The following is a 60,948-nucleotide window of genomic DNA, read 5'->3' as shown; positions in this document are numbered from 1 at the left end:
GGCACTGTGGGTTAAACCACAGAGCCTAGGACTTGCCGATCAGAAGGTCGGCAGTTTGAATCCCCGCAACAGGGTGAGCTCCTGTTGCTCGGTCCCTGCTCCTGCCGACCTAGCAGTTTGAAAGCACGTCAAAGTGCAAGTAGATAAATAGGTGCTGCTCCAGCGGGAAGGTAAACGGCGTTTCCGTGCACTGCTCTGGTTTGCCAGAAGTGGCTTAGTCATGCTGGCCACACACCCAGAAGCTATATGCCAGCTCCCTCGGCCAATAAAGCCAGATGAGTGCCGCAACCCCAGTCGGCCACGACTGGACCTAATGATCAGGGGTCCCTTTACCTTTATAGCCTGCCAGGACTATAAGGTGAGCAAATCAAAGCTGAGTAGCAGGAAGATGTGGCTACCAGATTTCCTATTTTGCAGCGAACCTGGCAAGCTGCCCTCTCGGGCGCTCCAGTCCCCAGGTGGGGTCCCAGCCAGAGATTAATGGGGGGGGTAAGGGGCATGTCTCCCCTGAACTTTAAAGTTATTGAAAGGGCACTATGCATGGTCATCCGTTAATGCCATTTTTTGCCTGTGAGCGGGGGGAATCCTTGTCTCCTGGATGAAAAGGCGAGGTGGAAAGTTTTGGAAAGAATGAAAGACGCTAATTTCTGCTTTGCTTGAGCAGTGGAGGGGAGGGGAGGCAGTATTTTAAGTCACATTTTTTCTTTGGGATCTGCGTTATCTACCTTCCCCATAAGCAATGGAATGTAAAGTTTTTGGGAAGAGGGGACTTTAAAGATACCTCTTTACAGTGGATTTATTTTATAACTAAGGACTTTGCCTGAAAGATAATGGAGAATAACAACCTTGAGGGATTTTGAACCACCGCTTGGAACTTTGTATTGTGAAATAAAAATAGAAAAATATTGTTAATAACTGGATTGACTGTCCATTAAGCACTCGGAAGAGAATAAACTGTGGAGTTGGATGTAATGGAACTAAGGACCGGCAGGATGGACTGCAGAAAAATTTATTAGTTTAGGGGGCAGGATGGAGAGGAAATACGGATTTGGTTGAGATTAAATCAGCCTACCCCCTTCAAGCTTGAAGTCAGAAATAAGAAGAGTGAAAGGGACAGTACTGACCAGTGTATACCATATTGAAGGCTTCTGAGACGTTCAGACAGAATAAGAAAGAGGGATTGTTTATTGAGCTGGCTGTATGTAAAATTGAGGATTAAATTTGGCGAAATGTGAGTAGTGGGTGACAATGGGAGATTGGCAGTGTGGGGGGATGTATATTATATATTTATAAAAATAATAATAATCTAGGGGTTTCATTTTTGCCCTCTGCATGCAGCACCAGCAAAGCTGAGTTGTTTATTATTGGGGCCAGATGTCAGTCAGCAATGTTCAAGACCATGTTAGGGAGGAATGTGTGCATGCTGTCTGTTTTTCTCAGGCAAAGTTACTCCAGAGGTATCGGAAGTTACCTCCAGAGGTATCGGAAGGAAATATTTCAAAATTGATGAATGGCTATTATAGATAGAGGAAAGAGGATTTACTTGGCTGTTTTGAGGACAGGTTATAACAATGTATATAAGCCACAGCAGAAATTGGCAATTGAACAGGAAAGGAAAGGCACTCTGCATATTCTTAAGGAGGGCTTGCAGTAAAGTTTTTCAGTGTGGCAGGTTTGTGTTCAGGGTACTTAACCGGCGACATCCTTTGTCAGGATACTCATTTGCCCCCTGCCTCAACACTGTGTTCCATGATCACTGACTGTACAGAGGAATCTTGCATCAGGCTGTTTATAAGTATGAGACCTTGAGGCTCCCTCCCTGCTTGTGGATGGAGGATGCTGTTGTGACTACATAAGGGTTGACGGGAGAGTGAGTTCAGTATTAGTCTGGATGGTTTTTGCACATGTTGCCGCTTGTTGCATACATGGCTATGAGGCCCAGAAATGCTTCTCAAAAGTGCTGTTTCCGGTCAAGATTTGAGCCTTCCGTGCGAGAGCATTTTGTGTCTCCTGCTTTTCTTGATCATAGTTTAGCTCAAATACAGTAGCTGCAGCAACACAACTGCAGAAAGGATATGGAGGACTTTTAACACCCTAGATGAATTCCATGATCTGAGAGGTAAGAGCAACACTATCAAAAAATGGAGAGGAGTATGAAAGCTGTTGTTTTGCAGCCGTATCCTGCAAAAACAACCACCCTTAAGACCACTATAGAAAAATGAATTGTTCCAAGTAACAACAGTCTGAATTTTAGGACAGATCTGCACTTGGTATCAAGGTTGGATTGGAGTCTTTTACTAAAGAAGTAACCAATTTCCCACTAGAACTGAAACTCAGAATTTAAATGTGGTACTGGGTACAAGAACCCAAAAGGAAGCCAGTGTAAACCAGAGGTGTCAGTCCAAATTTAACGTACCATAAATATGAGATGTACTAGATCAGTGTTAAGGATTAAGCCTGCAAGCATAAAGCTTATTTATTACTTGCAAATGGCTTAAACATCTCTTTTCCAAACCCAGCTTAAGTTATATTGTGGAACATGAAGGGTTGTCTCTAATAGTGGCCCTCTGCCGATAGAAAGCTCTTTGAGTGGTACATGATTTTGAGGCAGTCTTTGGCAAATCGCCTGCAGGCCTTCCACCACCAACTTCAACCAGAGCTAATTTTTTGGGGGGTGGGGATGGGCTTACAGAAGAGTGGAAATAGCTGAAGATTGCCTTGATCCACGCTGCATACTAGAAAGCTTTGCTGATCCTTCTGTCAGCAGAAAGACAGCAACTGGATGCAAAACTATTCCCTCAGTGACTGGGCAAAAGGTAGATGATCGCAAGAGAATTTGTAAGCAAGTCCATAAGCAGAATTGGCAAAGCTTAATGTAAGATAATAAAAAAAGGAACAGCAGCCAACCACTTAACACAAAACTTGATTTAACTTTATTTTCCCCTATAGTCAACAACGGGTCTGCATTGAGCTTGAAAGCAACAAAGTAATATAATCTCAATGACAAAGGGTCAGAAATCCAGATTGTTATTTTGTGAAAATGTTGCCACTGCATTATTGATTTAATAACCTCTTTACTCAAAAATGAATTTACAAATAAAAATTATACATCTGAGAAGAAAAGTCAGCAGTAACATTCTCACTGAGCAATAGATAATTTTTTGTTTGTTTGGAAGGTACATACTATTCTGCTTTACACCAATACATCTGGCATAAGCTGTTTACTATATTGAAATTATGTCCTGTGGCTGTCAGGTGAGCCATACCCCCAAACACATTTAACTTTATTAAAATAACTAAAGGATGTTCAAGTCTGTAAGGTTTCCTATAGTTGGAAAGTGAACGTGTTCAGTCTCCATAATTTAGTGCACTTGATAATTGTCTTTTTAATAAAATAGAAAAGACAAAGCACATAGTCAAGCAAAAAGTTTCCCATCAACTGAAGCACTAAATAAAAATATGGAGAAAAGCCAGTCATTTCCACAACCCCGTGAAAATGGAGGCAGGTTTATAAACCATCTGCCTTTCAGTAGCCACAGAAAGACTTTGGATACTTGTCAAAAAACATCTCCTAACAGGCCAAATTATGGTTTAATGAAAATATGAAGCTAAACAAGCAAAATCTGAGAACACCAGGTGCTAGGGTGCTCAGTAGCATTCATTACTGTCGTGTCTGATTTAAGATACAAATTTAGCCCTTGTATCTACCTACAAGATTTGCCCTATATAGTCCAAGAATACACCTGCATATTGGGCAGCAAGACCACCTCTTCTCAAAACAAGTTGCATAATCCAATTATATAATCTGTCCGGTGATTAGTGAAACTGCAGCTTGGTTTACAGTCCAGCACACAACATACAGCAAGAGTACATTTCATGAAGTCTTGTAAAATAAATACCTTTAAAGGAGTCCTAGTAGCTGAATATAAAAATATCCACACTCCTGAAAGTGTCAGACCAAGGCTAGTCAATTCATACATTTCACCATTCCAGTAAGATATTGCTGTTCAGCTCAACTACTTAAAAAAAATCTCGACAAGTATGCATGTGCCAAGGACCGAATTAAAGGGCTCTTTGGTGCAATCAGTCCAAATTCAATCGATTGGAAGGATAATATGTACCAGTAAAATAAAAAAAATCAAAAAAATCTGCTGCTAGACCTGGACAGCAGCTCAGTCTTGCTCCACAATACAAATCTAAAACAGCTGTTCTCAATAAGCCAAAAATTTTAAAGTCAGACATTGCCTGAAAGTTTTGTACAATAATCTGGACCAATGATGGTTCTGTACCCTCATGTTGCTGTGAAACATGACTTGAGCTAAAGGCAAAGACTGGTTATCTCAAGGACAACTGCTTCAATATTAGCAATCAGTACAGTGTATTTAAACTGTCTTCCTGTTGGGTCTCTTGCCTTTCTTTAAAATTAGTTTATTCTTAATGTAGCCACGCTTCCTTTTGGCAGTCTAAAAAGAAAAACAGAATAGTGTATTAGTTTCTTACAATGCTCTAGTGACTACATCAAGTTCTGCATTGCTCTAGAATAATTAAATATTACATTTGGGGTCAGGGCTAGGAAACTGGCAGGCCTAAGAATCTGAAATTTTTAACAGCCCCACCCTATGCATGTTTTCTCAGACACAAGTCCCACTGTACTCAGTGAAACCTACCCCCTAGTAAGTGTGTTTAAGATTATTGCCTAAATCAGGTAAAACTTAGTTGTAAATGATTTGCAGTAAATTTTCATAAGGGCTACAAAACGCTCTTCTCCATATTTTTGACATTTTACTGGTGTCACAATAACCTTTAACACTCAAAACCTTTTCAAAAACCGATCTTTAATCTTTTAAAGAAACTGGGCTGTTATCTTGTGAACTTGCCCTGAGATAGGGCAGTATCTAAATTTAATAAATAACAAATAACAATCTGGCTTCATAAATTTATTTTCTATGTACATTTAGTCGACACCCCTTAACGTAGGTTTCTGTTTAGTACTTCGTGTTAAGCGTATTTTTAAAATAAAAGTTAGACAAACACATATTCCATTTTTCCTTCTACAATTGTGCCTCCCAGAAATATTTTAAGCAATTTTAACCTTGGGTTGGATTCTACAAAATAGTTGAGCTAGTGGGAGCCATCACAGTGATGTGATAATTATATGTTAAAGCAAGGTTTGCTTGCCAAGATAGGTAACAGACTTTTCCTGGGGTCTCATATACTGACAAAAATATGGCTGTCATTTCCTTTATCACTGGGACACAACTATTCTGGCACTACATCAAAAAGTTAGACTATAAAGGCCATTATATGCAGGGTACAGTACAATTTAGATCCTTAATTCTAAAAGCAACTTTACCTTACACTCTCAACTGACCTTTTTCCTGGAAGCAAAAACTAATATAAAGACTTGCATTGCATACCGCTATAGCTTATTTTAAGCCCTACATCCTTGACTCATCCACACTTGTATCTCCAAAACTAGAAATGTGATTTGCTCATCTTAAGACTTCCAAAAATGAGGACAAGATTTTTTGCTGCAAAGGTACATGTCAACGTACAGCAAGTGCAACTAATATCTGCAACACTGAATCTGAAAATTCTCAGTACCTCATTCCAAAACATGACTCCAATGCCAGAAAAAAACACAACCCACATGGTATGATAATGCACTGATATTCCAACCTTGCAACTATTGCAAATTGTGTTCATATGTTGATCATACTATGCTTTTAAACACAACATGAACATGTCACTACCATATGATTTGTGTTATGTATGCATGATGATTTTTAAGGGTGTAAGACAGAGGTCGGCATCCTAAGGCCCATGGGCCAGTTGTGGCCCACGGCCGTTTTGTGGATTGGCGTGGAGATTCCATGCTTTTTCCTCCTGCGGTGCCATTTTTTTTCCTCGCTGTGGGGACCGACTTCCGGGTCGGAAGAGTGCTGGAAATAGTGTGTGCGCGTGCGCACGGGCGCTCCTCCATCCTGGAAATGCGCTGGAAATAGCTTGAGCGGGCATGCACCGAGAGGTCTGCCGGGGAGTGGACTGGACCGGCCTCAAAAAACGTTGCCAACCCCTTGGTGTAATAATGTGCACAGCTTACCTCTTCTGGGCAGATGCTTCTGTACACCTGCATAATGGGTACATGCAGGAAGCCAGGAGCACCAAACTGGGAGAACTCAAAGACAATTGGGAAGTAAATACTGTATAGCAGAAAACATTTGTGCATGAAAGTAGAAGCCAGAAAACACCTTTAGTGGTTTACACGGGTATGTGTGACTATGTCCTTGCCACTCAAGTATCAAGTTATTAATCAATTTACTCTTTGAGTGCTTTTCCGAATTCCAGCAATATCAATAGTTTATATAGTCAGCTTGTAACTCTATACAACTCTGCCCTTGAAGCGACCTTCCTAAAAGATTAAACATTGCCTGTCCATAAGGTTCTATTTATTTTGCAAGGAATCATGTAAAAAAGGGGGTGTTTGTTTAAAAGGATTTTATTTCCATGCCTGAACACTTTTATATTCAATAGAGTAGCACGCGCACACAAAAATGAGTCTTTAAAAATGAAAACCTGTGTAAGACAATTTCAAAAGGAGTAAGCCAGACACTCAAGCTGTCAACAAAAGCTCCAGGTTTAATTATTTTACAAAAAAAAAAAAAAAAAAGAGAAGTCATTCTGAAATTTCTAGGTATCACTTTTCAGAAAGACACTTTCACATTTTACTCAGTGAGCTGCCATAGTTACTAAAACACTACTTACGTATTTTGGATAGTACTCTGTTACACTTTGCTGGGATTTAAGAGATTCTGAGACAGCCTGCCAATTAGCACAACAATGAATTTAGTTGCCCTCACATGCTTAGTCAGTGTTAGTTAACCATGGTTACCATCAGGCAGGTCTGATATTTGATACAAACTCTCTCTGCATCTGGCTAGTAGAAAGAACTAATCATATAGTTGGTAAATTTGTGTAACACTATGAACCTCCTTAGGGATACTTCACTGGGAACCCACCTTTTTTGACAAATACTTTTGTTTTGGTAAAATGTTGGTTAGCCTAGGCTTATGATCCAGTGTCTCTCTGTTGTCTAGCTGTTTCACTTTATATATTCTAACAAGCCAATGCTCTGATGTGAAGGCTTCTTCCAAATGTTTAAACTTAATGTCCTTGTTGCCAATCTCAGCATTGCGTGTGCGATCAAATCCTGGCGGTGTCCGAAAATCCAGCTACAAAAAGTTAATGTCACACATTAGGTTGAAGATATAAAATGCAATCCTGTGAAGAGAACTCAATCCAAGTACTACTTTGAAAAATATCTCCCAGTGTTCCAAGTTCTACTTAAAATATATATGAGTTGCCATACATTTTACAATAGGATATTGTTACGGGAGCCTTAACTTCAAATCGCTACATTGCGGTATAAAACTATAACATTTAAATGTTTGGGCCTCAAATGTGGGTACAATTTACATGAAAAATCTGGAGCCCCCTGTTCCATGGCAATTGCTTGCAACAAGTTTCTTATTTTTATTTGTATACAGTGCAAAATAGAAGAAGTATAAAAGGACTATCCAAAACACTATTATCCCATTTATTTACAGATGTGTAATCTCTTCCCAGAACCAAATCTAAGAGCTGGAAATGGGAGACTGATTTAAAGGATTCCATCCAGCCTCACAATGAAAAACTGCTGATCATAAAATCAAAAATATAAGCCACCACAACAACCAAAAAGCAACAGTTAAAACACTAGAGTCAAAATAGGAGACGGCTCCCTGAATAAAATCTGCCTACAAGAATGCCTGCCTACAAAACCAGGCATAGGCAAACTCGGCCCTCCAAATGTTTTGGGACTACAATTCCCATCATCCCTGACCACTGGTCCTGTTAGCTAGGGATCATGGGAGTTGTAGTCCCAAAACATCTGGAGGGCCGAGTTTGCCTATGCCTGGTCAAAACTAATAAACGGATACTAGTGCGAGTTGGTAAAGGATCACTGTTGTGTGCTTTTATCTCCTATTACCTTCAGAACTCCGGCAGTCCCTGTTAGAGTAACACATTACAGCAGTGGTTTTCAACCAGTGTGCTGTGGCACCCTGGGGTGCTGCAGGCAACACTGGCCTCAGCCCCTCTTTCCTTTCCACCTTCCTCTGATGCCCTCTTGCGTCTCTGCCTCCCAAAGGCTTGCATGGCTGTTTGTTGCAGCAGACCTGGCTACAAGCTCCCCAGGCAAATGGTGCCTCTGGGGCTGGCCAGGGGGTGCTTCCTAGGCTCCTGTGGGGCAATGTGAGGAGGCACCTCTCTTTGGGGTGAGGGGGGCAGCTCAGAGACCGGGGCGGGGGGGGGGGGGCAGCAGTGGCTGCCCGGAGGACTCCCAAGGAGAGAGGAGAAGAGAGGAGGCCGAGGGAACACTCCACAAGGGAGGGTGTTCAAAAAGTGAGGGGCTGCTGGCTCTGCAGGCAAGGGGTGACATAACTGGGCTCCTGAGCCCCATAGGAGTGCCACAGAAAAAATGGCGCTGTGGACCCCAAAAGGTTGAAAACCTCTGCATTACTGTCATCAAGCCTGTAAGTAATGGGATGCCAGATTTCTTCTGGGAAGGTTTTGGTAAAAGGTGCTTGGTGATGAGAGCTACATTCACAAGGCAACTCTCAAGTTGTGCACCTGCTGCTACAAGATTCTGATCTCATCCAAAAGAGGTTGCAGACATCAACATCTGTCATCTGGTTCCCCTAATGGTTTGTTCAGCCGCATCCAGTACCAAACCGCCCCCAAGCACCAGTTTCGATTTTACACCACCTCCCTGGGATCAGATGACGGCAACTGAAAGGCAGAGTTGTGAGTCATACCACTGACACCCAAGCTAAGCTTCCAGATTACCCCCATCCAGACGTTTCCCTTAAATGTATTAAATTTAAAACTTATATGCCTTATTTCTTTTTCTAAGAAAACCCCAAAGTGGTCTATAGCATGTGCATTTAAAAAAATATTAATTCAAAGATTAGCTTAAAATACATGCACTGTGAAATCTACAATTTTCATTATAAAAATTAGAAACAGCAACTTTCACATAAGAAATATAACAGATAATGAATTACATTCCTTTGTCTGCCCTTTATTTAACTTTGTAATATAAGCCCATATTAACCAGCTCTTCCTAGTTACTTATAATGAAAGCTCCATGCAGATGTTAATACCCACCTGATCCTTTAACCCTGGGGTTACAAGAGCTCAGAGCATATTTGACCTCTACTGCCACTTCCTTTCCCTCTTAGCCCTTTGGCTATTTTATCATATTAGCACTAAAGTACTATAATACTATACTAATGGGTGTCCCTCACTGGATCTTGATAGAAGGCTATTTGATCCAGTAAGTCTCCCATCAACTAAACAGCGATTGAAACACTCTTCAGGTGGATACTATTCCCCTTCCCACCCATAGCCACCTGTCAATCTGCTCTTGAGGTTTGGGAGAGTCACTGAAGACCACCAAAGGAAGGTCTTATTTTGCCAAAGGAAGACTACACAACCCTATGGATTCTTTGAGTGATACACAGGTTAGTTGTTAAACTATATTCTAAAAACTAGCACTGTGTTTCGTTTTAAAAGCTTTGCTGATTTTAACTTTTATTGATAATTATATTATGCATATCGCTTAGAGATTTTCTGGCTTAAGTGGCCGACATTTCCCCCCAAAGAAACATTTAAGATAGCAAAATTTCACTAACCTGCATTTCTCCAAATCTGTAATATGACATTTTATACATGAGACAGTTTAGCAAGGTTGGAGAGCCTGCTTTATCAACTCGAAACTCTCCCTGTGGAGTAAAATAGTCGCTTTCCTTTAGGGAGAAAAAGGAAATACAATTAGTGTTATGCATGTTGCCACAATATGGGAAATAAAGTGGTGCTGTAACTGGTTTCTACTTCAAATAAACTGACTTAACTCTCACAGACTGAGCTCAATCTTGTTTTTTTCTATACTGGCTGTAACCATGATTTTTGAGGGGGGTACAGTAGCAAAATTATAAGCATTCAGAAATTGAATTATTGGATTATTCAGCTGGAAGAATATTCAGCTGTATCACCAAGAAAGACACATTTCTGAACATCCATAAGCAGTGCTTTTTTCTGGGGGGATGCAGGGATATTGCATACCCCTAAACATTTTGTGAATCTTTGTAGTTTTGTCCATTTACTGTATTTATTTTCCCCGATTTGAATGGTGATTTTCTTGAGTCAAAATGTGAATACCCCTAAACATTTTTTAAAGAAAGAAGCACCGTCTATAAGGGAAGACCACTATTTGTTCTCATTTCATCTTACTACTGATCTTATCAGGTATATTATGCTATGGTACCAATGTCTGATAAGGCCTGATTTGAAGCAATCCCTCAACATAAAATACTATTATTTATTACATAAAATACTACGACTATTAGGATGTCATCTAATTATAGCTCTACTGCGAAGTACGTAGAATCCAGAGAATATATCAGGAAAATTTCTCAATAGAAGTGTGGCGGAATTAGAAGCAAGATCTTGATAGGTTGTACCAGCAGCCTTAACATAATTACTAAAGGGTTTTTTTGGGGGGCAATTTATATTTCAACTCACCCTGATATCTTTAGGATGTTCTCCTTCAGCTATCCTCACCATCCACAAGAATTTGTTGATATCATCACCAGAGTAGCCAATTACACCTCCAAAAATTATTAACACGTAATCCACATCCAGACTCTTCATGATCTCATAAGCTGCTGTCTCATTTGAAGACATAGCTTTTCCTACCTGCAATAAAGAGAGTTATTTCTAAAACTCGCAAGTGTTCTTGTCTAAAAAGCAGTTATTAACCAACCAGTCAAGATATATCATTAGCCCCATGTTATTAGAGGCCATTTCATCCAATGTGAAATATAGAACTGAAATAATCGTAGCATCGAGTTTAACTAAAAGATACACGAGAGTCAGTGGTTGGCTTAAAATATGTATAAACACAACTTAAATATAAAATAAAGCATAACACACTATAATTATATATCTTTCAAGCCTAAAACCTCAGTCACGTTCAGTATGTGGCAACACTACAGCACATATTTTTGTAGTCACTGGCCCAGTTAAGATGTCATAAACCATGGTTTGTTGTTATATAAATCGGGCCACTTTTTATGAAGACAGCTATAGCCCCATTAGAATATACTCTTCCCCTCTGCTCCTCTCAGCAAGGAGTCCAGAGGGAGTAGTGATAATGGTCATTGTCCTTTAACACAGTTGACAGGCTGTGGATATAAACAGGATAAGGTCAGGTAGATATCTCAATGTTTATTGAGAATAAAAGTTGAAACACTTTTTTCTGTTTCAAATTCTATGTTATCAGGTATCATCATCAACCTAGAAAACGAACATTTCTCAAACATGATCTTGGAGTTAAGGCATAAAATAAAGCAACATAATGGAAAGCAATCTTCAGCATACATTAAAATGTAATTGTTTATAAATCTAGAGCCACGTGTTCTGTCACCCAGTTCTCAATATGCAGAAGTACCACTACATACCAGGGCTATGTGGCTGTTATTCCAAGTATTATTGTCAACTAGAGTAGTCCGATTTGCCATTCCTGCTATCTGATAGCCATAATCCCACCAAGACATTACTCTGGCATGTTCATCTGTGTTTTGTCTTAGCCAATAGTAGGCTTCTCTGAAGTCATCCAAAATGTTTCGGGTGCTGCAACAGAAAAACCCCCAGAAAGTTTTTATCGGAAAGCAGACTCACTTTGATTAGATCTTATTTATTCTACTCCATTTATGAATTGCTTCCTATAAAGCATCTTAAAGTGAATGAATAAAGGGTTTCAGATATTTGTAGCCTCTTTAAGTGGAGCGGGATCTGTAAGACCTGTCTTTATCTGTATGGTTGGGCTTATAGGTTTCATTGGTTGTTATACAGAGTTGTTTATTGGTTATGTAAATTGTTTTGGGTCACTTTTGTGAGGAAAAGATACAACTTTAAAAGCAAATATAATTTAAAAAGGAAAAATAAAAACATATGCAAAGCAATTTCATATATAAAAGCAATTTCCTATCAAAAAAGTACAAACTAGGATAAAAATCTCCACTTAAAAGGCTTGTTGAAAAAGGAAGTCTTCTGTATGTGCCAAAAATGCAATAGAGATGATGTCTGTCTGATACGTAACATAAGGGATTTCCAAAGGGTAGCTGCTGTCACCCAATTCTTGTATCCTTCAGAATGAACCTCCTGGTGGGAGGGCATCTGCAGGATGCTCTCACAGAGAGCAGTGACTGGTTGTGTACTGAAGTAGTAAGGTGGTTTTTTTATGCATCCTGGACCCAAGCTGTATGGGGTTTTGCACATCACTTCCAGCATCTGGAATTCTGGTAGCTAACTGGCAGCCAGTGCAATTCTTCCAGCAGTGGCATAACATGATGGTGATAAGATACCCCAGTGAGCGGTCGAGCTGCTGCATTATGCACTAGCTGCAACTAGCCAACCACCTCAGTGGCATTATAAATTTGCAGTAGTTCAAGCCAGAAGTTACGAGCCCATGGAGAACAGGGGTCAGGCCAATGTGTCACGTGGTGTGTTTTGCATTCCTAACCAGTCTCACACAGTCATTAAACTCACACTAAGATGCATACAAAAGGGGGCGCCTTACCCATCATGATTGTAAGAGGCCAGGACGACACTGGGACTGGAGTAGGCATTGCTAGTTACCCATGTACAGTGGACGGCAAACATCATCAGCAGCATGAGCATCAACATTGTCACAATGCTCTTGATATTCGGCCCAAGACCCTCTTCTGTTTTCTCCTGTTCGGATATGTGTTTCCTCACTTTACCTGCCTGAACAAAAACAAATTAGAATTTCGGGGCCTTTCAGTTTATGCCAGGCTTTTAGGGTTTATAAGCCCCATATTCAACAATAAAGCCACATTTCTAGAGCCGTCCCTCAAGAGTTGTTTTCCAAGTTATGTGCTAGACAAATGCCTATTTATTAAGGATGTCAGAAGCTGTCTTCTACTGGTTGTTTTTTTTAAAAGAACACTAGTAATTTTTTATGTACAGTGGTGCCTCACAAGACGAAAAGAATCCGTTCCGCGAGTCTCTTCGCCTTGCGGGTTTTTTGTCTTGCGAAGCAAGCCCATTAGCGGCTTAGCGGATTAGCGCTATTAGCGGATCAGCTGATAAGCGGCTTAGCGATCAGCTGTTAAGCGGCTTAGCGGCTTGGGAAAAAGGGGGGGGGGAGGAAAAAAACCCTGCAGGAACTCGCAAGACATTTTCGTTTTGCGAAGCAAGCCCATAGGAAATTCGTTTTGCGAAGCACCTCCAAAACGGAAAACCCTTTCATCTAGCAGGTTTTCCGTCTTGCGAGGCATTCGTCTTGCGGGGCACCACTGTATCTCAAACAAAAACAGTCGTCCCCCTCCCAAAGTGTGTGGTAGTGGGGTGGCATTTAACATTTAACATCTGCATGAATGAGATTGTGTTTCCTTACATTTTTCAGTTCATCTGCAAAAGTTGGAAAGCAACATCACCCCTTCTAAAAAGGGTCCAAGTCTTTTTGTAGTCGTGCTTATGTACAAAAACCTGCATCACTAGCGCAGATAGGAAGCAGCAGCTAAAAGCTACGCTGCTAACCCCCCCCACACACCTTTAGTCAAAACAAACAATGGAATGAAACCTCCAAAACAATCCCACTGTGAGACTGAAAGGAAACAATTGACAACCGAGTGTGAAAGGGAATGGAACAGAATGCCTGGAAAGGGAGAGAGATGCATCTATAAAGGGCAGAAAGGACTGTTTGATACTGAGAGCCTATTTTAAAATGTCCCCAGGGATGGAACTGAAAGCTATCTAACATTTTAATGTAGCAGCGACAGAGCAGTAGTGTGTCCACTGCTTCCCCAGAAAAAGCCAATGAAGACCGCACATGCTCAGTGAGAATGACTGATGGAAGGAGATGAAAAATTGGGGGAAGGGAGAGAAATGGTTAGTTAGAACCCCCTTGGCCAGAACAGAAGCACTACACATGCAACCATTTTGCTCTCTCTGTTTTTGCTTTTAATGTGGATTCATTTATTTTTTTTAAAATATCTAAAATCGGAAGCCATCTAGATCTTCAAGTCCCACCTTATCATAAAGATTTCCTGGGTTTCTTTTATCGTCCTCATCACTGCTGTCTTCTATTGGTGGATTCTCTCTCTTCATATCATCACCCAAATAATGCTCAAAAACGTTGGAGAAAGCAATTGCTGACAGCATACAGACTACTGGAGTCAAAGTCAACATAAGACGAACCATCACTCCAGCAAAGTAAACAGCACTGATTGCATACAGAGCCACTGTAGAGAAATAAAGACACTGAGATTTACTATAGGACATTTTAAAATCTTGATTACTATCCACTTCAGAAATAAACACAATTACTGTACACTTGAAGAAGCTTGCAGATCCTAAAATCTGCTGTGTGCACAGAATTGAACCTACCTTTGAAATATATTATATTTTATATTTCTGAACTTTAAAAAGGGATTTCAGTTGTTTATCAAAAAAATGGGAAATTAATCAGAACCAAATCAATATGTATGTTATCTTGCTAAAAGACATCTCACTTTACTAAGATCTGAAGGACAAAAGAGTAGCTTTACCAAAGCATATAAATTACTCCACAAGGTTTCTGTGAACTCCTGAAACTTGACTGCACTAAAGCTAGAAGGGAAAGAAGTTTTTAAAAGTTCTCACAAGCAGCATTTTAATAGCATTTTTACAAATTAATTTGAAGAAAATCATTTTCTTGCACTGGATCAAAATGCAGACTAATACAAACCCTACACTGGTGGAAAGCTTGTGAAAACTAAAGACAGTATAACTTCAGAAGCAGCTAACTACAGCAATGCCCATTTTTAAATTACCTGTAACTACAGTGATGGAAAGGTCCCCCACCCCCCATTTGAAACCAACCAAGTCTCACCTCTGGAATCACTGGAATTTCACCATAATATGAGTCATCAAATTGCAAACAAAATGATCTAAAATAACTGAAGAGTGTATTTGCTGATGAATAGTCTATCTGTCAAATTACCATAAATCCTATTTATCATTTTATTCTTTAATATTTTCTGCAAACCGCTTTGAGGGTTTTCCCCTTACAATCAAGCGATATATAAATTTATGAAATAATACATAAAATTACATTAGTCATTTAGTGAGAAGGTTCTATTTGTATATTCACATGTAAGCATCCAGTATAAGCTATTCTAAAAGGAAGTTCAATCAAAAGGAATCACGTTAGGAAACATTATTTCTACTTCCTGAGGAAATACATTTAACCCAACACTGAAGTAAACTAAGCAGTAACTGAAGTAAACTTAGCAGTAAACTAAGCTAATGAATCTAAGCTAATAACTAGGACATCAGCATTTCAGCTAAAGCTCATAGTTTAGTTCTGAAAAGATGGTTACTTCTTCTTACCAAAGACTCTCTCATCATTGATGTTTTTGATACAGAACCACAGCCCTGCTGGGAAAGTACACACGAGAATATGTAGATCAAAAAAGAAGGAAACCCATGTTGTAGGCTGATGTTCAGACACAGAGGCAATGATCGGGATGTGAATTTTCGCATACCTTGTTTAAAAAAAATTCAGTTCAAATTATTTTGAAGTGACGAAACTACTAAAGATAGTACAACCGAGGACTACTGAACATTCTTCAATTATTTTTGTAATGTTCTGAATACACCTTTAAATATGCAGGTTAACAATTACTTATTTATTTTTTAGCTAAAATGCATTTCATTTAACCCCAGAAACTGCCAAAAACCTATTCTCATTACAAAGCTTCACATTACAAAGTGTGTGGATCAAATGATCAGACACATCCCTGTTTAGGGGTAAGGGACACACAGCACAAGCAGTTAGTAACTGAGCCATGTGCCAGTCCCTTCTCTAACCTGGGGAACTGAGGCTGTGCTATCAGCAAGCCCTCAGGTCTGTGGCTGCTGTTGCTGAATGCCAGGCTGGCTCTCAGTAAGACCTCCCTCATCCATGATTTGGTTATGGATGAGGAGGCTGATCTGGTCCTGAAACACTGGAACCTGGGTGGGGTTGGTCTCACCTAGCTGTGCCCACCTGGGTACTCAGTGCTGCATCAGGACAGACTTGAGGGTTGGGTTGGGGAGTTGCTGTAGTCTACAGAGATTTCATCTCTCTCTCTCCACACACTCTGTGTCCAGTTGTGGGGGGAATCTGCCCAGCAGTTTGCCTGCTTAAACTGGTCTCAGAGGTGCTGCAGAGGACCCTCAGACTGCCAGCCCAATGCAAATGGCAGGCTACATTCTGGACCTTTTTCCTCAACTGGGCAGGAAGAGGGTGAAAAGGTGGGGGATACTGACATCAGTTCCTTGTCATGGTCAGATCATTTCCTGTTGAGATTTAGATTTTCAGCACCTTTCCCCCTCTGTAGAGGTAGGGGATCTATCAACGTGGTCAGCCCTCAAGAGACTGATGAATCCAATGGGTTTCTGGGGGATTTTCTGGCTGACTGAAGCCCTGACCAACATCTGGAACATCCAAATGGCTCGGGAAATTGACACAATTGCCCCTGAGTACCCTCGCCTGCTTGGGTCTTTCATATACTCCAGAGCTTAGGGTGAGGAAACAGCTGGGAGGCAGCTTAAATGAGTGGAGGAAAACTCTGGCCAGATGCAATTGAACACTGGGGTGCAAGCGGGGAACAGGTCTTCCAGGACTCACAGCTAAGCATAATTCTACTACTGATGTGCATGACATATATAGCAAATATATAAAAATAAACTCTGAAACACTTTCCCTCTTTCTTCACCTGTGATGGGAAGAAGTATAATACTTCTTTTTGTTATCTGGAACAATTCAGAAGTTTCTCAATGCACAAATACAGAGAGCAATGGTTTATTCAAATGAAACCAAGGCAGGAAACCACTGAATGAACTCACTGTAGTTTACGTAAGTCAGAGATGCTCGTATTTGGATTTAATGGGAAACTGCAGATTGTTTCAAACAGCAAATGGAAGCTTAAAGTTTTCTCATAATAGCAGACCATAGTTCAGGAGGTATGTCTGAAATGGATCAAACTGTCACCCACTCAGCATAGCCTAAATTTATGGTGCTGTTTCTATTCCTACTTACCCAGTATCCCATAGTGAATAAAATCTGCCACTCCATGGTGCAATGTAACCTGAAAATTTCAACAAAACAATTTAAGTTAGTAGATGAACATTATTATGGATTTCTAGAAAGGCTTGGATCAATATCTACTTTTCACATGTTTCAAAAGGAGAAAGACCCTCAAGAAGAACAACCGTTTTTTTGTTTTAAACTAATAGAAAATGAAGGAAATACTAAATCAGTCCTTAAAAAAAGAAAGAAAAGCAAGCTGCTTTGAAAATGCTTTAATGGGTGCAAAAAGCCAGCTCCAACACCAAATGCTGTTTCTATAGGTAAAGTTGCTGAAGTTTCTTTTGCAGCATGCAAAGGTTGTTGGGAGGCCTGAAGGGCTCACTGAATCTTGTGGATTACTCAGGGCCTATCTGAAACTCTATTTGTCAATGAAAAGCATTTCTTTTGTATGATTTACCTGTATATGTTAAGTAGATGACACTCAAGAATACAACTCCAGCAGCTAGAGATATACCCAGGAAGAACAAGGTCTGAAATTCTTGTTTTGTAAGCCGGTCTCTCATATATTGCAAGAAGGCATAGGCCTGCAGCAGTGCGAATACACCTGGTTAAAGAAAGACAACCTTGGTTTAAGTTCTCAAACAACATTTCAATCCTTACTCTAAGCTCATTAATTTTAATTATCCTTTCATGGCATAGGAAGTCAAGGGGGTGTGGATTGTAAACAGGAGACAAATATATTTACCATCCTTTAACTGCTTATATTTTGCCCTTCAGTGAGGTACGCCATTCAATACTCTGTTCCCATAAGTAAACAAAAACTCCAATTCTCTTGTGGATCCCTTTAGCTCAAATATGCCACATTTGGCTGTCATTTGGTTACCAGCCAAAATAGTGTCTGTGTGACTGATTACAATACAGAGTAACACCTTCATAGTGAGTATTTTCAATGCATTAAACTGTTATTTTATTTAGGGATTTTCTGAAGTGCACTGGATCCTAAATAATTTTATTGTAGATTGCCTTGAGGCTCTGGTGTAAGACAACGTACCATATTTTTCTGTGTATAAGACTAGGTTTTTTCCCTAAAAAATAATGTCCAAAATTTGGAGGCGTCTTATACATGGTAAGATCCTCCCCCAATTTTCTTAAACCGGAGTCCCCCAAAATAGGGGGTAACTTATACACGGGGGTGTCTTATAGACGGAAAAATACGGTAAATTTAATATATAAAATAATAATAATTTTCTTACCTGCAGCTGCCATATGTTCACTTGTTCTTATTGGCTGAAATCCAACAAAAGGTATCTGCATGGATAATATTAAGCCCACAATATAGAAAGTACTGTATGCTGTGAATGAAAAACAGCAAAAGAGGAAAAAAGGAAAATTATTATGCACACAGAGAAAGTTTTGGTTTTGTCTGTGCTTAAAATTATGAGGGAGAAGACATATTACAGAGTTAAAAGCAATACTCATAATTTTAGGACTTAAAGCAGGGGGGTATCTGTCCCCATCTGCATGTTTCCATCGGGAGGAGCATAGAAAGAGGATCATGTGCTTCAGTTTGTCGTCTGATTAAGGGAATGACTTCCAAGCACTGAACGACTGGTATATCACAAGTGGACTCTTTATTCCTACGTTTGCAATTGTTCAAGGTAAAATCTACTTGGGACAGAAACTACCTTTTGCCATTTTTATGGATGTTTATTGTTTGTTTACAGATAGTTGCCTTGGTGATATTATCTTGTGTTGATTGCAGGAAGCACAAAAGCAAAAATATTGATTGAAAATGTATTGTTACTATATTGTAACTTTTGGATAAATGTTCTCAGAATTTTTAAAAAAGCAAAAATATATGAATAAAAACCATGTATAAGCTAAAATAAAACACAAAGTCACATATTGCTGCTAAGCATTAAACATCCAATTATAAAACTGCAAAATCCTGTATAAATAAAAATGTGACAATGGATACTAATTGCAGCTTTATTTCAAATGTCATGATCTTCGCACAACACAACTCATTTCACTAAGACTCATTTATCAAAACATTTCAGTCAATAGACAATGTGCTGGGAACCACAGAAGCACACAGTGATCAATGGCATACATTTTTGCATAATTTCTCCCCTTTTTCTTTCAGTTCAGGGTTTGTATCTTCATCTAACCAAGATATTTACACACATAAACTCTAAAAATGCCAAGCCTGCCACTATTTTGAAATTCATGTCACAAAATTATTGCAACACTGCCATCCTGTGGCATTTAACAGCAATTAGTATCCATTGTCGCATTTACAGTTTTGTGTTCTTCCATTATGCTAATTACAAGAGTTTATTAATTCTGCACATCAACTCCCCCACCCGGTTACACTTTAGATGGCTGCAAAAACAAATTTATTACTGTTTGCTCATATGAAAATGCTAATAAGATTCCTAAGTCTGTGCGAAGGGAATATAGACCCATTCCATGCCATCCCAATATCCTTTGCAATTCTGACACATTTTTCACAATGATACCTTCATAAAGAATTTTCCTCCATCCTCTATAACAGGCATGTCCAACAGGTAGATCGTGATCTATCGGTAGATCACTGGTAGATCATAGGCTCCCCCCCAAAGAAGCTGAACAACTGTGGCTCCCCTAAAAGAAACTCAACATTTTACCTCCTCCCTGAAAAAACTCAGTAACTTTGACCCGAACCCCCCAAAAATGGGCCTTCCTCCTTCCTAAAAAAAGCGCAACAACTTTGACCTGAACTCCAAAAAAGGGGGTAGATCACTGCCAGGTTTTAACTCTGTGAGTAGATCGCAGTCTCTTGGGAGTTGGCCACCCCTGCTCTATAATATTGATGCTAGCAGGGGATAAAAAGGATATTCATCAGCCAGCAGGATTCCCAAACTGGTAGTGCTGGGGGGTGTTTAATTGTTGCTGCTTGTCTATAACTCTTTCCCCAACGACTTTTTCCTATTTGGCCAGAAAGCAGACTCTGAATCAGATTTCTTTTTTTGGGGGGGGGGGGAGATATCAGATGGGGAAAGGATTAGCAGCCTCCTCTTAACCTCTGCATATCTCTTGCCAAAGAGCTTTTAATTATAAAAACTTCACCTTGAAGTAATTCAGTTTTGATGAGCTTGCTTCTTTAGATACATCACAGCATGATGAAAGCAGAACAGTCGGGTCTAGACTGTATAATTAGACGGTGAGCACAGTTAGCTTGAATTGCAAATGGACATTGGACCTCCCTTTCTCAGACTTCCTGATATGGTTAGCTCACACTCACCGGCAGGCTAAGGGCCTTAGGTGTATTTCAGCAGCACAGAAATTTATTTACTGACTGCTTTACATATTTCAGTTAAAGGCTATCAGAATACAATGATACAATATTTTTGCACCATCCCTTACCAGTCCTTTGGCAGCAAACACAGCGTTGCTAGTCTTCCCTAAATACACTAAGTACTTTTGAAAATCTTCCACCACTCAAGCTTCTTTTTGAGGACACCTTTGGCAGAATAGTCTCAGAGAAGTTAGAAACTGAAGGATGGGCTGTTCTCACTAGAAGAATCTTTTGGAAATACACCGTAACAACAATGTCCATCTCTCAAGATGATCCTGATAGCTGTAACCTTTCTAAGCATAATACCAGATGTCTTAGTTATTCATTATCTCCTCATGAAACATTCAATCCTACACTCGAAAGGACTAACCTACAAGGCAGTTTCAGTGCTGCTCAATTATACAATGGCAAACCCCGTTTGCTAATAACTAACAAAACTGTCCAGCTAATTAAGTATTCTGACAAATGGGTATGTGAAAAACCATGTGAAAAAAGAAGTTGTTATGGGTCTACTTTGTTCCACTTATTTTCAATGCAAAGAAGGCAAGTGTTATCCTGTTGAACAATTCAAAAGTTGCTTTCTTATGCATATAAGCAGAAAATCAGATTTATGCTATATGTTGGCCAAGTGTTGAAGGGAAGGGGCAGCATTCAATGTAGACTATACAAGAGTAAAAGTAGAAATCCTATTTATAGCACATCACATATATGTCTTTCCAAGCAGTAGAAGAATAAATTTTACTATCCTTAACAAACAAAGGACATTACATGTGCTTATGAAGTTAAAACAGTGATATGAGAAAAGTAATACAATGTGCCTACTATTTTACCGGTTATCTTAGCGAGCAACATCCCATGGTGTCATCCTGCTTGTGTAATGGGCTTTTGCAAAAGCCTTCCCCTTGCACTATGGAACTAGCCACCCCTATACTTCCCTACGTACCTCCCCACCCCCCAACTGCTTTGGAGGGTTGGAGGACCCTACAGAAGAGACAGGTGGGAGACACCGCAGCAAGAAAAGGAAGCAGAAGTTCTCTCGTGTTCACTGGATTTCCATAACATTGGCTACTGAGCATTTTTCTATGAAATATGCATTAAAAGTGGGACCTAAAAAAGATGTTGCAGCATTAAGAGTGACTCCTACACACCCTGTTCCAGGATAGCCACTGTATTTCTCCTTCCCCTCCTCCAACAGATAATCAGTATTCTGCAGCTACTGGGCATGATCAATCCTCATTGAGTATAGAATGATAAATAGTCCTACAATTCAGTCTGGATATTTCCATTATATTGTTCATTTTCCTTGAAATGTGTTATTAATTACTAGCTAATAAACTTGAACATCGAAATTCTGCCAGCTGCTTTAGTATGGAAGTCAGCTATAGTGAAGGATCACTTAAAATTATGTTTACATTAAAATTGCTTAAAAGTAACAAGCCAAAAAACCTGTTGTCCTAAACAAAAAAGGGAAAAAGACTGAAAGACAATCAACTTTGTTCAACATGACCAAATTCTATTCTTAATGTCAATATGTCCTTGCATAGAATTAAGCCTACAATGTTGCTTCTGATTTAAACTAGTTTTCTGCATGTATATAGTACTTTACATCCTCCCAAAGTTATTTGAAACTAGATTTAAAAGCTCTAATTTGTGACAAATATTTGTCTACTACTGTTGCAAATGTTTACCTTTACTGCTAGACTGCTCTAAAATAGATCACAGGGAGCTTATTCTGTTTATGAAGGTTTTTTTCCTTTTATTCAGCACTGTAACCTTTTGCAGCTAAGCACTTGCAGAAAATCTTCTGCAATATTCCTAAACTGTTTCAAAAGTAGTCACACTGATGTCAACATCAATAACTCTGCATCAAATATGCATGAGCAGTCAGCAGGAGTTTAGTCAGCATTGTAGTTATGATGCCAAGTAGGTCAAATAGAATCTCAGTTTACATCCATTTACAAAAGCCATAAAATATGCCCAATTCATGGCAAAGAATTTACATTCCGGAAAAGTTCTGTGAACATCAAATGATCCTGAACAAGATTGCGATGCAAATTAGACCATGCCCCATTAGTCTTTTTGTTATTGTATGTGTGTCTGCAAAAAAGAAAATCATACCAGGTTTCTTTCCCACATAATTTCATTCTTTCTTGCTGCTCGCTTGTATGTGGAATGCCCGACCTGAACGTTTATGTCAGGGGCGAGATACTGAATCACATACCCTCCTCAGTCCATTTTTTGTCAGGTGACCACCAGTCAACCACCTGACATCACATAAAGTCAGGTATTCAAAATGCAAGCTGTAAGAGCAGGAAGTGTTTTATCACCAATATTAGTGCTATACTGCCCAGCATTAAGGCTGGATACAGGCCTCTGATTGCTTTTTAATAGTAAAAGGCAACACCAGTGACTTATCTCCAATTGAAGAACACATATTTACAGAATGCAATGCACTGTAGCATGTCACCTTTTAGCACAGCAGAATTGCAGTTTTTCCACTGTGCAGTTGGCCTTTTTTTAAAAGGGCTTCATTTGTGTGATAAGTGCAGAATTAACTGGGATAGAACAGAGCATATGAACTCAAGGAAAAGCCCTAGCAATGTCTAATACATGGGTAGGCAAACTAAGGCCCAGGGGCTGGATCTGGCCCAATCGCCTTCTAAATACGGCCTGCGGACGGTCCGGGAATCAGCGTGTTTTTACATGAGTAGAATGTCTGCTTTTATTTAAAATGCATCTCTGGGTTATTTGTGGGGCATAGGAATTTGTTCATTTTTTCCCTTCAAAATATAGTCCGGCCCCCGACAAGGTCTGAGGGACAGTGGACCGGCCCCCTGCTGAAAAGGTTTGCTGACCCCTGGTCTAATACATGGCATCCATCAGCTTCAGCACACCAAATTGTACAGGGAAGCAGACAAAATTAGTATAAAGCTCCTCTCACACTTGTCCTTCCTACTGGGGACAGAGGTTAGTTGCCTCCTTCCCAGGGTAGAATCAAAGCCACTTGCAGGGACAATGACTGATATCATTGCACTGGGATGATCAACTGTCATTCATTACCAGCTTCATCAGTCCCATTATAAACAGTTCTGTCACACACTGGTAATAGTAAGAAAATTGCATACATTTCTGAAAAATTGTCTTGAGATGAATGATTGCCATGTTAAATTATCTTTTTAAACTACATTTTATTTTGTTTAGACTACATTGTTCATTGTTTTGAAGTATTATTATTCTGGTTATTAGCTGCCTTAAGTGTATTTATTTGTAATAAATAAATGAATGAATGAATAAATTTGTTTCATTATGGCAGAAGTAATAAGCAATAAGCAATGCAATGCAAGATGATTTAAAAAGTAAAACAAATCTACTAATTCTAATAACCTTATTAGAATTATAATAATTCTATTTTACGATTTTGCCTATAACTAGACAAAAGTAACCACTTAAGTTAAATTCATAGTCTTTTAAATTGAAAAAGGAAGTAATGTGATTAAGAATGGGAAAACCCCCACTTTTCATTCAATCTCAGCAAATCAAAACACTCACCTATGTAGACCCTCCTACTGTATCTTTGCATCAACAGGAGCACAAACACATGCAGTGGAATAAGGTTGATGATGAAAACATAACCACCCCATGCAGAAACCTGAAAAATAAACATATCAGAACATAATGCTAATTTATACACATTATTGTTAAACCATTAAACTAGCCAGCATGAATTAAATTTTGTCTTCAAGACAAGATAATCCAGGCCACAAGGAAAAATCCACAGGACAGAAAGATTTCAGTAAAAAGCAGATCCAGGAAGCATTTTTTGCTTATTCCTCCTCACCTAGTCCTTTACACAGATTATACACATTGTAAGTGACCTTCAATGTTAGCTGTACTCAGAGTAGACCCATTCAATGGACCTAACTAAATTAAGTCCATTGATTTCATTGGATCTACTCTGGGTATGCCTTAGTTAAGATTTTACGTCATGGCTCTCAGTGAAATGTTTTCCAGAAAATTATAAATACCATCACTTTACTACTGTTAATATGAATTAACATAAAGAACTACATTTGTGAATTATATATAATACATTATAATGTATTTGTAAACTTAATAAAGGAGTAAATAAAATGGGGGACATACTATCAAGCAGGAACTCATTAATGCCAATTAAGAAGACTGTAACATTAAGCAATTTGCCAGTTAGAATTTTAGAGGCATTATTCACTTTACCAACAATGTCAAAATAAGAACTGCAATGTTTTCCTCTACAATGAAAGGATATAGTGATTAACACTAGTGAACAAACCAAGTATGAACAGATCTGTAGCATCCACACCTTATGCACCATTGATAGCTTGGTCACACATATGGCAACCAAGTACAGAGCTACCTCGGGTTACAGACACTTCAGGTTACGTGATTTCTGGTTGCGCACCGCACCAAACCCAGAAGTACCGGAGCGGGTTACTTCCGGGGTTTCGGCGCTTGCGCATGCGCAGAAGCACTAAATCACGCTTTGTGCATGCACAGAAGCGCTGAATCGTGACCTGCGCATGCGCAGACACGGCGCTGCGAGTTGCGAATGCTGCGGGTTGTGAACATGCCTCCCGCACGGATCACGTTCGCAACCCGAGGTTCCATTGTATCTGTTATCTTCCAAACGAAGCAACTTTTAAGAAAACAACAACACTTCTTTAATAATCTAGTATATATACCAAAATCGAGGGTGAAGTACTTTAAATAAAGAGCTAGTATTAGCTATAGTACTGAAACTATTACCTCCTTCCATAAATATATCTGCTTGGATCTTGAGGCCCTTCTCTGGGTTCACTTGAGGCCCTTCTCTGGGTTCGTTCCCCGTCTCCCTCAAGAGCTGAAGTGGGTGCTTACTAAGCAGAGGGCATTTTTGATGGAGGCGCTCTGAAAACAGAGCATCCTTCCCCAATGAGACTCACCTGGCACCCTCATTAAGATCAATGCAGTGCCAGGTAAAGATCTTTCTATCTTCCACACATTTTAGATTTCCCCCTTTGGAACAGCTTTCTGCAGTGAATAGTCTCGCAGCAGCACAAATCAGTTCATCTGGTCTTTAGTTCACACATCACAGTAAGGCATAAGTTTAAAATAAGCTATGTGCTGATGCATGCTGCTCTGGTACCCACAGCACACCGCTCTTGCTGACGCCATACTGCGGAATAAACAGAATCTCGCCTGTTGTGTTGTTCAAACAAATGCCTGTGGCGACCAAGATTTGCAGATCATGGTTTATTTGGAAGAACCTAACCAGGAGCCTTGGTTTGTATGACTCTGGCTTCTTTCATTCTCAGTGCAGCAGCATATGCTAAGTGCCGCAGGAACATTTTAATAGGGTGCGCAACTATGCTGCTCATTCACTCTTTGATGTGAGATGCAAACTGGGCGAGTGGCATGCTTAAAATAAATCTTCAACTAACTTCAGTCAAGATACAAAATGCAAACCAATTCTCTAAAGTGAAGAGGCATTTTCCGGTAAACAAACTTTTCAAACCTACCACCATATATATAAAGTCAGTGTTTTCAGACAAGTGCTGATAGCCTTTTTTTAATCTTTAAATGTTGCTCCAATATACTATTAATAAAAGCATTTACAGTGTACAAATGAAGAATGTGACTTGCACATTTGGGTTCTGCCAATAAATGATTTCAAAATCACATTACGTACATTAGTTTAGGATACCACTTACCATGTAAAAGTAGGATAGGCAGCAGCATATGGTCCAGAAGACTGATCCAGTTTTCACAGACTTCACCTACAAATGGTGATTTGTGTTATAACTCAGCAGAAATAAGAAAAAATGTATCATTCAAATTAAAAAACAACAATTAAGAGCAGAGGTTGAACTAAATATATTTTTAAGGTTTGCATCAGAATTAACTAAGGTACTTTACTGAGAGATTATTCATTCCATTACCACACTGATGTGCTTCAGACACAGTATTAAACAACTGTTTGGTGTTACATGTTCCCTAGGCACACGTGCACTGAAGATTTCCCAATACACAATGCACTGTGGGCTTCATGCCACAGCTGGGCATGGCTAATGCGCTTTCTTTCTTTCTTTCTTTCTCTCTCTCTCTCTCTCTCTCACACACACACACACACACACACACACACACGGGTGCAGTCCTATATGAGCTTATCTGTTATGTTTGTATTATATATACTAATATTAAAGTTGCATTATGTATTAAATTATATTGTATAGCTCAATTTTTGTAACAATAGCAAAATGTCACCAACTTTAACTATTAAACTTTTTAATGTTTGATTATTATGACTTCTACTGCACTTTTAAACATGCATGTGTTAGATCGTGTAATACAATTTTAGGGTCTAAACTACACAAACTTCTAAGTAATGATATCCTGATGATCAAATCTGCTTTGTAGGGAAAAGCCGGTTCAGGAGTTGATTTAGAATGAAGCAGCAACGGGGGAGAGGTGGAGAGGAGACCGTTCTTAATCATGCCCTCATATTACTTTGCTGCTACACCTCACCTCTCCCAAGACACCTCTGAGGGTTAACACATGTTTGGAATCCTGTGGGAGGAAATGGGACTTGGGAGAAAATAGATTAGGAGCAGAGAACAAGCAGGTGGGAAAGCAATAGACTAATGTACCATTACTATCTCTAATGTAGCCAATTATGATCTCTATTAGTGTCAACATGACCCTATCAAACCACTTTTAACAAGAACGTTACATTTAACAAAGGATAATGTTCAAAGGTTAGGAAATAAAGGTCTTGGATTGGCTTAGTTCAGGCCACTTCCATCAACATTATTTCAGAAACATGGGTTTATGAATCAGCTCAAGCTGATGCCTGTTAAATGAAACTTGCATGGCTACTGTTTATGACTGCTTTGAGCTACCCTGATAGGAGGGTGGGGGTGTATTTTAAATAAATAATAAAGTAATGCTTATGGCTGTTGAATTCTTATCATTTATACTTGCGATCCCTCTAGTTCAAAGCTTTCCAAACTGTGTGTTGCGACACGTTATTGTATCGGCTGCAGTGTGTAGGTGTGTTACGGGAACACTCCCCATGCGCCTCCTACTTTAACCTCCAGTTTGCTAGTAAAACTGAATTACTGTGTTGCGAAATGATGCATGTCTAAAAAGTGTGTCACCAACGTGAAAAGTTTGACATAATGAAGGAAGTGTTCAAGCCGTATCCAGCTAAAGACCACAAAATATTTCACCAGTTCAAAACCAGCTTACCATATAACAACACAACTTTTTCTTTTGGAAAGAGAGTAATTAGCATAAGCGAAAAAGGCCCTCAAATTTTTAAATCGTTGCTTTCTTGTGAGTACCCGATTGAAGAAATCTAAAATCAAAGCCAATTTAAAAGGCAGAAACAACAAAGACAGATTCAAAATACTAAAAGACAGCGAGATAAAAATTATGAAGCATGAGTTGTTACTTACCCACAAGTAGTATGTGAACTGCAGTGCAAAAATAGCTATCCCTTCATTGTCAAAAGATCCTGCAACTGATCGTGATATGTAACCTGGTACTATCGCAATAAAGCAAGCAGCTAGAAGCCCGGCTCCCTGGTTCCACAGTTCTCTGGTGAGCAGGAAAGTAGAAATTGATGTAAGGCCGCTAAAAACTGGTGCTAGGAACACGCATACATCTCTTATATGGACAGTTATGTTAAGCATATTTAAAATCCAATGTATAAGGCCAGCTGTCACCATCAGCCCTGGGTAGACCTAGGAGAGAGAGTGGAAAAGTGATTTACCAAATTGCAGACGAAAAATGCATTTTTCTTCTATTTGAATCAATGTTATAGAAAGACTTAAAATATATTAATGTAACCCACATGCAGAAGAGATTGTTATTTCCACAACCCATATAAAACCAAGCTATTGCCAGAGCCAAACGTCTTTTTAATACACACACACACACATTTTCATTAACATTTTCTTCGGTAACAATTGAACATACAGATATATTTTTCAGTATCTGCATTGAATTAGCTTTAATATTATAAAACAACATATAATATGGTATACAATTAAGGGTTTCAAGGATGGCTAAGGAACACAACTAAAGACACCTGCTTAATCTAGATTGCAAGCAAAAAACTCATGTTTTATGAGGGGGGGCCCAGGATTTTTCTCAACACCGCCTGTATGGATCTACTTGTATTTAAAATCCAAATGAGCATAAAGCTAATGTTCAAAAAGCACATAGGCCATTAACTAGAAAATCTGGAGCATTAAACCCTATCCAGTTAAATGAATCCAGCAGCAGCTAGGGAAAAGGGTACAAGATAAACAAGAGAAGCAATCTCAAAAGCAGCCTCTACAGGGGGGAACAAAAAGATTGGGGGTGGGGAGCAGAGAGACTATTCATGCAAATATTTTAAAGGGGGTATTTCTAAGGATCCTACCACAGATGGCCTGTATTCTTTCAGACACTTTTTTTCCCAAAAAGAACATACCTCATTAAATGTTTGTACATCTTGAATTGCCTAAAAGAAGGCCATGAGGTATGATAGCTGGCAAATAGGAACATAGGAAGCTGGGAGAGATCATCAGGAGGTTTGGGCTGAGTGTTCATCAGTATGTGGATGATATCCAGCTCTACCTCTCTTTCAAATCAGAACTGGTGAAGGTCCTGTGTGAGTGTCTGGAGGTGGTTGGAGGCTAACAGATTGAGGTTGAATCCTGACAAGACAGAAGTACTGTTTTTGGGGGACAGAAGGCAGGCAGGTGTGTAGGAGTCCTGAGGACCAGGTGTGCAGCCTGGGAGTCATCTTGGACTCACAGCTGTCCATGGAGGTGCAGGTCAATTCTGTGTCCACGGCAGCTGTTTACCAGCTCCATCTGATGCGCAGGCTGAGACCCTATCTGCCTGTGGACTGTCTTGCCAGAGTGGTGCATGTTCTAGTTATCTCTCGCTTAGACTACTACAATGCGCTCTATGTGGGGCTACCTTTGAAGGTGACCTGGAAACTACAACTAATTGAGAATGCGGCAGCTAGACTGGTGACTGGGAGTGGCTGCCGAGACCACATAACATCGGTCTTAAAAGACCTACATTGGCTCCCAGTACGTTTCCGAGCAGAATTCAAAGTCTTGGTGCTGACCTTTAGAACCCTAAACGGCCTCGGCCCAGGATACCTGAAGGAGCGTCTCCACCCCCATCGTTCAGCCTGGACACTGAGGTCCAGGTCTGAGAGCCTTCTAGCAGTTCCCTCGCTGCAAGAAGCCAAGTTACAGGGAACCAGGCAACGGGCCTTCTCGGTAGTGTCACCCGCCCTGTGGAACGCTCTCCCACCAGATGTCAAAGAGAAAAACAACTACCAGACTTTTAGAAGACATCTGAAGGCAGCCCTGTTTAGGAAAGCTTTTAATATTTAACAGACTATTGTATTTTAATATTTTGTTGGAAGTAGCCCAGAGTGGCTGGGGAAACCCAGCCAGATGTGTGGGGTATAAATAATAAATAATGATTTATTAATATTAACAACAACAACAACAACAACAACAACAACAACGTCAGGTCATTGGTTCATCTAACTTAGTACTGTCTACACAACTGGCAGCAGCTCTCCAGAGGTTCAGACAGGGGATGTTCCTAGCCCTACCTAGAGATGCTGGGGGTTGAATCTGGGACTTTCTGCATGCAAGGTGGGTGTTCTGCTGAGCTACAGCCCTTCCTCAGGGTTGCCAAAAGTAATATAGCTATCACTTATTTACTGAATTTCATTTGCTGAAACCACAGCAGAAAGCATCAAATAGTTTATTTCAGAAATAGTACTTCTGATTTTGAAAGTTTATGGTGTAAGTTATACGTATTAAGGGAAAGCACCCTAATATAAAGCTAAATTGAGTAACCCAAAACTATTACACAACCACATCAAGCAATATTGACACGGTTTGCTGCTAAAATTGGCAGAGCTATGCTTTATGATATAATAATTCAAATTAGAACAGAAAAATCAGGATTTTTAAAAAGAGGAACAAATTGATTTCATTAAATGTTTTATTGATCAAATGCGCAAGGATTCGTTTTATTGACTAGCATCTTGTAAATCTACTCAAACAGCACTTCTTAGATTGAAAAAGGAGCTAACTGGTGTTCAAGGACACATCTATATCCATCAGAGATGGTTCATGCAAAACATTTCTGCAGTACAACAGCAATTATATTCTACCACAACCCTATCGTGAAAAACATAGAAGTTGAATCTTTTGTTTGCAAGAACATTTTCTCATATGAATGTTTTTGAACTACAAGCTTTTGAATTAGTTCTGCGTACACAGCTCACTAATACCTTTCTCTTATAAAAGCTATCTATATTACAGTTCTAAAATTGAACCGTCCTAGGGACTATTCTGTCCAGAGTTAGAAATTCACCAAGTACATTATGTGACTGGCGCAGGTTCAACTGCAAATATGTGGAGATTTCTGGATGCCAGGTTGGTGATTGACATCTCCATCTGGCTGGCCCCTCCAGCTTTCTTAAGCAGGTAAGCAGAAGAGCTTATTACATTTATATCCCACCTTTTTCTCCAAGGAGCACATGGTTCACTCCCCACCTCAGTTAATCCCTATGACGACCCTGTGAGGGAGGGTAAGGGGTTGTGACTGGCCTAACGCCACCCAGTGAGCTTCATGACTGAGTAGGGATTCGAATCTGGATCTCCCAGATCCTGGTCCTGCTAGTTGGTCATGATTCAATACTGAGATAAATATAAATATGAACACTTTAAACTTAATTGAAAAACAGCTTATTTTTTACATACTTGCTGTAATTGAAATTTTAAAATCTGATATAAATGGAGTTAAAAACTCAAACATGGAATGGAAGTAACAGTATTCATTTATAAATGGACATTTTCTTAAAACTTGATTACATTTTCTGGTACTTACAGTCCCACCTACTATTCTTCCTAGTGGATACCATGCTCTTTCGTCAAACCAGTTTAGGAATTCATAAAATCCATGTGACGCAAGATGATGTGTTGATCTGTAGTTAAACCTAGAAAAAAATGGTAAAATTTAATAGGTTTCTTTAAGCAATTAAATCTACTTATTTTATGTAAATGTATTTGTCAGACAGCTTTTCAAATACATGGGACTGGATCTGAACAAATTTAGCTGAACTTTAATTTGTCACATTGATCTCAACAGGATTAATCATGATTTAAGCCTTGTAGATATCAATGTGATCCAAACGTAACTAAGTTAGCCTGGATCAAACCCATAGTTCCACTTGGTGAGTAGAAGTCTGACATTGCTAACAGCTTACTACTCTTGATCCAAGTTAGAAAGGAATGTGAAAATTGAAAATACTGTTAGGCACCCCCTCAAACTCCAAGAAGTGAGACTCCAGGAGTGCCTGCACTTTACTCAAGGTTCTGTTACCTTCCAATGAAGGTCAGCAAAGACTCTGGTGTCTTCAGGGTATATGGTTTTATTTACACATACAGGCAACCTGCCCATAGGATGGAGGGGCTCAAGCACTAACACGAGTCTAACAGATCTTGCTTCTCCATTAGGTTTCAAGCAGAACCACAAAATCCAGCATAGAGGAAGGCATATCTGTTCTCCAACTTAGTCTCCAGCTTTTCAGCTTACACAAATAACAACTCTGGCTATTGTTCTTCTACCTATCAGACAGGTGATGTGGATGGAGAAAGGCCCATCCATTTGTTTCTATGGCACAGGACAACTTCTTTGGATATGCTAAATCATGGTACTTAACAAGCCAGCCAAAGCTATTAGTTTGACAAAGGAACTGCTTTGGCAAGCTTCCTCTTAAATATTCCACTCTCACAGATACATGATCCCAACAACTGCAAGGGACCCAGGGTATCACTCACACTGACCCCCCTCTGCAATTCATAACAATATTCATTCTTATGACCGAACTGAAATCTGCATTTATAATTTCAACTTCAACTTCATCACCAAGCTACCAATCTTCAACAAACTTCAACCAGATTCTTCACCAATTCCTTAAGCTATGACCTCCCAAATAAAGGGAAGGGTTTGTTAATAAACGCACCTATTTTTTAAAAGTCGCACCCCTTCCCCCTGAATAAAGGAGTTGCTCAGTGCAGTTTACAGATACAATGCAAGCATAAAAGTAACCACAATCCCTACCTTTATAACACTACAGTGGTGCCTCGCAAGACGAAATTAATCCGTTCCGCGAGTCTCTTCGTCTTGCGGTTTTTTCGTCTTGCGAAGCACGGCTATTAGTGGCTTAGCGGCTTTAAGAAAAAGGAAACAAACTCGCAAGAACTCGCAAGATGTTTCGTCTTGCGAAGCAAGCCCATAGGGAAATTCGTCTTGCGGAACGACTCAAAAAACGGAAAACCCTTTCGTCTAGCGAGTTTTTCGTCTTGCGAGGCATTCGTCTTGTGGGGCACCACTGTAATTATTAACTAAAAATAGTAGCATAAAACAAAGAATACAATCAGTGCCATAAGCAGCAGCTGCAGAATAAAAAGTGTGTGCCAGCAGAACCCAAATAGAGTAGCCCAACCTCTTGGGACAGGGTTCCGCTTATTGGGTGCCACCCCCGAGAAAGTTCTTGCCTTAAAAGGCAATGGTACACAAAAGAGGGTCTCAACAGCTGATCTTAAAGAACAGGGCAGATTCACATAAGAGGAGACATTGCTTCGAGAAGCTTGGTTTCAAGCTACTTAGGGTTTTCTACAAAATAACCAGCATCTTGAACTGCAGTCAAAACAGAATGGAAGCCAGTGCAGCTGACAGACCACTAGCCCCAGTCAAAATGTATGCATGTATGACCAGGACTAGGAATGGACTGGCACACCAGCCAAAGCTGGACAGAAACTCTCCTGACATCTGAGCAGCTAATAACAAGACTAGATCCAGGAGTACTCCTAAACTATGAACCTGGTCTTGTAAGTTAGAATACAATCCTTTCCAGTACAGGCCGATATGCCTTCTAACCAAAAGCACCTCTCATCCAGATTTAATTTCAGTTCTTTTACTCTTATCCAGTCCAGGTGGTTGACAATCTCAAAACATTTAGGTAAAGGAAGCCATGCATACTCCTTAAAAAAAGTTATCAGTTTTAGACCCTTACGTACTAGCAGTTGCCAGGACATTGCCTGTTTAGTTCCTTCCTTATTTCAGATATGCTTTGATTTTATATAGATTTCTGTTTAAGCTTACTTTGCAGCACGATGTTATTTCTGTTCTTATATTATAATTGCCACTTGTAGAGTACTTCACAGACAGGTCCCTTTTATTTAAAATTATGTTATTTGAATGTTTTGTAACTTGCTGCCACTTACAATTTATGATATTCTTCACATATCCATATAGACATGGGTTTGTTTTGTTTTAGAAACAGAAAGCAGATTATCATTATTATCAATTAAATTTCTATTATCGCCCTTTATCCAAAAATCACAGGGCAGTTTACAAAACACGAAAACTACATACCAAAACCCTCCAATAACTCCCACCTCCACAGTTTAGAAGAAAATAGATTGTTTAATTAGCCAAAGGCCTGGGAGAAGAAGAATGTTTTTGCCTGGCCCCTAAAGATATCTAATGAAAATGTCAGGAATGCCTCCCTGAGGAGAGCACTCCCTAAGTGTGGAGCCACTACAACAAAGGTTCACACTTGTGTTTTCACCCTTCATACCTCTTGCAGAGGGGAACATGAAGAAGGGTCTCAGATGATAATTGCAGGGTCTGGGCCAGTTCACACAAGGAAAGGATGTCCTTCAGGTATTTTGGTCCTGAGCTGCTTAAGGGTTTGTAGGTCAAAATCAGCACTTTGAATTGGACCTAGAAACCAACTGGCAGCCAGTGCAGTCGGGCCAACAGTAATGTTACATGCTCAAATGGTTTGGTGAGCAACCTGGCTGAATTCTGCACCAGCTGACGCTTCTGAACCATCTTCAGAGGCAGCCCCACATATAACATATTGCAGTAATCTAACCTAGACATTACCAGAGCATAGACAACAGTAGTTAGGTTATCCCTGTCCAGAAAGGGGCCGCGGGTAGGCCACCAGTTGAAGATGATGGAAGGCACTCCACACAACTGAGGCCAACTGAGCCTTAAGCAACAGCAATGGATTGAGAAGGAACCCCAAGGTGCATATCAGCTCCTTCAGAGGGAGTATAATCCCATGAAGAGCAGGCTACCTCCAGGTTCGAAATTAGCAAGGCACCAGGCGCATTTTGCACCTAAAGATTCTCCATTTGCGAGCACCTCAAAAAGTCTGGGTGCCATGTTTTGAGCCTGGCCAACACTCAAGGATTACTGATATGTATGTGCTTTGAAGCCTCAAAATATATGTTAACGGTAGACAACATGTTAAGGAGTTTAAAAACAAAAAGTAGAGTGTTTTGAAAACTGAAGTATGGAACCAATATTTTTATTGTAAACACCAAATTAAACATGTAAACAATTTCTGCTAAAAATATGATATTAACAATGTGACACTTATTTGAATTGTGTATTAGTTCCTGCTTACCAAAATAATAAATAAAAAGTGTTGCCGACCCCCCACAATGGTGACTAGACATTCTGTTTTGGCACCCACAACCCAGTTCCCAGGAGCCACTTGGCTCCTAGTTTTTCTATCCCAGTTTCTAACACTGGCTACCTTCTATCCATCTAGAGAACCACCCACAAACATTAACTCAGTCTGGATTGAGCTTCAGTTTCTTAGTTCTCATCTTGTCCATTACAGAGCCAATACAACAGCCCTGCACAACCACTGCCACACCTGCAGTTGTAAAGGAGAAGTAGGGCTGTGTGTCATCCCCATATTGTTGACAACATACTCCAATACTCCAGATGACCCCACTCAGTGATTTCATATACATATTAAACTTGAAGCATGAGGAACAGCACACTGAAGTCTTCCCAGGGTGGAAGAACACTGCTCATGCATCACCCTCTGGAAATGACCATCCAAGTAGAACTGGAACCACCACAAAGTAGTGCCACCCACCCCTAACTTGGACAGCTGCTCTAGGATATCATAATGCATGGTATCAAAAGCTGCTGAGAGGTCAAGGCAAATTAACAAGGACAATTTTTTCCTGTCTCTCTCCCAATAGAAGTCATTGTACAGGGCGACCAAAACACTTTTTGTGCCAAAACCAGGCCTAAATTCTGATGGAAATGGATCTAGAAAATCAGTTTCCTCCAAGAGCTCCTGGATTTACTTTCAAGCAATCAAAGGCTGGTTTCCATCTGATGCAGGCGGGCAGGCAAGAAGAATCTGCATACACTTGAACAAGGGACAACAAAACTCACATACGTACAATGAGTTAAGCAGCCTTATAAGCTCATTATGTACCATGGACTGTAGCTCATATAATTTTAAAACTGCCAGCTGGAAGAATCAGAAATGTTTTAAGGGAGAAAGATAGGCCTTAAGAAATGATACCAGTCTTAATATCAATATAATTAAAAAGTGACATCAAAAATTATCCACATCTTGAAATTCTGGCCTACATTTGACTCAGATATTGTATGCTACTCTAAAGTGGCTGTAAAAATGTTTCAGAGGAGATAATGAGGCAGAACTACACAAGGCAACCCTCTTTCATCGAGATTCTGAGGCAGGTTCAGATAAGTCAAACTAACTAATGGCAGGTAAAAGTTTAAATAAGCATGTGTAGGATATTTTTCTTCCCTTTTCAAAGTGATGATCCTTCCTTCTGTGAAAAACTACACTAATAGAAAATGGCATATCATAGTGAGTTAGGGAACTGGGGCTGCCAAGACTCCGTTTATAGGCTATAGAACTGCAGGATATTGCCTTGATTTAACTAAAATTAGATTTCTACTTCATCTAAGTTTGATCTCACTAATTCAGTATATTGACAACTAAAGTTCAGCTAAAATAATTCAATGTTTTTGTTTAAATATGCAGTTAAGAGCCAAAGGTCCAAACTAGACGTCAGTCAAGTGGTCTGGCTTGCACACAAAGTCAAAACACATTATAAATATCACATCTTGTTTAGTCTTGGGATTAATGCATTTGAAAAGGTTCCACAGCAAAGTGTTACTACATGGACAGATACCGCTGTTAGATACATTGGAAACAAGTGGTATCATTCTAACTTCTAACTGGGAGTAATGGTATGTTTTCTAGTTGGTTGTAAAACAAGGCTTACACTCATCTGAACGAAACTGTGTTTAACCTGGCCTGTATCCACTGTGCAGCCTGCTACATATGTGGATCAGACATTGAATGCCTTTAGTAATATACCTTTAAGAGTTCAGAACTCCTTTCTATTCCTAATTAAAGTCTGAGCAATGATGCATGGTCTCTGAACCCACTACCAAGACAACTAAAGAAGAAACGTAATAAAACTGCCATTTCTGCTCCGAGAAATGGCAAATGTAGTCCCCCATGAAAATATTCCCTGGAAGTTTCCAGCACTACAGGAAGTTATTGTATTTCTCATGGAGTAAATCCTGTAAAAAACTTATAGCTCAGGAACTAAAATCTAGGGGGGATAAGCTTGTAGAAAGTTTTACCTTATCAGGGCAGTCTATATGGCCACAGCAAGCCACAAACCAACCTAGTTTAAATCTCATTTTTGTAGACTGAATGTGTGTGTGTGTGTGTGTGTGTGCGCGCGCGAAACTAGCTATTGGAGAACCCAGCATAAAAAAATCACAGTCAGTCTTCATTCGCATGCAAAAATTGGAAGGCTTTTGAAGAAGGAAGAGATGTTCCCCTAATTAACAGGTGATCAGATCAAGTTGGCATATATAGTAACATATGGATCATTTAAAATCTGCCCTCACTGCTATGATACTGTCACATTTTAAAAAAAAAAAATCAAAGGGAAAGGCCAGTGCCTCTTTTTCGCCTTCAACAGTATTTCCTGCATAATTACCCCACTGAAATGGACAAAATTTGGAGATTTTGAAATCATACCACATTTGCTCATTCTGGCATCATGATAAACCATGGTTTACCATAATATAGGGATGGGGAACCTGCTACCTGCCAGAATATAACTCTCATAATTCTTGACTACTACTTGCTGGCTACAGTGGATGTGTGTTAGAGTCTAACAACATCTGGATGACTAAATGTTCCCCATTACCACTAACTTAAAGGGGACAAGTGGAGCAGAGCCTAGTCTCCCCACAGGCTTGTACGATTTCCCTCCCTTTCCAATGCATCCGTGAGGAGGATTTGTGAAGCTTTCACCTCCATTTTGACCACAGTTTAACAACATTATTTTCAGAATGCATACCGTTGGTAATTTATCTATGGTTTGCTGAAACAAGCCACTTTAGTAAACCACAACTTAGTTGTCCTAAATAAGTTCCATATGTACATTACATTCTGGACAGATATCAAAAAATGTAAAGAAAATTTAAAGTTGATATTCTGAACTGGTAGGAAATAACAGAGATCCAGTGGAGGGGAAGGAATGATATGCTCACAGAAGTAGGTTCAATGGCGTTAGAAAGCACTGTTTCAAATATATTTTGCAATTTTCCTGTACACTTTAAAGAAAATAATAACCACAAATAGAAAAAAAAATGTTAGCTTTTACCATCATCACTTTGAAAGTTAAATATAAGCCACTAACGTTCTGTTGACATGGTGGAACACGTTAACAAAAATGAAGTATATTATTGAGAGAAGATCACTGGCTTCGAAACAAGCTGATCTATAAAACCTGATTTGCAAATGAAGTCTATGTAATGAAGGCTGGGTCACTTCTTATCAATAAAAGTAACAATGCACAGAAGTATTTATTGTGGTCCTGGATACTGTTTTAAAGATGATCAGATTTGATTCTGTGGTAATCTAATGTGAAACCATATAATTGGATAGCCACAGTATATTTCATTTAACATTTATACAGAATGTTAGTTTCCTAAAAGTTTAGATAGTTTTGTTGTTGTCCTTACTGCAATCAGGTAACAAATAATGATGCAGATAATGCAGCCTAAAACCAGATAGTTATATTTCATGCCTCTCAGACCCTATACCACTTTATTACTAATCAAGTATAACCTCTTTTTACTTTAAAACTGAAATTTACCTTAACTTCATAAATACTATCTTGTTCTCCTACATGCTACCTACTTGTAACTGCTCACACATTACATTTGCATCCTGAACTTGTTTGAAACATAAAAGCATAAAACATCTTATTTTCAAAGCAAGTGTCTAAAATTCTGAACTGATTTTTTTGAACATTTGTTTTACCATGAATTTTTGTTTGAAGATAATGGAGGTCATTCCTAACACATTATTTTTATCTATTTGTGAAATATGGGATTTAAGGGTGATAACAGCATAACAGCTTAGGACCACAATATCTAATGGACTGCTTTTCTTCACACCTGATGAGGCCATTCTGAACATCATGTTGCCTTCTGAGATATGGCTAGTTGAGAGGTACAAAAAGCCCTTTGCAGTTATGAAAAAGCCCTGAAATGCAGGACTTTCTGTCTTGCATCTCCTAGTATTCTATCACCTCTTGAACACTATTATTTTCCACTGGGTACTTAATTTAGGTGCTGTCTCTGTTTTTCTTTTTGCTTAGTCCTGGCTCTCAGTTTTTCTGCTCATTCATTCATAAACTGATGTTGTTTCCTTGGCCATTTCTTTATTATGTCATCTGCTTTGAGCACTTCTGTGTTTGGAGATGGAGGGAGGAAGTGAAGTAGCTGCATGTATAAACAGACACAATTGCAGCTACCGTAAGAATCACCATGAAAAATAATATGACAAATCAGTGATTATTCTATAATGCTTGACAAAAACTTTTTTGAAGGACTTACCAAAAAAAGTTTAAATAAGCTATTAGCTGGAGTTCATATGCTCAAATAATTGCACTTGCTACAACAAAGAGGAAGCACAAAGGAGTATACCATACTGAAATGAGTTTTCTGGAAGATCACTTCATTTTTGTGGCTTATAATTCTAATTAACTTACCTACTGATGTAAGGGGAAAAATCCATACAACTCAAGGAGCCCCTTTTTTCAGTAAGCGAATTGGCCCAGTGACTGAGCAGGTTAGACAGATGACCACTACAGATGAATGTACTAACCATGTAAATAATAAAAGATAAGGCAGCCAAAGTATCTTTAGAAGCACATACTGGAAAGCCCTTGTTAGAGGCTACATAATCTAAAACCAATTTCAGTAAACCAATACTACAAATGATGAAGAGGCTGTAGAAGTCATTTGTAACAGTTTTGTGGCTTGCAAAAATTATGGAATTAAGAGAGCCCTCTTTCACTGAACCAGAAACAGACCAAAGATTAAGTCTGAAAAGCGAAGTACAGTCATACCTCGGGTTAAAGACGCTTCGGGTTAAATCTTTTTAGGTGACATCCTGCGGCGACCCAGAAGTGCCAGAAAGGGTTACTTCTGGGTTTCGCCGCTCATGCATGTGCAGACACTCAAAATGATGTCACGCGCATGTGCAGAAGCGGCGAATTGCGACCCGCGCAGATGCGGGTTGTGTTCTGCTCATGATGCGAATGGGGCTCCGGAACAGATCCTGTTTGCATCCAGAGGTACCACTGTACCGTACTTTTCTGTGTATAAGACTAGGGGTTTTGTACTTTAAAATAATGTTACAACATCTGGGGGCTTCTTATACATGAATAATGCATATGCCCATTTTCTAAATTTGGGGTCCCCAAAAGTAGGGGGTGTCTTATACATGGGGGCATCTTATACACAGAAAAATATGGCATATGAAATACGTTTTTTCTAATATTTGTACAGTTTATAAATTGTGAAAAGACGATGGATGTACAACTGTATTCTGTCCAAGGCATAGAAGCCAGATCATGATGATGATGTATAACTTATTTCTACTTGTTCATTCAACCCACATGGAGTCACACAATTTAAAGGATAATCTAGCAAGTGTATCAAAAGCATACATAGATAAACATGGTTATATTTGGGAAAGTAATTATTATTATTATTATTAATAATAAAAGAAATCTCTGTTGCATTTCTGATTTTGGTAATAATCCTGGCCTTCAATAATCTATTCATTTTACTTATGCAAAACAGATGGTAAGGTTGCATAATCACATAAACACAGTGACTGTATTGTAACTGGTGAAGGACCTCAGCTTGTATAGCTTTCTACCTTCAAGAGGCTAGTGGTAAGGAACTTTGGCACAATGAGCCACTGCAACATTTGAAACAAGTCATTTACGAACTGCTATGGAATACCTAAGAGCTTCCTTGGGTGTACCCAGTGGGATTTTATACTATTTCTTCTTCAAGCATCCCCCCATGCCATGTCAGAAATATGCTTCTCAAAGAAGCCTCAACTTCTGCAGTATTGGCTCATGAACTAACTGAATGGTTCTAATTGCATGATCCCAGCACCTAGTTTTAAATTCAAGCAATGAAATTGCATTCATAAAATGATTATGTATTCAACAAAATTAGTTTTGTATTCAGCTTCCTGTCACTAAGGTTGCATATACAAATGGAACTGGACAATATAATGGCCTGGTTCACTCTTAATGTTAAGTCAAACTATGGCTTAGCATGAATGAGCAAATGTGCTGGCCACTAGAAAAAAGATTACAGCTGATTTATTCCTTCTGCAGTCCTGCTGCCACTGCTCTGCTATGAACTAAGTTAAAGTTTGGCTAAGTGTTACAACTGAAACCAGACTTGTGGTTTATACCCCGATGACAAACCACAAACTGTAAATCTTAGAACAAACCTTGTTTACAGTTCATGGTTTGTCTGGAGTGGTGTAAACCATGAGCACTGATTCAGATTCAGTGCTATGCCAAACTATGGCTTAGCTCATAGCAGCAAGGCGCCAGCAGGACAGGAGGAGGAGAAAAGCAGTCTGATCTCCCAGAATCTGCATGTTAGCCTGTTTGGATTACATATGAACTAGGTCACTGAATTTTTTTAATATTCATTTTAAAAAACCTGCTTTATTTATTTAAAGGCAGCCAACAGATAAAATAAACTAAGCCCAATACAATAACACAAATTAACAAATCCATAAGTCATTAAAAGAAACACTGCCTAAAGCTAGTGTGGAAGTTATTTAATCAGTCAACAGCCTTATTAAAAAGCCATAACTTTACCAGACACAAGAAGGAACAGAATGATGGGACTCAATACACCACACCTTTTATCTAGCTGGCACCTCTTGAGGTTGATCTGGAGCTCTCTTGGGAACACTTTTGCATGTGCTGATGCTTGGAGCATGCAGAAAAAGGGCAGTTCTTGAGTCATCCAGGTCCCAAGCTAAATGCTTTAAAGGTTTTATATCAGCGCCTTGAATTGAGCCCAGAAACTATTTGGCAGCTAGTGCAAATCACAATGGGATAATGCAACTGTTAACATGGTCAGTTTTAGAAGTTTATTAGCACAATGGATTTTTTCCACACAGGAATCCTTTGTTCATTCATTTACACGTCTAATTTTTCTAGCACTGCAACGAATGTTTATATTTGAACCCTCATAAAGAATAAAAGTGACCTGTTGAGGTATGTGAAAAGCTCCTCAAAAGTCCACACTGTTTTTTACACCTATTTCAGTCCCATTATGCTGCTGTTTCAGCCTATTTTAGGACATCTCTCAAAACATGATCCAAGCCAATCACACTGGGGAACAGGGTGGCACTATGTCACTGTGTAAGCAGATATGGCTATGTGATATTGTCACCGAGGTCTAAGTGAAAGTGGCAAGAGAAACTGCATCTTTGTTATTGAGCCAACTGGGCCAACTCTCCCTGTGTTGCTGTCAGCACTGCACAGCAAGACTTTTGCTCTGATCCAGCTTTAGTCATGCATAGTTATGCATGAGTAGCTGCAACAGAAGAATAGTGATGTCGCTCCAAATGTACATCCCCGCAGCTAAATATACACAAATGAATTGATTTAGAGAACACTCCCTCTTCTTGCTCTCTTGGGAAAACTTACACACCCTCTCTTGAAAGGGGTGCAAACAATTTTTCGGGGGGGGGGGGGCTGACTACACAGAATAAAAAATGTCTATGATGCTACCTCTGTTTCGACTCAGCTCTGGTTATTTTTCCTTTATATATCTATTGCCTATCAACAGCAGGTGGTATCAATAGAGGTGGACAGAAGTATACAGAAGGACACATGCAAGTGGTACTCCAAATATGTCTTTATTTCACTTTCTTACCAAAGCACTGTGGGACACACACACAAAATCTATTCACAGGTTTAACATAATCATAGTCACCAATCCTTGGAACAAGTAGCAGGTTCAGTGCCTCTCAGCAGTGTCCCAGATTGCTTTACTTTCTCCAATGTGTCTTAATCAAAGCCACCGAGAATCCTTTTTGTACAGCTCCATCTTAAGTCCTGTTTCAAACAATGCAATCCTAAGTATGTTTACTCATAATTAAGTTTCACTTTGATCAGTGGGGCTTTCAGTTGTTCATGGGACTGCAGGTTTAGTCAGAGCAGGGGTGTAATGGAACCTTTGAAACTGATTTTAGCAAACACTTTCATAGAATTCATTTTTAGTGACAATAAAATGCAAAAGTGTTTATCCAATATTAATAGTCAATATGCTTAAACCTCCAATTTATGTGTCATATCAAGTTTTTTTAAAAAAAGAATCTATTATATGAGAGTGTACCCACCACCATTTTTATCCTTTGCTTTCAAACTACTTCTATTTGATTATTTTAAACCTGTTTTCTCTTGCCTTTGCTAAGTGCAACGTTAAGTGCTCAGGGCCACATCAGCAGCTTTATTCTGATAGGTGCATGTTACAGACACACAGCATGCATCCACTAAAACATTAACAATTAGAGGTACAGCTGCTTCAACACACACACGTAGCTGGTCCAAGCATTGAAGAAAATATATGAAACTGCCATATACAGACTCAGAGTACTAGTCCATATTCTTTACTCTGACTGACAGCAGCTCTCTAAGGCTCAAGGTAGGCTGATATGATATACATGCCGGAGATCACTGAACAGATCTTGCACTGTATTTTGCTTTGCTAAATGAGTGAGGGAAAGAGGAACACACATATGCTATGCCTTATTTGAATTGACCTTCTCCAGAGCTCCTATTTGTCCTGCTGCAGAAAACCCATAGTACACATATCACTAGGGAAGTGACAAATCCTGTGCCATTTCCCCCCTCTTAATCCCACCCCAAGCTGTTATTTGCTCTAGAAGGGGGGGGGGGCAAATAGACACTCCAATCCCACTACTTGGGGCAAGGGATTCACCCAGTACCATGGCTCCAAGTATATTTCCCTCCTGTGGCTATTATTACCTTTGAAAGAGGGGAGAGATCTGATAAAGGCCCTCCTGACAATGCATGTAGCTTGGCCCTGAGATCCTTCTAATTTGAAATTCTTTCTCCAGATAGTGAATGTAAGATCCTCTACAGCTAAATCATGTACTGTACTCTACTACTGAGCTGTATGTTTTCCTCAAGAGAGAAACATAAAGCACGTCATCTGGTTTGACACGGACAAGACTGTACACAGACCTGTGGTATGGTACACTAAAAACCATTTAATTCTTTCTGCACAACATACAACTGTCCACTGACATGTAATTATTATTACACTGGTGTCTCACCCCAAAGGGTTCAGAGAAGAAGATAAGGCTGTGATCCCTTTTATCCTCTCAACAACCCTGTGAAGCAGGTTAGACAGAAAGATAGTAACTACAAGTACATAATAAGGCTAACCCACTATCATCCAGTGAGCTTCATAGCTGACAAGGGCCATGAATCTAGATCCTGTCCAAGTCAAACTTCTATTCCACTGCACCACACTGACAACACTAATTACTACTGTAATCTAATCACATTACTGATGTGATGTGTGAAGTGGCTCTCAGGATTCCACACAGTTTAACGTGTGGCAGTTTCTCAAATGCATCCCACTCTTATGAGAAATATGGTAGTCCACATGGCAGGCTGCAAATCATGAGATTAAGTAAGTGATGCAATCCAATATAAAGGCAGAAATGTACATCTCCATGCAACCGTGTGGCGACACAGGAAGCTCTCAGTCAGAAATAACCCTATCATGATGCATTAAAACCTGCCATTACATTCAGAAATGAACTGTTCCACAACATAAAGTGTCAATTTAAAGCCAATCAATGCAGCATGGGGGCAACTAAGCACAGAAAGTATTCCTGAGCCTGCAGAAATAGACCTCGGGACTGCACTTGCCTCAGTGCTATTTGGATAAAATTTGACGTGCAATCAACTCATACATTTTCTCTAGCAGAGACCACAGCCATGTGGTATGTTCCATGGGATGTGGATTAAACCTCTATACTTGTTTTACATGGAAACAAAGCAAAGTCTCATGAGAAACCATCCTAAAGCAAAGTGACACTGCATGCCTACCAATACATCAAAAAGCTTGAATATCAAAAATCACCTCTCACATTTCACCAACGCCACACTAATTTTCAGTATTTCAGATGGGGTTACCGACCAGCAAGGTTACCCCCTTCCAACTTCCCGATTTGCTCTCCCGTCCCAAATCCTGTGCAGACCGTCCCCCGAGATTCCGCATAGCCCGGTTCACAACATGCCCCCTTGGGGGAAGCAGAAATCCAGAGGAAGAGCGCGAAATGCTTAGCCCCTGGTGGGATTGCACTCATTTCCCTACTCTTAGCACACGATTGCAGACCCCTCTGCCACAGCACGCAGCTATTACACCTAACGGCGACCCACCTGTACGCAGCAGCAGCAGACTCCGCCTGCCCCTCTCCCGGACCAGCGTCCCGTCAAGCAGCAGCCTTCTCTCTCTCTCCGCGCTTCCCCTGCAGCCATTCCCCCCTTCTTCCTCTTGCTCCTCCAACGCACACGCCGCCCGTGCCGCAGCGGCGAGGAGAAGCGGACGCCGCACAAGTTTTGCCGAATGAAGTGCATGAGCAGGGCTGGGGGGGGGGGGGCCTCTCGGCCCAGGATGGAAAGAAGCCGCCCCTCAAGGTCTACCTGTCCGCTCCGGAGCATCTGCCGGCGCAGGAAGGGACCTTTCACCCACAAAGGGTCCCGTAAAACCACGCCTAGCACTCCGCGTGCTCCGAGTCCCTTCCGCGCTTGGCCCCGGGAGACTCTTCCCGGTAACCCGGTCGTGCAGAGGGCCGGCGTCGACCCCGTTCCTCCTCCGTTTAACGTCCCCCCGCCGGCTACCCGGGCCGGCGTCCTGCCTCTCAGCCTGCAGGCGAGGGGGATCCCCGGCTCCTGCTCCCCAACTCACTTACCAGGGGTCGAACTCGTGGATGATGCTCTCGAAGCGGATGACGGCGAAGAGCCTGGAGCTGAAGCCGGCCAGCCAGGCCAGGAAGAGGATGGTGAAGGAGAGCAGCGACTGCCAGCCCGCCGGCTGCGACAGGCCCCCCGACAGGCCGCCGCCGCCGCCCCCGCCCGCCGGGGGCCCGGCGCCGGTCGTCGTCGAGGAGGAGGAGGAGCCCCTACTGTTGGCCAGCGCTTGGGAAGCGGCGGAGTTGGACGACGACGACGACGAGGCGGCGGCACCGGTCTTGTGCTTGTGGTCGGGGGCCGAGTGCTCCGCCATGTTGCTCCCCGGGGCTCCTCGCTTGCCTCTCCGCCTCACGCGCGGCGAAGGAGGAGGAAGAAGGGCAGAGTCCGCCCCGTTTCCCTCAGCGCGCTCTCCGACGGAGGGAGGGAGGGGAGGCGAGGCAGCGGCGCCTTTACCGCGCCCGTTTCACTGGCGGCGGCGGCAGCGGCGGCTCCTCCTGCCGACCGCCTCCTCCTTCTGAATCTCCTCAGCGACCCGGGAACTGCCGCCCGATGCCGCCGCCAACATCCCAGTGCGGCGCGAGGCGGGCGGAGAGCGGGAGCGAGACCGGAGTAGCTCGCGCGCGATGTGAAGGGAAGGGAAGGGCGGGGGGCGGGGAGGGGATGAGGAGGAGGCGGGGCCGAGAGCGCGAGGTGGGCGGAGCAAAAGCCGCGGGTGAGGAGAGAGAAAAGCTTCCGTATGAGGCAACGCTGGCTCGGGACGGTGTTGTAAGCCGTTGACGGGAGAGTGACGTGCCACGAGGCGCGCGCGCGGAAAGGGGCTGCGGAAAGAGGTGGTTAATTGAGGCCGAAGCATCCGATGACATTCGCACCAGGATGGGCGGAGCCAACAGCGAGGCCCCGCCCCACTTGTCGCCCCTGCCGCTCACCCCTCCTTTCCCTCCTTCTCCTCCGTCCGTCCTTCCGTGAGGGAACTCCCTACTAACCTGTCAGAGAGCGACAGGTACTTCAAAAGGGCAGGCCGGCGGCCAATCGGAGCCCAGAGCCGCAGGGCGCGGAATGGAGAGAGGCGGAGGCCCTAACCGCCTCCACCAATGGCGAAATGCCTGTGCTAAGTGGAAGGGTGCGATTGGCCAAGGGTCCCGACCATTCGCAGGCTAAGAGGAGGTCGGGTTTGGTTGCGCGTCACGTGAGGCGCACGGGAGCGTCGGCCTCTCAGGCGAGCGCCGCTTTCGCAGCAGGGTCTGCAGTGGGGGGCGACGTCTGGCTTACGAAGCTTTGCTGGGAGCGTTGCATCCTGGGGGTTGTAGTTTGCAGCTGCTGTGGCTTGTCAGGCTCTTCTTGCGTAAAGCTGACTATCCCTGTGGAAACGCTCTGGATGCTTTCCTGTAAGTAGTGATGAGCTGGACAAAGGCAAATTAAACGGAGCCTCTTTCCAGATGGAGCAGGCCATGCGGATTAGTTCCTGCATTTGCTGCTGATCATGTGGCCACACTCTTCAGAGGATCGGCTTTGCAGCCACTGCTTAGCTCTCGAGGGGCAAAAGTGTCATTGAGTGTCCCTTTCTATATGCTTTAGTGATCCCTTTGCCACCCTGATGTATGTGCGTATTGCTCAGACTTTTATTTTATTTACTCTGCTGAAGCTCCTGTGCTGCTTTATTAGTCCTTCAGAGCAGCTCACATACCCTCCCAACATTTCTGCAATGAAAATAGGGACATCCTGTTCAATAATAATCATAATATTTATACCCAGCCCATCTCACCAGGTTGCTTCCAAAATATATTTAAAAAATCATTAACATTAAACATATACAGGGCTGCCTTCAGATGTCTTCTAAAGGTCCTATAGTTACTTATCTCCTTGGCTTGGGGGGTCGCATAATTCCATACTGTCCAATGAAAATAGGGACATCCTGAGGAAAAGTGGGACAATCAGAAACCGGGACAGCTTCTGTGAATCAGGGACTTTCCCTGCTTGGAGGGTCTTAGCTTACAGTTTTGAAATGGTTGTGAAGAAAAAGAAAAAAAAGAAATTGAAAAAACCAACAGCATTAGGAAAATGTCTGTGTTGGGGGGGTGGGGAGGAATACCCTCCTCCCACTTACACCTCAACAGAGCCTAGGCAAATCAAAGGTTTCCAAAAGGTAGCATTGTCAGCATCAGGCAACCATCTCTGGGAAATATTTCCATAAGCAGAACAAGGCATCACAAGTGGCTCTTTCTCTGGTCATTACAATTGAAATGCTTGCTGGTCTGGGAATTGCTATAGCCCTGAAACAGATTGCTGTTGTTTTATTTATATAGCTTAATCCATAGTGTGTCTTATAATATAGAACAGGTGGGGAGCTCTATATCAGGGGCCAAAAGCAGTATTCCAGACCTCTCTATCCCGCCCTTGGGAGTCTCTTAGGCGTTGTCCCCTTCCCAAGCATCACCCATTAGCAGCCCTGCTCCTTGGTTTGCCTGAGCTGAAAGGTGTCCTGGAAGAGTGGTGATGCCTCTTGCTTCCTCGCATTGAGTATACAGATATGCGTATGTTGTGATTTGTGTGTGGCCGCCCACTGTAGAAAGGTAGAAGTCATGGCCATTGCACCACCTGCTTTTGCTTCTGGCGCTAACCGCTGCTGGTATGTGGCCCTGGGGAAGGTTGCGCACTAGGGAATGTAGACTTCAAACTGGGAAAGGTTCCTCACCCTTGAACCAGTCATTTCTGAAATATCTCCTTTGTGTCTAACGGAGAGAAGGGAGAGAAACAGAGGCAGGTGTAAACAACAAACAGTTCAGTTACACACGCGTTAGTTAAGTTACCGTAGTAGTGTATTGGGACTAAAGGGCTGTGCCTATAACTTCATGGAAAATGTTTTGAGGAAAGCTCTGGAAGACATAAGTGAGATAACCTCGTAGGGGCATTCTGGAAGGCAGTTCCAGGTATAAGGGGCAACAGGGGAGAAATGGCAGTCTTATTTGAGGAAATAAAAGTGCAGCAGAAGGCTGAGGGTGGTGGAGTTGGATGAAGAGTTTGGATTTGATATCCCGCTTTATCACTACCCTACGGACTCTCAAAGCGGCTAACAATCTCCTTTCCCTTCCTCCCCCACAACAAACACTCTGTGAGGTGAGTGAGGCTGAGAGACTTCAGAGAAGTGTGACTAGCCCAAGGTCATCCAGCAGCTGCATGTGGAGGAGCAGGGAATAGAACCTGGTTCACCAGATTACAAGTCCACTGCTCTGAACCACTACACCACACTGGATGAAGCTCAGGCACCTATGTTTTGTGGTATAAGAATGGAGAGATGTGGAGGTAAAGGTGAGAAGGTTGTGAAGGACCCAGGAACAGACAGGAAGCTAGTGTATGGATTTATGGAGAGGTGTCATGTGATCAGGGTGATGGAAAAGGTGAAGAAGGTCAAAATAATAATAATTTATTATTTGTGCCCCGCCCTTCTGGCTGGGTTTCCCCAGCCACTCTGAGCGGCTTCCAACAAAGATTAAAAATACATTAGAATGTCACACATTAACAACTTGAACATGCTGGACAGAAGTGAGATGATGGAAGGCCAGAGAGGAGATGAGGCAAAAAGCTGACCAGGGAACAACTCCCCTAGGAGGAAAAGTTCCTGTGTTTGTGACTTTGGGGTTTGGATAAAGGATGAGGAAGAGGCAACATGATAGGAGTGTTGTTGTTTAGTCGTGTCCGACTCTTCGTGACCCCATGGACCAGAGCATGCCAGGCCCTCCTGTCTTCCACTGCCTCCCACAGTTTGGTCAAACTCATGCTGGTAGCTTCGAGAACACTGTCCAACCATTTCGTCCTCTGTCGTCCCCTTCTCCTTGTGCCCTCAATCTTTCCCAACATCAGGGTCTTTTCCAGGGAGTCTTCTCTTCTCATGAGGTGGCCAAAGTATTGGAGTCTCAGCTTCACGATCTGTCCTTCCAGTGAGCATTCAGGGCTGATTTCCTTAAGAATGGATAGGTTTGATCTTCTTGCAGTCCATGGGACTCTCAAGAGTCTCCTCCAGCACCAGAATTCAAAAGCATCAATTCTTCGGCGATCAGCCTTCTTTATGGTCCAGCTCTCACTTCCATACATCACTACTGGGAAAACCATAGCTTTTACTATACGGACCTTTGTTGGCAAGGTGATGTCTCGTGGATAGAGAAAGGCTTTCCCGCCTTTCTCGTAACAGCAGAACTTGTTGACATCCAAGGAAGCTGAAATGTTGGAGGCTTCAGAACAATCAAAAGAAAGTACTTCTTCACGCAGCGCAGAGTTCATCCATGGAATTTGCTCCAACAGGATGGCCACCAACTTGGATAGTTTTGGATTGGACAAATTCATGGAGGAGGAGACTGCTAGCCACAATGGCTATGTTCCACCTCCACTGTCGGCCTCTCAATGTCCGTTGCCAGGAACCGCAGGCGCGGAAAGCACTGTTGTGCTCAAGGTCTGTTTGCAAGCTCCCCTAGGCCCCCGGCTGACCCTTGTGAGAAGAGGAGTCTAGAGTAGATGCTCCATTGGCCTGATCCTCAAACATCTTATGTTCAAGGCATGGACCAGAGAGTTGCTTCTGAGGGGGACGCAGAAGAAGCGGCATATTGCAATTTTATAAAGAAAGAACCAAAGTTCAACGAGGGATGGTGATGTTATGCACTCTTAAGTGCTGAGAAACTGGCTATGACAGCACTTGTATATAAGTGCTGCCTTTCAGCTTACCTCTTCAAATAAATATATTGTTCTTCTCTTGTTACAGGTTTAGAGAAAAACCTGTGCTGCAATAGCTTTCTCGCAGACCTATTGCCACCCTGTGCTATCTCTTGGAAGCATATGTGGCACTTATCAAGGTCCATCCTGAATTTTCACACATTTTCTTTTAAACCAGGCTTTTTTTTTATAGCAGTTACCAGGGTCTCTTCTCTTCCTTCCTTGCAAGAGATGTGGAAACCTTAGATGCAGCAATGTCTGGGTCTGTTTTCACCTGCCTCTCCCCCCCCCCCCCAATAAAAAAAGACTTAAGACTTCTGTAGGCCGTATCTGACAGCTAATTTGCATCTATACGTTTCATCACCTGGGATGTCATCATTCAATGACTCACACTTGAATGTAGGCAGTTTTGCTAACCAATCAGAATGTTACAGATCGGCCTATATTTTTACTCCGTTGTGTTTGCCAGAATTACAGTATGTCACTGGCAGGTGAAAGCTTCATCTTCATGCAGAAACGTACTGAATGTCTTCTTCTCTAACTCTCAGACCCTCCGTGTTGCAATATGTTTGCATCTTCTTGATCGGGGGCTGAGGAGAAAAATACAAAGCGTTGGAGTGGAAAGTGGTTCCTCAACCCCAACTCTCCAGTAGTCATTTATATCCTGCATCACCCATTCACTGTTTTTCCACCAAGCCTGGTTGACTTGAGGACTGTGCCTTTGAGGACATTATCCAGGCCAGGGGTAGCCAATATGTTGCCTTCCAGCTGTTCCTGTCATCTCTTATCACTGACCGTACTAGTTGAATCTGATAGGAATTGCAATCCACAACCTGTACAGGGTACCATATTAGTTACTACTTGTGACTAGGTTGTGGTACTAGGTTGTGGCGCCGTGGTCTAAACCACTGAGCCTCTTGGGCTTGCCGATCAGAAGGTCGGTGGTTCGAATCCCCGTGATGGGGTGAGCTCCCGTTGCTCTGTCCCAATTCCTGCCAGCCTAGCTTTGAAAGCACACCAGTGCAAGTAGATAAATAGGTACCACCGCGACGGGAAGGTAAACGGCTTTTCCGTGCCCTCTGGCTTCCGTCACAGTGTTCTGTTGTGCCAGAAGCGGTTTAGTCATGCTGGCCACATGACCCGGAAAGCTGTCTGAGGACAAACGCCCGCCTCCTTGGCCTGAAAGCGAGATGAGCTCTGCACCCCATAGTCTCCTTTGATTGGACTTAACCATCCAGGGGTCCTTTACCTTACCTTTTACCTTACTAGTTTAGCTTGCTTCTGAGGAACTCGTCTCTATTTTAAGTGCCATCTCCCTTTCTCTGAATGCTGCCTTCAATCTTGATCCCGGCTCGGTTTTGATTACACACTTGCTCCTTGCTCTCTTGATCCTCCTTTGTTGCCTTGGCCTTAACCCCTGATGATTTTGGACCAGGCAGCTGCTGCAAGTCCAATTGGGTTGATAGCCCCTTCTGGTTCCAGAGCCTCGGTGCCTGAAGCCTGACAGAGGGTCAGCTTTTAAATAACTGGGACCCAGGACCACAGAAGAAGAGGGTTGTATGCGGAAGAACAGGTAAAAGTCTAGCAGCTTCTTTCAGTTCAACGATCCCAGTAAGAGCCACTCTAATTATGGTGCTATTTAAAATTGTTTGTATGCAATTTTATTCTCAAGAGGCTCCCTGGGCTCCCTTTGGGAGATGAATGGTGGGCTTACGATTTTTAAATCAACAAATGTGTGAATGAAATTAACATGCACATTTTGTGTTATGTAAATAGGTAGCTGCAGGAAAGTGTGAGATAATGTCAGCACCATGAGGGTGGTTGTGGTGGCGAGAAGCTTAACACCTTCTCTCCTGGCCAAAATTGCCTCTCCAAATGTCTGCTGTTTGCCTTCAATGGAAACTCCCAGTGGTGACCTTAAGCAAAGACTTTTCCCTTGCAGCAGAGAAAGCCTTGCCCCTGTCCTTTTTGTTGTGACATGATTATTGGTAGATGGAAGCGGCAACAGTGGTGCAGTTCTGGGTATCTGAAGTATCACTGGCACATGCAGAAGCCATATGGAAGAATCTGCAGAACCAAAATAGATGTTCACTCCTCTACCCTTATATGTGTTCTTTAAGCATTGTAATCCATAGTCTTAAAAGAAACTGACATGTCAGTTGGTCAGAGGTGGAGCATCCAGAATAGAAGGCATATAAATCTTATTTCTTTGCTTTTGCTAACAACAACAGTAGCAAACAAACCTAAAGAATGTGCACCTTTCCTTAAGATATATTAAATTTATATTTTATCTAATAAGATTACTATTTTATTGTTTATTTTATAAATCCGTATTTTAATTCTGGGGGTATGGTGAGGTTTTTTTGTTTGTATTTATGTAGTTTTTGATTCATGCTTTCGTGTTTTATTTTGTACATGTATTTATATATTTTTTAAAATTGCTTTTTTGTTATACGCCTCCCAGAAAAATTTATGGGGTGGCATACAAATGCCAGCAATTTTTGTCCTGGATAGGAATAATGGTGTATACATGTTCAGGAAAGATGCAGGTTTTTCACATCTGTTTTGGTTTTGCAAAAGCACCATGTTACTACTTCTAAGATCTTTAAAGTTGCTAACTGTTTCAGTTAATCTAATGTATGATAAAAAGAAAAATTAATATCCTGCATATGTCAGCATTATTATAACCATAATGCATTAATGAGAGAGAGATAGAGCTTCTATTAAATCAGTCTTTAAGATCTAAAGAATATATATATTTTTACATATCATACATCAGAAGAATTTATTTGTTTGGGCTACTGGGCATAACAAAACATACAACAGAATACCAGAAAAAATAAAATAAAAATAATCCTCCCAATACAGCCCCACAGAGCACCAGCAGCTCAACATCAACTAGCACTGGGCCACAAATACGCTTAAAAGGCAAAAGTATTGTACTTTTCCGTAGATAAGACGAGGATTTTTCCTGAGAAAATAATGGGGGGAAAGGGGGGGTCATCTTATACATGGATAGTGCATCTGGGGGACATGGGATTGGTTGCTGCCGCAACCCGGAGATTGACAGTGGCTATTCGGCATGTTATTGGTGGCTTCGGCAAGGGCTGGTGTTGATTTGCTGCGCTGCAGCAATTGGGTGGGCAATTGGTGGCTTTTGGGACGTGCGTGAGTGGCAGTGTAGGTCAGGTGGGTGAGCAACTTCCGGCAATCCTCCCTCCCAAAAAACCTCAACAGCTGTGGACAATCTCCCCCCATTCCCCTAATTTCGTATACACGGGGCGTGTTATACACGGAAAAATACGGTAATCAGTGCAGAAAGAGTCTCCTTGTTACTGACAAGCTCAGCCTTATTGTCATTTTAAGCATGTCCCTAGCACCTTGAATTGTCCAAGCTGCCCAGGAAAGCTTGCAAACCAAAAGTTTAGGCTGACAAGGAAAGATGCAGTGTGAACTTGCTAATATCTATCAGTAAGAGAGACTCTCACCAGCTATACACTTATAGAGCAACACCTCTGGAAACGAAAAGCAAATGCCATTCTCTTTCTGTTTGACCCCTAATCCAATCAAGCCATTTGGGTCACATCTTGATTTGACCTACTTAGAGCCTTGATGGAAGAAGCTCCATGCCTGATGCCCTGCCATTATTCCTAATTATGGTGGCGCACATCATTACTTATGGATTAGAACCCTCCACCAGACATAGAACCCTTTTTTGCACACTATATATATATATATTCGTATGTATCACCATGGTGGAGATCTTAGATCCCAACCATATGCAGATCAAGATCCCCTGTTGTTTACAAAGTAGTGGTACTCTAGTTCTAGTTTCTCTCTCTCTCTAGACAACTACTTTCTCAGGTGATCAAACCTGCAGGAGTTCTTTCTTCTTAAGCCCTTGTGGATCAGACTTTATGGGTTCAGTCCTAGGCTGCATTGCTCCAATCCCTGTTAGTTTGGCTCCTCTCCCTACCTCTGTTCATTTTACTTGGATTAGTTGGGACTCGCAGAGAAGTGCGTAGTGCGTGCATCTCCATTTGAATGGTGGTTCTGTGCAACTCAGGGCTCAACCCACTCTCTGCCTCCTATCATCGCCCTTTCTCCAACTCCTTCTAGATAATCAATATAGTAAAGGTAAAGTGACCCCTGACCATTAGGTCCAGTCATGGCCGACTCTGGGGTTTCCTGTTCAGGGAAGTTTTTAATATTTAATGCTGTACTGTTTTTAACACTTGATTGGGAGCCGCCCAGAGTGGTTGGGGAAACTCAGCCAGATGGGCGGGGTATAAATAATAAATGATTATTATTATTGGCTGAGGGAGCTGGCGTTTGTCCGCAGACAGCTTCCGGGTCATGTGGCCAGCATGACTCAGCCGCTTCTGGCGAACCAGAGCAGCGCACGGAAACACCATTTACCTTCCCACCAGAGCGGTACCTATTTATCTACTTGCACTTTGACGTGCTTTTGAACTGCTAGGTTGGCAGGAGCAGGGACCGAGCAACGGGAGCTCACCCCGTCATGGGGATTCGAACCGCCGACCTTGTGATTGGAAAGTCCTAGGCTCTGTGGTTTAACCCACAGCGCCGCCCGTGTGGTCCAAAAGAGCCAGGGGTGTCTGACCCGCAATAACACCAGTGAGCACATGCTGAGGCCAATCTCCTGATCAGCTGCAACCCTGTCACTGAGAGCGTCTCTCCACCCTCCTGACTTGGAATATGCCGTTCTTATTTCAGTCGTTCTCTCCCTTGCTGAAAGTTGCACAGGTGCCAGTGCCCGCTTTGTAGCAACATGTATTTCCACTCCAATCTTCCTCTTTAACCCAGTTTGGCTCCTTGCATGCTGATCTGACGCCTACCATCGTCTCCATATTTGGCATTAGACCCCGCCTACCTCTACCACCTTGTCAGATTTAACTGCAGGGTTGCTGGTTCAAATCTAATGCCGTCTGTGTAAAGAATCAATCTTTATATTTTGCAATGACTTCCATTCTCTTTTATCCTGAAACGTGGTCTATCAGCTGGTTGCTGATTTCCCCTGCTATATGTGGAATCTACCTGTACTCCCAAAACATGCGCTGTAGACACATGATGTAGACAAGGGCATAGAGTGGCGTTGCTCCTATTGGCCAGGGAAATCTTTGATTTATGTTGATTGGAGTAGTTTCCATCATGTAGAAGGTGCGGTAACAATTCATGCTAAATACTTGTATAAATAACAGTGTAGAATCTTTAATGGAGACTGTTTAGTGTTGAATGTTTTTCACTGTCTTCCCACAGATGCAATAATGCAGATTAAGAGGCACATTTGTGATATTGTCCATCTGGAATCAATGCTGGAATCTCAGTGAAGCCTAACACCCTCTTTAAACGAAACCTTAATATGCAGTTTTTCAGTTCAGGCTGAAACTTTATATCTGCATACCATGGCACTGATTTTACAGCTGATAAAGAATATATGTACGTGCTTCTGAGATGAAATTGAGCTGCTAACTGCTAGTAAAGGTAAAGGTACCCCTGCCCGTACGGGCCAGTCTTGACAGACTCTAGGGTTGTGCGCTCATCTCACTTAAGAGGCCGGGAGCCAGCGCTGTCCGCAGACACCTCCGGGTCATGTGGCCAGCGTGACGAAGCTGCTCTGGCGAACCAGCACCAGAGCAGCACACAGAACGCCGTTTACCTTCCCGCTATAAAGCGGTACCTATTTATCTACTTGCACTTAAGGGTGCTTTCGCACTGCTAGGTGGGCAGGAGCTGGGACCAAACGATGGGAGCTTACCCCGCCGCGGGGATTCGAACCGCCGACCATGCGATCGGCAAGTCCTAGGCACTGAGGTTTTACCCACAGCGCCACCCGCGTCCCTGTGGACGCTAGTTTTCATTAAAACAGATCTGGGAGAAACAAGTGGGGATATCGAACTAAGTTAGAGCAGACCTGTTAAATTCACGGTCTTGTAACTTGAGTCAGTCGGTTGAAGTGGGTCTACTCAGACTAATGCGATATATCATTCCATATGACTGGATCCTATAGTCAGTGCTGGGAAACCAGATTCTTCAGCTAGCCAAAATAAATTGTGAATGTTCATCCTGGGCAACGTTGTTTCTAGCAAATGATTTATTTTGTGCCAGAAGTTAAACAGAAGAGAGTAAACAACCACCTCGACTTTGGAGCATTCCTGTTTTCATCTCCTAAATGAAATTTGCAGGGTTTGTTAGTGTAGGCTGCAAACCTGAGCCAGAGAAAGAACGATGCAGAATTAAAGAGGTGGAAGGGACCTCAGAGGGAATCGAATCCACCTTTTTGCTTCATGCAGGCTCTACAGCCACATCCCTGATAGATTTCTGTTTGGCCTTTGCCTTTCCCGCATTAAGCAAAATACCCTCAGGGAAAGGGAGCCTACAATTTTCCACAAATGAACAACTCTTACCTGGGAATAGAAGGATCAGTCCATTTCAATTCTCCCAGCTTACAACCAAGAAAAACAGGTATACATTTCAAAATCAAACAGTGCAAAACTGATTTCATAATAACAGAATAAAACAACAACACAGTAGCAAGTGCAAAAATGTTCAAACAACAATGACATTTCAGTACTATAAATATAACACCAACAACATCCAGCAGCAAAAATAAAAAGGGAGCGTGACAGTTTCACCTTGGACCTAGAAATTGTTCCCTGTCCATCTCCTGCAGAAGCTTCTTAAAAAGCTTCCAAAGGCAACAGGTGGGGAGCTGGAAACACCTGTCCCATGGTGTTGCTCGGTTCTCAATATTTCTGCAATATTTCTGCAGCAATTTTTCTTGAAAAAAAGATCTCATGAAAATTTATCGGCATTTTACATGGCAACCCTAACTCACCAAACTGGGCACAATTAGTAAATGTTCGCCTTAAAACATGGCATCTGGAACTGGACACGGTATTCCAAATATAATTTGATTTACTTATTGTCCTGCAATATTTAGATTTCTTGATTAACTGAAATACTGCTGGAAAAAGCTTGGTGTAAGAAAAAGAAAGAACATGCGAACATTCAGCCTGTCATTTGTTCTTGCAATGCTGCTGTTTGTTCACTATACCTGAGCCATTGTATTTCTTGTTCTACAGGTATAGCAGGATATTTGAACATCCCTGTTGCAAAAAACTCCAAAACCTGATTCCCCTTTCTTGGAGGTGGTGCTTCTAATAAGTGATTCATCCGTGACTTTTTTCAAAGTGGTAATGAAGGGGTTCAGATGAGGTTGTGGTCCTTTTTTACACTTCAGTATTACACTGGTTACCAGCTCAGCGAAAGTTCAGGAAGAGATTTTTTAGACATTGGGGGTGGGGAATTAATTAGGATCGCGGAGCACATAATAATTCTTTTGAAACATCTGAAGCCTGTCAGAAAGTAGGAGTTACCTGCTTGCTGCAGACTAGAATAACAAAGAACGTTGCTAATTGTTTAGCGGCCAGGCTTTCAAATCTGTCAGGAACGGGACCAAAATAGTAGTTGGGGCTAAAATGACATCCCTATTAAAACCTCACAAATCTGATCCACTAGCCAATTAACAAGCAATTGCTGGATTGAACTGGTAGAGGATAGGTTTCTGAAACATTGACTGCAGAACTGTTCCTTTAGGCAGGGCTTGCAGTGGTCTGCATTCCATTCGAATAGTGTTGGGACATTTAACATATTAGACTTCAGAATGTGATTGATCAAGTTCCATATCTGAAGCCTGGCGTATTTTTCAGACCCAAGTAGTTAAAATTGAAAAATACTGATGGGGTCATTGACTGCATCCTTCAGCTAGTGAAATATACATCTTTCGCTAGCAGATATAGCATGATGAATGGATCAGCTATTCATTTGAGAGCGAGGTTTGATAGGAAGCACTGGGCCTGTGGAATTTTGGAACATTTCTTTTGACCCATTTCCTGATGTTTTAGATATGCCTGGCGGGACCCCTTTTGTTCTATGTACAACCCATTATAGATTCGTGGATCATGAAGTTTTTGATTTGCGTGTGATTCCCCCCCCCAATTACTCTTATAATTTTTGTAATACACCTCTGTGAAGTTATGGATTCCAGAAAGCTCACGTAATTGTCTGGGAATTAATTTACCAATAAACCAATAGCACAATTCAGCCAAAGTCACTGATTTAAATGAGACTTGAGGTTAACTCTTCCAACAAAGAAGCAGTGGGAGTTAAAAGCACTTAACTTGGGCTGGATTGAGGCCTTATTTTCCTAGAATCATAGAACTGTAGAATTGGAAGGGACCCCTAGGATCATCATGTCCAACCCCCTACAATGCCAGAATCTTAATTAAAGCATCCATGACAGATGGCCATCCAAACTCTGCTTAAAAACTTCCAATGAAGGAGAAGCCACAACCTCCCAAGGGAGACCGTTCCAATGTTCCACTTCAGGCAAAACAGAAAATGGCGCCCTCCACGCTCACACACTGCCATGGCTGCCTCTTCCACACCCAGCCACTTCCTCTGCTAAAAAGGTAAAGGTACCCCTGCCCGTACGGGCCAGTCTTGACAGACTCTGGGGTTGTGCGCCCATCTCACTTAAGAGGCCGGGGGCCAGCGCTGTCCGGAGACACTTTCTGGGTCACGTGGCCAGCGTGACAAAGCTGCTCTGGCAAGCCAGAGCCGCACATGGAAACGCCGTTTACCTTCCCGCTAGTAAGCGGTCCCTATTTATCTACTTGCACCCGGGGGTGCTTTCGAACTGCTAGGTTGGCAGGCGCTGGGACCGAGCAACGGGAGCGCACCCTGCCACGGGGATTCGGACCACGACCTTTCGATCGGCAAGCCCTAGGCGCTGAGGCTTTTACCCACAGTGCCACCCGCGTCCCACTTCCTCTGCTGCATACCCGCTAATGTGCCCGCCTCCTCCACAACTGCCCACCACTACAGCCAGGCACAGAGGAAGTGGCGACAAACAGGTAGAGGAAACAATCAGGTGGTGTATGGGCAATCTATCCAGAAGATATTTGTATTTCGAGGAGTTAGTTATCTGACTTGGCTGCCCTCTTCCTGCCCCCTGTTCCTTCCTTTCCCCTATCGTTTGTGAAGCTCTTTGACGGCTGAGAACAGCCTTTAATGTCCTAGTCCTAATCTGTTGGAAGGAAGTGATATTGCTGGGTACAGTGGTACCTCGGTTTAAGAACTTAATTTGTTCTGGAGGTCTGTTCTTAACCTGAAACTGTTCTGAACCTGAGGTACCACTTTAGCTAATGGGGCCTCCTGCTGCTACCGTGCGATTTCTGTTCTCATCCTGAAGCAAAGTTCTTAACCCAAGGTACTATTTCTGGGTTAGCGGAGTCTGTAACCTGAAGTGTCTGTAACCCGAGGTACCACTGTACTTTCTTTGGTGTTAGACATTGTTTGGAGAACGTGAGGCACTGGGAGAGGTAGCTAATGAATGACCTACATGTAGCTAGTCTGGCAAACCACACAGGCCGACACACTAGCTATCTATAAATCGGATGGTGTTGGGCATAGTTTTTTAGAAGCTCATGCACGGAGTGATGGCCGCAGGGCTGTGCAAACTAAGGCTACCTGGGGAGTCACTTCACCACTTCTTGAGGGCTTCTGAGTGGCAGATTGAGGTGCATGTTTGGCATGTATATCTTGCAAAACTCGTGCTTTGTATTGCCGCTGAATCTCATTTTGAAAGATCCACCTTGCATTTGGCAAGCCAGGTTGGCACGGGTGACACTGGGTGGGCATGTTGGAAGCTGGATCTGCTGCCTGTGCCAACCACCTCAACTCGCCTCACGGGTAGGCCAGCCCTGTGTTTGATCACCTTTCCCTAGAAGGCTTGTCAAAGTGGCAGTGGGGAAATTCTCTTTCGCAGCAAGAAAACGAAAGCCGCCAGTGCGAATCACGATTCCGCTCCACCGAAACTTCGAAAGTGAGCCTGTGAGTTTAATATATAATGAACTGAAGAAACTTCTTAATTACACATTCCCGAAAAAACCAGAAGCCTTTCTCTTAGGGATCATTGGGGAGGAAGTTAAGAAGGAGGACCATAAACTATTCCAATATGCTACTGCAGCAGCTAGAATACTGGTAGCTCAAAAATGGAAATTACAGGAGACCCCAACGATAATGGAATGTCAGGCTAAATTTTTTGAGTATACAGAATTAGCTAAAATGACCTACAGAATTCGAGACCAAAAAGGGACAAAGTTTGAAGAAGAGTGGGGTAAATTTGCGGCATATATAAGATCTAACTGTAGAAATTTAAAGACTACAGCAGGGTTGATATAAATCCTGTGATGTGTATGGAAGGTGAATAAGAGTCTACAAGAGAAGACATATATTAAGAAAACCGAAGCGGGAAGGAAGGAAGTCTGGGCGTGAATATACGCAGTGTAAATAAGATGACATAAAATGATGAATGTACAAGATTGTTTTATTTTGTTTTATTTTTGTTTGTGAAAAAT

General features: G+C 41.6%; 1 protein-coding gene across 1 annotated transcript; it reads right to left on the bottom strand.

The window, feature by feature from the left end:
• Window positions 1-2,910: 2,910 nt before the first annotated feature.
• STT3B (STT3 oligosaccharyltransferase complex catalytic subunit B) lies at window positions 2,911-46,498 on the bottom strand. Its single transcript, XM_028749699.2, has 16 exons — window positions 45,802-46,498; window positions 31,455-31,563; window positions 27,995-28,282; window positions 26,249-26,314; window positions 24,072-24,171; window positions 18,436-18,534; window positions 17,640-17,786; window positions 17,192-17,240; window positions 15,499-15,653; window positions 14,158-14,369; window positions 12,683-12,870; window positions 11,562-11,733; window positions 10,624-10,797; window positions 9,735-9,848; window positions 7,020-7,232; window positions 2,911-4,463 (listed from the first exon to the last, which is right to left on the bottom strand). Exons 1-16 carry the CDS (start codon window positions 46,113-46,115, stop codon window positions 4,383-4,385), a joined length of 2,481 nt encoding a protein of 826 aa, XP_028605532.2. The 5' UTR covers window positions 46,116-46,498; the 3' UTR covers window positions 2,911-4,382.
• Between the last annotated feature and the right edge of the window lie 14,450 nt (window positions 46,499-60,948).

The sequence above is a fragment of the Podarcis muralis genome, chromosome 12, assembly GCF_964188315.1.
Source record: "Podarcis muralis chromosome 12, rPodMur119.hap1.1, whole genome shotgun sequence".
Taxonomy (NCBI): domain Eukaryota; kingdom Metazoa; phylum Chordata; class Lepidosauria; order Squamata; family Lacertidae; genus Podarcis; species Podarcis muralis.
The sequence above is the reverse complement of the archived record's forward strand: the minus strand, read 5'-3'. Positions and strand labels throughout refer to the sequence as shown.

Bases quoted from the DNA above. Each gene is read 5' to 3' on its own strand.
- STT3B (XM_028749699.2), bottom strand. From the start codon at position 46,115: ATGGCGGAGCACTCGGCCCCCGACCACAAGCACAAGACCGGTGCCGCC. The intron at 14,370-15,498 runs GTAAGAAGAAGT...ATTTCTCTACAG, and splicing joins CAATGATGAGAGAGTCTTTG to TGGCTCTGTATGCAATCAGT. The intron at 9,849-10,623 runs GTGAGTTGAAAT...TTCTCCCTAAAG, and splicing joins AACATCCTAAAGATATCAGG to GAAAGCGACTATTTTACTCC.